This window comes from Eulemur rufifrons, chromosome 7 (assembly GCF_041146395.1).
Source record: "Eulemur rufifrons isolate Redbay chromosome 7, OSU_ERuf_1, whole genome shotgun sequence".
NCBI lineage: Eukaryota > Metazoa > Chordata > Mammalia > Primates > Lemuridae > Eulemur > Eulemur rufifrons.
Genome location: NC_090989.1, coordinates 118,041,550 through 118,112,210, shown reverse-complemented (window position 1 = coordinate 118,112,210; position 70,661 = coordinate 118,041,550). Strand labels below are relative to the sequence as shown.

General features: G+C 48.0%; 1 protein-coding gene and 1 pseudogene across 4 annotated transcripts; one reads left to right on the top strand and one right to left on the bottom strand.

The window, feature by feature from the left end:
• Nucleotides 1–11,091: 11,091 nt before the first annotated feature.
• Nucleotides 11,092–68,790, top strand: MRAS (muscle RAS oncogene homolog). Of its 4 annotated transcripts, none has more exons than XM_069475399.1 (6): nt 11,092–11,164; nt 33,800–34,010; nt 58,873–59,026; nt 60,304–60,403; nt 64,692–64,771; nt 66,047–68,790. In XM_069475399.1, the coding sequence occupies exons 2-6, from the start codon at nt 33,818–33,820 to the stop codon at nt 66,144–66,146; spliced, it is 627 nt and encodes a 208-aa protein (XP_069331500.1). In that variant the 5' UTR covers nt 11,092–11,164; nt 33,800–33,817; the 3' UTR covers nt 66,147–68,790. The 4 variants fall into 4 exon arrangements, with proteins under 4 accessions (XP_069331500.1, XP_069331502.1, XP_069331501.1 ...); XM_069475401.1 differs by having other exon boundaries at nt 60,304–60,407; nt 66,047–66,105; XM_069475400.1 differs by lacking the exon at nt 11,092–11,164 and adding an exon at nt 11,387–11,430.
• LOC138387754 (MAP/microtubule affinity-regulating kinase 3-like) lies at nt 39,946–58,819 on the bottom strand (annotated as a pseudogene).
• Nucleotides 68,791–70,661: the final 1,871 nt, after the last annotated feature.

Below are 70,661 nucleotides of genomic sequence, written 5' to 3'. Positions count from 1 at the left end.
TTGCAAAATATTTTTTGCTGCATGTGCATGTGTTTTTGAATTATATAGGTGTTATTGTGTTACATGCTTAATTCCTCATTCTGTTTCTAACTTTTTCAGTCATCTCTATGTTTTTAAGATCCATATATGTTGCTATGTGAACATCTGATCCAGATGTTGCCTTGGTACTCCATGGCAAGCACTCACCACGTCTTCCCTACCCACTCGCCAGTGATGGACATCAACATTGCTTCCAAATCACCCGCCTCAAACAGTGCTACTCAGCTTTAATTTTTACTTGAAACTCTCATTTCACCTGGTGTCAAATTAAGTCTTGGCCAGTTCCACATCATACTACTTAATTCAGGATTTTCTCAGTTAATTACTGTTTCTCTCTATTCACCCCCAACACACACTCTTTTGTTGGAGTTACCGTGCAGTTATAGGGGACTTTCCTAACGTTAGTGCACAGTGGGAGGTGCATTTGGTACCGATTACTTCTCTACTCTGGCATCTGCAGGGACCTACACATCAGGTGGTATTATGTTATTAGCCCATGCAGATGGCTACAGCCTCCTCATGCTAACAGCAAGGTCTGTAGGGTCTTCTGGTTGTTTTTGTTTTTGTTTTTGTTTTTGTTTTTGTTTTTTTTTTTTTGGAGACAGAGTGTCGCTTTGTTGCCCTGGCTAGAGTGAGTGCCGTGGCGTCAGCCTAGCTCACAGCAACCTCAAACTCCTGGGCTTAAGCGATCCTACTGCCTCAGCCTCCCGAGTAGCTGGGACTACAGGCATGTGCCACTATGCCCGGCTAATTTTTTTTTCTATATATTTTAGTTGGCCAGATAATTTCTTTCTATTTTTAGTAGAGACGGGGTCTCGCTCTTGCTCAGGCTGGTCTCGAACTCCTGACCTTGAGCGATCCACCCGCCTCGGACTCCCAGAGTGCTAGGATTACAGGCGTGAGCCACCGCGCCCGGCCTTTGTTTTTGTTTTTTAAGACTTTATTTTTTAGAGCAGTTTTACGTTCACAGAAAAATTGAGAGGAAGGTGCAGAGATTTTCTATATATCCCCTGCCCAATCACATGCACAGCCTCCCAATTATCAACTTCCTCCACAAGAGTGTTATATTTGTTACAGTCACTGAACCTTATTGACACATCATAATCACCCAAAGTCCATAGTTTATATTAGGGTTCACTCTGAGTGTTGTACAGTTCTATGCATTGTTTGTTTGTTTTTTAGACAGTCTTGCTCTGTCACCCCAGCTAGAGTGCAGTGGTGTGATCATAGCTCACTGCAACCTCGAATTCCTGTGCTCAAGTGATCCTTCCATCTTGGCCTCCCAAAATGCTAGGATTACAGGTGTGAGCCACCATGCCTGGCCAGTTTGATGCATTTTGACAAATGTATAGTGACATGTATCCACCCTTATAGTATCATATGGGGTATTTGTATTGCCTTAAAAATCCTCTGTGCTCCATCTACTCATCCCTCCCCGCCCAACCCCGCCCAACCCCGCCCAACCCCGCCCAACCCCGACCTCCTGGCAACCAGTGATCTTTTTACTGTCTCTGTGGTTTTGCCTTTTCCAGAATGTCATATAGTTGGAATCATGAGGTATGTAGCCTTTTCAGATTTTCTTCCATTTAGTAGTATGCATCTAAGATTCCTTCATGTCTTTTTATGGTTTGATAGCTCATTTCTTCTTAGCACTGAATAATATTCCATTGTCTGGATGTACCACAGTTTATTTATCCATTCACCTCCTGAAAGACATCTTGGTTGCTTCCAAGTTTTTGCAATAATGAATACAGCAGATATAAACATTCACGTGCAGGTTTTTGTGTGAAAATAAGTTTTCAAATCCTTTGGGTAAATACCAAGGAACACAATTGCTGGATCGAATGGTAAGGTTATGTTAAGTTTTGTAAGACGCTACTAAATTGTCTTCCAAAGTGGCTGTACCATTTTGCATTTCCACTAGCAAAGAACAAGAGTTCCTGTTGCTCCACATCCTTGCCAGCATTTGGTGTTGTCGGTGTCCTGGATTTACGTGTGTAGTGGTATTTTATTGTTGTTTTCCTTTGCACTTCCCTGATGACAGATGATGTGGAGCATCCCTCTGGCTTTTGAGGAACTTCTGTGATACTCTTGGCTGCAGACATGCCCTGTTTGTTGCCTCACTGGGAATGCCATGAGGTGCCTCAACCCATCTGCTGAGACCCTCCTGCAACTACCTGTTTTCTCCTGTTCCTGTGCTCTGCGGCCTGAGGTCTCTGGGAGACATACTACCTTCCAAAAGTCATTAGAGGGGCACAACTCCCTCTGCTCTCGGCTTCCTCAACCCTGCCTGGGGTTCTCTTATTTCCTCTGTCCCATGGAGTTTGCTTTCACTTTTTACTGACCCTTCACGTGTCCTTCACTTCCTTCTTTATTTCCATGTTTCTCTCCAAGATCATTTCTTTCTGGCTAGAAACTTTTTTTTTTTTTTAACTGCTTGTTGGTGATAAATTTACTCTATTTTTGACTATCTGGAAATTTATTTTGCCTACATTATTGAAGGATATTGTCACTAGCTATAGTTCTTTTCTTTCTGCACTTTAGATAAATTATTCCATTGTTTGCTGGCTTCCACCATTTTTGTTGACCTGTCAGTTTTAAAGTTATGTGTCTTTTTTTCCTTTATCTGCTTTTATCATTTTTTCTTTGTCTTTTGTTTTTAGCAGTTTAACTACGATGTGCCTGCATGTGGTTTTCTTTGTGCTTATCCTTTTTGGAGTTCACCAAGCTCCCTGTATCTGTGAATTTATGTCTTCCATCAGTTTTGGAATATTCTCTGCCATTATCTCTCTGAACATTGAGAGATATTCTGTCCCATTACCTCTCTCCCCTCTCCTGGGATTCCAAGGATAAGAATTTAGATATTTCAGTATATCCTACCTAACTTTTATGCCATTATTTCTTTTGTTTTTTCAATTTCTTTCTCTGTGCATTAGTATCTCTATATTCTTTTGATTTGTTTTCTAGTTTACTAAGTCTGTGCTCATCTGTGTTCAAACTGTTATGAAACTTATCCAATGAGTATTTATTTCAGTTATTATAATTTTAAGTTCTAGAATGCTCATTTTATTTTTATTTTTTGTATATTCTACTTATTTGGTGGCATTCTCTCTCCGTTTATCTATTTTATCTAGCTTTTTCTCCATTTTATTCAATATATTAATCAGAAGTGGGAATATTTTGAGTTTTTAAAGTATAACACACATATAGTAAAATGTGTAAAGTATGCTAATCATTAATGCACAGCTTGCTAAATTTTTACATTTATATACATCCGTGTAACTACCACCCAGATCAAGATGTATAACATTTCTGGCACTTCTTTCTCACTCAGTTATCACTTGCCTACCCCAAGACATAATCACTACTCTGACTTCTTTCACTATCAATTAGATTTACTTTTTATTGGACTTCATATATGTTGCCCTTTGTATCTGGCTTCTTCCCCTAAATATAATGTCTATGAGTTTCATTTGTGTTGTTAATGTGTCGGTATTTCATTCTTATTTATTGTGGTGTAGTATTTCATTGTATGAATAAACCACAATTTATTTATTATCCAGTTGGTAAACATTTGGGTTGTCTCCAGTTTTTTGGCTATTCTGAATAAAGCTGCTCTAAGGATTCTTATACATGTCTCTGGGTGGAAGTATTTACTCAGTTCTCTTAAATATAGACCTAGGAGTAGAAATATTGAGTCAGAAGTTAAGTGACATTTAGCTTTAGTAGATTCTAATAAACAATTTTTCAAAGCTGATTGTGTCAGTTGTCAATTAATTGTCTGTTAGCTCCAAATCTATCCTGAATTGTCTGCTCTGTGATAATGAAGGTGGACCCTGAAAACATTTCTCCTTTGCCAGCTGGCACAATGTTAAGCTTTGTCAGTAGAGAGCAATGGCAGCCAGTGCAGGAGAAAGGGGCTTCTCTTCTTGGTTCTGATGTGCCCCTTGATAGGTGCTATAGTTTGGATGTTTGTTCCCCAAACCTCATGTTGAAATTTGATCCCCAATGTTGGAGGTGGGGCCTAAAAGGAGGTGTTTGGGTCATGGGGGTGGATTCCTCCTGAATGGCTTGGTGCCACCCTGGAGTTAATGAGAGAGTTCTTGCACTATTAGTTCCTGGGAGAACTAATTGTTAAAAAGAGGCTGGCACTTCCTCCCCACTCCTTGTTTCCTCACTCAGCATGTGATCTGTGCACATGCCGGCTCCCCTTCCCCTTCCACCATGAGTAGAAGCAGCCTGAGGCCCTCACCCAAAACAGATGCTGGCATTATGCTTCTTGTATAGCCTGTAGAACTGTGAGCCAAAGAAACCTCTTTTCTTTATAAATTACCCAGCCTCAGGTATTCCTTTCTATCAACACTAAACAGATTAAGATGGTGGGTTCCTGCAGCACATAGCTCCCGTGGTATGTAACAGCCAGACACACACAGCACATCTCCATAGGCAGCTTCCTCCAATACACCAAAGGTCAACTTCCAGTGCATCATTCCTGTAGAAAGTTTTCAGCAACTTCCAAGGCATGGCATCTTTCTGTAGATGGCTTCCCTCAGCACCCAAGAGGAACGCTCTCCAGTGAATTCCATCTACATAGAACTTCAGTGAACTTCTTCACCATCCAGTGGGTCATGTCTGTACCATCTCCAATAAGGTATGGTCGAAGGCTAAGGTCTGGGCCTCATCTGGATCTGTTCCTTCCTTGGGTACTCTGCCTCAGCCCTAAAGACCTCCTTATATCTGCTATAATTGTATTCTTTAGTTCTCTTTTCCTCTTAGTAGTAATCCTCTCTTACACTTAATAATTTTTATATTAAAATCTACTTATCCAAATTACTGTGTGGTTATGTATCCTGAGTAAATCATGACTGATACATGGATATAGCAATATCCAGCAATGTGTGGTAGAAGTAAGTTCTTCTACAGTAAGTTATTTTAAAGTACTTGTCTACCAACCGCAACATCTGGATGAACTATGTGTCTTATTGTCTGGCTTTTTCTCTTGCTTATCAATTATATTTTCATGCATCTTTGCAGATTTAATTATTTTTTAATATATGCAGACATTGTATAGAAAAGGCATGGTAACTCCAGATGATGCAATTTGCCACACAGAGAATTCCCTCTTTCCTCTGTTAGGCAGGTGGGGGTGAGGAATGATTACATCAATCCAGTGGAGGATTGAACTGGTTTGGAACTGGGTTTTGGGTTTTGGAATCTATATGTCTCAAGTCTATCTCTGGTTTACCTGTATTCCTAGCATGTGGCTTTTGATGGAGACCCTTGCAGGTCTCTGTGTCCTCAGCTGTGAAATTCCATGGAGATTCAGCTCTGCTCTTCAGAGGTTCCTAGTCTACCTGTCCAGATTGTCCCCACAGAGCTTCAAAATCTGGCCAATGCCTTGAGGTGGCAGCTGGCTTTGTGTTTGAGGCATGTCTTTCCTTCTTGGGAAGTTTTTGTTTTCTAAGTACTGGAGACTGTGGAAGATTTTCTTCTGCTTTTAGATGCATTTCTAGGCCTAGAACCCAGCAAATGTCATGTGGAAAAAATTGGTTGCATATTTAAGGCCCCTGGTTCTAATTTGTCATTCTAGCACCATGTGGCCACTAAAAGCTTTGCTGGTTTCTCTTTCCTTCATTAGAGGTCCTACTTCTGGGCAAAGCTTGATCATTAGCCAGGGCCCCAAATTGACAAATATCCCAGGTTGGGGGGGGGAGACTGGGGGAACAACTGGAGAGTCTCATCTCATTTTGTTGCTGTAGGTGCCTGCCACAACTTACTAAAGCCTTCCTGGAAGAGGAAATTGCCTAAGCTCTTGAAACTCAAAACCTTTCTTTCTAAACTGTTGTTTTCTCTAGCATGTGTTTCAATAACTTAGAATTGATTTTTCTTTCTTGACAAATGTCTGTTGTAATGTCACTATCCTGAGGCTCTGGATGTCAAAATATTGTTCAATGTTTTTCAAACTGTAGATCACAATCCATTAGCGGGGCATGAAATTGATTTAGTAGGTCTTGCTAGCATTTTAAAATAAAAAGGATAGGATAGATTAGAGTGAGTCATACATAGTAAAGATAAGTATTATTTCATAAAACTTGTGTGTGTGTGTGTTCTGGTTTGCAATGTAAAACCTGCTTCTTCCTATGAGTTGTAGTCCAAAATATTTAAGTCAATGGACTTTAGTTTAAATGGAGGAAGAGCCAAATTATCAGAAAAACAAATAGCAGAAACAAAAGTATTTGTTGAGTGTGGACAACTTTTTGGAGAAGTTTGGCTGAGAATGGGAAGTAGGTTGATTGGAAGCTGCTCTTCTAGCCCCAGAGAGCAAGAAAGAACCCATGCGAAGGATGAACTATATGCATCAGAGAGGAAAACCTTGTGAGGCCTCACTCCTAATGAGGCTGGAGGAGGTAGTGAGTGCAGAGGGGTATGCCTTGGTCTATTTTCTGCTACTATAACAGAATAACACAGACTGGGTAATTTATAAAGAAAAGAAATTTATTTGGCTCATGGTTCTGGAGGCTGGGAAGTCCAAAAGCAGGGTGCCAGCATCTGGTGTGGGTCAACCCATGGCAGAAAGGAAGAAGGCAGAAACTAGCGGGAGAAAATTTGGCTGAACTCCTCTTTTTTTTTTTTTTTTTTTTTTGAGACAAGTCTCACTCTGTTGCCCAGGCTAGAGTGCCGTGGCATCAGCCTAGCTCACAGCAACCTCAAACTCCTGGGCTCAAGCAATCCTTCTGCCTCAGCCTCCCGAGTAGCTGGGACTACAGGCATGTGCCACCATGCCCGGCTAATTTTTTCTATATATATTTTTAGTTGGCCAGATAATTTCTTTCTATTTTTTTTTAGTAGAGACGGGGTCTCGCTCTTGCTCAGGCTGGTCTCGAAATCCTGACCTCGAGCGATCCACCCACCTCAGCCTCCCAGAGTGCTAGGATTATGGGCGTGAGCCACCATGCCCGGCCTGAACTCCTCCTTTTTATCATGAACCCACTCCTGTGATAACTAACCCGCTCCAGCAATAACAGCATTTATCTATTCATGAGGGTGGAGCCCTCATGACCTGCTCACTTCTTTAAAAGCCCCACCTCCCATAACTAAATTTCAACATGAGTTTGGAAGGGGCATTCAAACTATAGCAGGGTAGCAGGGAGGGCTAAAGATGAGAAGTGACTGGACCTGGATTGGTAAAGGCCGTGAAAACCCTGAGAGCAGACTATGTAGTTCTTGATGCTATATCATCCACAGGCCAAGGATAGAAAGGCCTTGTTCTTGGCACAGAATAAAGGTCAGCTGAACAAGCACTGGAGTGGGCAAGGGTCTTTCGCTAGTCCATGGTTGGTGCTTCAGAGTCACCAAAAGATCTAACTCCGGGCACAGGCCTGAAGTGACTGTGATTGGACTGAGTGCTCGCCATCTATTCACCTCCCTGCTTCCACAACACCAAATACACAACTGACCTGCCCACCGAGTGACCTGGCATAGAAAAAAAGGACAGGCTTTGTGGTCAAAAGAGCCTGAATCTCAGTACACCAACTGTGTGGGATTAAGCTCATAGTCTCCTTATGTCTAAGATGGGTCAGCACAGGGTTGTTGAGAGGTGTGTGGACCCATCACTATGTCCAGTGTTTGGCACACCATGTGTGCTCAGGAACTCAGAGCTACTTTTACCCCTGGGACTATACCGAGGCTGAGAGTTCTAGAGGAAGGTGGGTCACAAATGACCTGGCTGACTTCCAGCCCCAAAGTCCCAGGCCCCCATGTTTGTCCACCAAACCACTGGGCACCAACTTGGGTCTGCTCTGAGCAAGACTCCAAGGGCAGAGAGGCAAGCACAGGACACATTGCAGTGGGTGAAGCATGTTGCTTTGTCACTGACTGGGGAGGTCCTACTCTGGGTCAGCCCAGTGGCTCTGATCTTAGCCCTATTCTAGGAATTGACTCTGGCCATGTGGCTGTCCTTGGCCCTCTGGGCATGAAATTTGGGCCTGAGCCCTGCCTGGGTTCTTGGTCAGGAGTCTGGCCTTCTGCCATGCCTCAAACCCACTCAATCAGCCAGGTAGAGCTGCTGGAGTTTTTAGAAAGACTTCAGCTCGGTCATGCCTCAGCATATAAGGTTTTCTCTTTCCCTTCTCAGCCTAGCTAATTGCTGTTTGTCCTTCCAGACCTTGCTCAATCATCAGCTTTCACAGAAGTCCTGCCCTGGGCACTTGCCCCCTGCCCACATGGGTTAGGTGCCCTTCCTTTGGGCTCCCACCAGCCTGTGCTTCTCTCTTCCACACCACTTACCCCTTGGTTGGCACTCACTTTGCTTGAGGGTAGGTCTCTGCCCTGGTGCCTGGCAGTCGATGGATCCTCTGGCCATGTTTACTGGATGAATGAACTACCAAACCCAGGCCTTGCTCTTCTGCTCTGTCTGTGACCCTACTCTCTAAAGCCCCCATTTGCCAGCAACTGAGCCACACCTTTATTTCAGGGTTCAAAGAGCAGATGAGGCAACCCAAATGGGACAGCCCATCCCCAATCACAACCTGCACTATATAATCTCACCATTAGAGAATCCTAGGTAGCTGGGTATGACTACTAGCTATTTAAATTCCATTTCTGAGAAACATGTTATTAAAGATACACGTATGAAAGTGATATAAAGACAGCTCTTGTGTAGACATTGTCACAGCTCAAGCTGAGGGCAGCATTAGGCTTCTGTGCCAGTCAGGGCCCAGGACAGGACAGCTCTTGCCAGAGGGGGCCCATTAGGGGCTGACAGCCCAGGATACACAGACCCCTGCCCACATCCCCAAGGCCTATAGTAAACGGAAGGGGGAGGAAAGGCAGGCTCTAGGGCAAGACCCAGCCAGTCAAGGTGAACTAGTGTCCCTCAAGCACCCTCCCCAGCCAGTTCTTTTACTCCCTATTGCCAAGGTGAGATACTCTTGATGGCACCCAGTCTGCTCTTCCCTGCTCTAGGGATTCTTGGGGTCTACCAGGCCTTCGGAACAGCAAGTGGGAGTGAGGGCACAGGGGGTGCACAACAGCTCTCACCAAATGGCTCCCTGGGTAGCTGGGATGCCAGTGGAAGCCTGCATGGGATTGAGAGCCTCAGCTTGGCAGGTAAGACTCAGCAGGGCTGCGAGGTCCCCTTAGGCCTGGAGTGAAAAATGGGCAGGAAGTGGGTTCCTTGGATGTGTAAAGCTAGTTCCAAGTCATAGAGGTCCACCCACAAAAAGACTGTGCTCAGAAATGACGCTCATAATCAAAACCACAATGAGATACCACTTCACCCCCAATAGGATGGCTGTAATATAAAAGACACACAATAACAAGAGTTTTAGAGGATGTGGACACGTTGGAACCCTTATACATTGTTGGTAGGAATGGAAAGTGGTGCAGCGTGAAAAACAGTTTGGCAGTTCCTCAAAAAGTTAAACACAGAGGCTGGGTGTGGTGGCTCACACCTGTAATCTCAGCACTTTGGGAGGCTGAGGTGGGAGGATCACTCCGGGCCAGGAGTTCAAGACCAGGCTGGATGACACAGAGAGACCCCAGCTTTACAAAAAATAGAAAAATGAGCTGCGTGCAATGGTGCGTGCCTGCATTCTTAGCTACTTGGGAGGCTGAAGCAGGAGGATCCCTTGAGCCCTGGAGTTTGAGGTTGCTGTGAGCTATGATCACACCACTGCACTCCAGCCTGGGTGGCAGAGTGAGACCCTGCCTCTAAAAATATAAAAACAAAAAAAAAAACAGTTAAATAAAGTTAACATATGACCCAACTGTTCTACTCCTGGGTATATACCCAAGAGAAATGAAAACATACGTTCATGCAAAGACTTGTACACAAATATTCATACCAGCTTTATTCATAATAGCTCAAAAGCGGATACCTAAAAATATCCATCACCTGATGAATAGGTAAGCAAAATGTGATTTATACATACAATGAAATATCATTCAGTCATGAACAGGAGTGAAGTACTGCTACATGTACATACAACATATATAGACCATGAAAATATTATGCTAACTGAAAAGAAGCCACAAAAGACCACATGTTGTATTTTTCCATTTATAGGAAATGTCCTGAATAGGCAAATCCACAGAGACTGAAAGTAGATTAGTGGTTTCCAGAGGCGTGGGGGGGGGGGGGGGGGAAGAATGGGTAGTTTTTTTTTTGTTTGGTTTCTTTTTGTGGGGAGTGATGAAAATATTCTGTTATTAGATCACGGTGATGGTTGCACAACTTTGTGAATATACCAAACACCACTGAACTGTGCACTTTAAAAGATGGAATTTTATGACATGTGGAGTATATCTCAATTTTTTAAATGAGGGGAAAATGACGCCGATGGAGAGGAGTTAAGGGAACTGAAACAATGAAATGGTGTGTGAGTGTCGCCTGTCCCCGTCGGATCCACCCAAACGAAGTTTGAGCCCATGAACAGTACACCAAGAAGGCCTGGGGTAAGCGATGCTGGGGGCAGGATCTAGGAAGAAAGTCGTCTCAGGATTTGAAGGGAATGCGGTTAAGGTGGCGGCCGAGGACTGGGGAGGCGCCTGCAGGCTCAGAAGTTGGCCCGGCTAGAGCGGAGATTTAAAGGTTGGAGCGGAGAGGCTCTTAAAGAGGCCGGGGAGAATTCCCATTCGGCGTCCACCTTAAAGCCAGCTTCCCCAGCTCGGACCCGGGTAAGTGCGCCGGGCCGCGGGGGAGGTGGTGGCGCCGGCGCCGGCCCGTGGTCCGGCTCGCGCGCTCTGCCCGGCCTGGAGGACTCGGCGCGGGTGGGCCGGACTTCGCAGGGCTCGCGTCCCGGGGGACGGGGTGCACGCGGAGCCGCGGGGTCCAGGCGCCCGAACTGGGCTCCCCCCGCGCCCGCCGCAGCGCTCTATTTTTAGCAGGCGCTGTGGCAATATAAGGAATGCGCGGCGCGCCGGGCGCTCAGGGCGCGCGCGGGGTGCGCGGTCGCTTTAAGGAGGCGCCGGGGCGGGGACGGGCCGGAGCGGCCGGCGGCCGGCTGGCGGGTAGCCGTCAGTCAGGCTGCCGTGGGCCCCGGCTGGCGCGGCGCTACCTCCTCACCCGCGCGAGCATGGAGGAGGCGACCTGAGGGCCGGAGCCGAGCCGGGGCGGGAGCGCGAGGTGAGTGGTCCGGCAGCCCTGGGAAGGGAGGGAGCACCGCCGCGCCTCCCCCTGCCCGGGCCGGTGCTTTGTTCCGGGGCGGGAGGTGTGGCCGCCCCCCGAGCTCGGCCGCGCTCTCCGAGCGCGTGGTGCGCCCTGGAACTGGCTGTTCGTGGCCTTTTGCCCCCATCGCGTGCTCCAGAGTAACGGTGCGACAACGGAAAACCGGCCACAACCGAGGTCCCGGTGGGGAGGGCCTGCTCACCGCTCAAAAAGACCCTTTCATGGTAATCACCCTTGGGTTCGTTGGCTGCCCTGGCGGGGACCTGTAGGGGAGATGGGCGGCAGGACTGGGGCAAGAGTGGGGGGTCTCTTTTCCCCGTTTAAGATGGCGTTAACGGGGGCAGGGATCCGCCAGGGAGTTGTCAAATTTATCTGAATAATAAATGGCAGCCTGCTTCATAAACAACCCATCGCTGAGGGTTTGGGGAGCTGGGGCTCTGGTCACAACTAGGGCCTGGGCTCATACATCGAACTGTGTGTCAGTCACAGTGCCAGTCTTGCTCCGCGGGGAAGGCAGGGGCGCAAACTGAGTGACAACCCAGCGTGGTCAGCGCTGAGATAGGGAATACGAGGCGTCGTGGGATCCCCACTGCAGGCCCAGTTGAACTCTGTGGCTGGAGCTGAGGTCTGTGCTGGCCTGGGGCACCGTGGAGGCTGGAGAGGTGGACAAAGACCACTTCATTGTGGCCTTGATGTAGAGCTCCGGGATTGGCCCTCCTCCCCCGTGGGCCCCTGCTGGTAGGGCACTTTCTTGGGCTAGAGTGATTCTGGCTTCTGCAGGACTCATTCTGTCCTGGGCCTGACCAGAGAGGGTGACTGACAAGGCTCAGAACTGTGGCCTCCAGAGGATTGCCTGGCACCAGGAGCAAGAAGGAAATGTGACTTAAAAGCCCTGAAGCCCCGCTGTATTAACAGCAGCCAGCAGGGCTTACAAAGCCCGTAGCACTTGAAGTGGATTTGTTCATCATTTGACAAAATGCCTCCAGAAAGGTTTTATTATTATAAAGGGTGGAAGAACTGCGACAAGAAAGGGTCAACAACTCTTGCTTTTGGCCATGTAGCTGTCCTGGCCCCTGTTGTGAGGGTCTGGCTGTCCTGGGCTTGAAGGCTCTAGTGCAGCCTGTATTATGCTTTATAACACAGCATTTGCTGTAGACATTCACTGGTGGGCTGAAGTGTGAGGTAGTGAACTGTGGTTATTAATAACTGGTGTCAGAGGCTTAGCAGTGAACAAAGCACTTTCCCGGAGACAGTTCTTAGAGTTTCTCCTGCTTCTTTTCCCAAGGAAGAAACTTGAGCTGCTAACATTTTGTAAACCTCCTAATTTCCTGTAAATCTCATGTCTCTGCTGACCGGGGCTGAAAATGTTCCAGGCAATGGTTTTCACCCTTGGGTCTGTTCATACTGCCCAGAAGCCAGTTAGCTTCTCTGTGGTTGATGGTATAGTTTGTCCTTTCTCTGCCAGGGTGGGAGGCATGGGGCTTTGATGCTCTGGGGTTTTCGAGGTCTGCCAACCTGTGCTCTAGTGGAGACTGCTCCCCTAGATGTGACCTTGACATTTCCTTATGGAGGGGTAGTCAAGGCCTGGTGACGCAAGTGATTATTTTTCAGGGTTGTCACCTTTGCTCCTGAAAAAGACAGTTTATGTTTTTCATTTATATTTTCATGTAATAAGACATTTTTGTGACAGGTTTAACTTTTGCTTTATCATTAGCTCTAGCCACAGGTATTTCATACTTTCAGTTAATCTGAGCTACTTATAAAGTTACTTATAAAGTTACCCCTGGGTTGGTTCATGAGCTTGAGTGGTCATCTGGAACCAGGAAAGACTGATGGACTCTGATAAATTGAGCCCCTGGGGTGACTGGTCCTAACCTTAGTCAGAATTCCATGTTGACCAGCCTCTTGGATCCAGTGAGTTGTCAGGGGAATATGGCCTCCATTTTAAATTTTACATCTGATGTAATCATTGTAATCTGTTCTACCAACGAAATGCCCCCAGAGTATGTCTCCCGCAAGCGATTGGCACCTGCTCATGAGCATTGTGTTGTTTGTACAAACCATAATCATGTGAACTAAGTGGGAATATGTTCTTGTGCAAAGCCAGAATGTTCTCAAGTGTCCAGAGGGTGTACATTGAGTTCCAGAGGCTCTGTACCGGCCAGCCCAGGGCAGGCATTCAGCCAGCTATAAGGTTCAGTCACCCTTGTCTGGGGATGGGAAAAAAGAAGGATCTGGGGGAGTTCCCTGTGACCTGGGGTATCTGGCAGGTACCTATTTTCTAGTGACTGAGCAGAGAATTCAAGCTTTGGGAGAAATTTTGTTTGTGGACTCTGAGGCCCTGCACCCTCGTCTTGGATGAGGCCTTATAGTGCTGAATCAGTGGGGATGCTTTTGGCTGCAAGTAACAAAATCCAAGCAACAGTAAGGTTAAGCAGAGCTCAGGTCTCCCAAAGATGTACTCACTTTTGTGAGATCTCTGTACACAGGAATGGGATATTAGTGCCACTTCCAGCAAGTTCTTGCATGCAGCAGGTAGCCAAGACGGCTGCGTTTCCAGAGTTGAGAGTGATGGCGTCTACCTTTTTGGGTCACAGCCTCTTTAATATGCCAATGAGAAGCCCAGAAAAAAATGTTCGACATACAAAGTTGGGCTTATAATTCAAGGGATTCGTGGAGCTCTAAAAACCAGCCCTGGATCCCAGGTTAGCCAACTCTGGTCTAAAGGCACGTGACTTCCCTAATGTTCATTGAGGATCTATTCTGTGGCCTTGTTGTCCAGCCAAGCCAGTATGCCACTCCAGGGCTGCCTGAGCAGGCAGAGGCAGAGATCAAGGATGCAGATAGAGTGGGACAGTTATCATTGCTCAGCCTGTGCAGTCAGCCAGCAGGTTAGTCCTGTGGAGCTCTGACAGAGGGCAGCAGTGCTACCTCCTGCTTCAGATAGCACTGATGTCCAGATGTCCAAATGACAAGGTAGGTCATCACCAGTTGCTGAGGTCTCAGAGGGCTGTACACCTGGCATCAGGCTACCTTGATGGATAACACATCATGATTTTGTTGCTAGTAAGGTTTTGGAGAGCACCAAGAATGAATCTGGCTGTGCAGCATCTAGTGGTGGAACAAAGGAGGGTGGGGTGGAGAGTGGGAGCTCTGAGCTTTGGCCCTCTGTGACTATCTGTAGGGCTTGGGTTGGGTGTGCTACATGGCCCCAGGCTCCATCCTGCAACTTCTCTGCCCAGCCCTCAGGGTTGTCATGGGGATTAGATGAAAATGTGCTTGGGAGACCAAAAAGGACTGTAAGAATGAAGAGCATTATCAGTATTCAAGCAAACTTCAGGTTACAGAATCCTAGACTGAGAAGGGCCCCTCGAGTGTATTCAGCCTAGATTCACACCCAGTAGAGCACATTTCTCATAGTAGTGAGGGAGATAATTTTAGGTGAGACACAGACAGGATCTTTCATTTTAATAGTTATATACTGGTTTATATAATATGTGTTATAAAAAATATAGGCATCACATCAAACCTGGTTTTTTTAAATGAATATTTTACGCAGATTAAGGCTAAAGAAAGAATTTAAAAAGTATGGTGATTTTCAGATTAAGCTGGTATTAGTACAGTAGCAGACAAATGTGGCCAAGATGGGAAAGCGACTCCTGAGTAAAGAAAGGCTCAAGGAGAAATTTTAACAGGGGAGTCCCTCCTTCCGTGACAGCCTGTTAAGGGTGGATCTTTAACTTCTGCTTCTAGAGATGAGCACTTGCTGCCCTTCAAGTCGGCCCACTCCATTTGGGGAATCTTTTATCCCTGTGAAGTTCTTTCCTTTCTCCCCTTAACCTGTCCCACTGGATCCATCCCCCATGAACCTTTGACAGTCTTGCTCTTCTCCAGCATGAGCAGCTTTACTTTCTTCAACTGCTCCTCAAATGTCATGGCTTAAAGACAGCCCTTATGTATGTCCTTCCTTCCTTCCTCCCGTCCACCCACCCATCCACTCATCCATCCATCCTACTTTCCTTCAGCAAGGACTGTTGGGCTGGCCCTGTACCATGCACTTTACATCTGCTGTCTGTAAGCCTCACAACAATTTTGTTAGGTGCTGTTAGCCTTTTATAGCTGTGGGAACTGAGGCTCAGGGGGGTTAAGTAGGTCACCCACAGTTGTACCCTGAGAGACGCAGAGCCAGGAAGGGGTCTGACCAAGGTCTGTCTGTTCCTGGAGCACATGTTCCTTCTGTTACATTGTGCTGTCCCCAGAACTGAATGACCAAAATGACATGGTCCCTTCTGTCCCAGTGCTTATGGGACATATCCCATGGGGGTATGGCTGTACATAGTCAGTGCTGCCATGGGGCAAAGGCTCAGGAGGGGAGGGGATGGAGCAGCCTGTGGACGCGCACCAGTGAGGCAGCTGAAGCCACAGAGGTGCAGATTTGGCTGGAGGACAAAGAGGCAGAGTGCCTAGATGGCAGTCATCTTATAGTCAACTATGAACCCCTAAATCATTTGTGCACTTTATTTTGAAAAAGAAAAAATATGTAAAGGATAATATAACAAATACCTTGTACTCGTTACCCAAAATGAACAGACATGACCATTTTGTCTATGCTTGATCCTTTCCATGCTAGAGCAGAACTTAACAACGGATCCCTGGTCATTTGGCCTGGTTGCTTTGGACTCCCTGTGCTGGGCTCTGGGAGCCTTGCTCCTGAGTTTCCATGGTTGGCTCTCTCTTTGGGCCTCATGTCCTCAGCTAATTCAATGAAGATGCCAGCGGGGCCCCCCTCGAGGTTGTTGATTGAAGAGCCTTTTGCTGTTTCTGACCACGCTGGGGAGAGGCCACGGGGGAGTCGGACGAGTGTGCATTTTTGGCAGCGACCTTTTTCAGAGAAGTTCATCCACCCTCACAAACACCCGCCTTGATCATTGTGGGTTCAGGCCAGGCTGCAGAGTATAGTTTAGTCATAGCTGCCCAAACTGAACTGTAATTTAAATGGTAGATTTGTGTATTTGAAAGACAGAGAAAACATGATTCTCTTTATAATTAGATGACAATTTGGTAAGCAGCTCATCTGAAACAATCTTCAACAAAATACATTTTATATTCTAGAGTATAGCACTACTTTGATATAAGGAGACTAAAGCAGGACAGAGTACTTTCTAATCTCTAGCTTCACCTGCTCCAGCTTTCCCTTCCCGCAGCTTTCACAGAAGAGCCAGGTGCCTGGTACCGGGTCCTTCTCTCCTCCAAGCAGGAGTGAGGCGGGAGAGCCAGCTCTGCAGCTGCAGAGGCTAGAATGGCTCCCTGACGACAGCACCCAGTTTCTCACTCAACTGTGTGCAGCCTTCTCCTTTCCACCCCCTGATCGGCTCCTGAGCTAGAGCCTGGCATGATCCCATTTGCACGTAGCTTGGCTCCAGTTAAAACGAGCAGTGAGCAAAGTACTGCTTTTTAGAGCTGTGTAGCAAAGACTCAAAAACTTCTGGAAAGGCCTGCCTTACCCAGGCAGAGCCCATTTTCAGTGAGTCACGATTGGGGATCAAGATTATTATGGAACTAGTTTCACAATAGAACATGAGGACCTGAGAGGATCCCCAAGTCCTCTTAAGTGTCAAGAAGGACTTGAAATGTTTTCTGTCCCTGAGATGCCAGCAAAGAATAACACCGCCGGGTTCTCTTCCCTCACTCAGATGGCGTTGCTGCAAAGCCAGCAGGGGCTGGGAGCCCGGAGCCCACAGAAGGACCTGCTTTGTTGGGCTCGTCTTGCAATAGAAGCAGTGCCAATGAAGGCAGCTAAACGTATGAGAAAACCAATGCCTGTTTGATTATACATGTGTTATGTTTACAGGCCCACTTCTAAAAGGCAAGTTTGGGTTTAGAAACAACCTACTATACACACAATGTGTTAGGCTGTCCCTATTATACCAAGTGCACAAATTAAAAACAACAGTTTTTGTGGGCACGGGGAGCTGGCTAGAGATTGCTGGAGTGTGATGGACTCAGATGGCCCACCCACCCCTTTAGGAGCTGACCATTTTGGGAGGGGCGTTGGGGACAGGTTCTCAAAATATAAAATGAAATGTATAAAAGCATTATATATTCATTTCAAAAGCACAATTAATTTTAGTTCAGCTTAGCATGTTTTTCTTTTTATTCTTTAGAATTTCAGCATACCTTCTTGAAAATTCCCGCTTTTCAAATAACCCACAAATTCACTCCTTTATATTTTAACTCCACTGGAAGTGTTGGCCCAAGGTTGGGAGGCAGAGGCAGAGCCTTCTTTCTTGGCTGGTCCCCTTTGGGAAGCCTCTATCATGGTCTTCTTTCAATGCCTGCTTTATTGTGACCAGAGATGATGGAAGAAGGGTGGAGCCCTTAAAAAAGACTTGTATCAGATATATCTCAGATATATCTCTTCAGCCTCCCTTCTATGCCCACATTCCTCAGGTCGAGCTTCCTTGGGCAGATGGCTGGAAGGCCTAGCGCTTCTCATGCCCAAGCCCTTCTTTTCCCACTAAGGAAGTCTGGCCCAGGAGAGGTCAGGTGCTTGTTGGCGCTCCCAGGCAGCTCAGGCCAGCTGGCATCACAGCCTTCCCGCCGCCCACACTCGCTGGCCCGGCCCCACCCACCCACAGTGGACAGCTGCCTGAGTCCACTTATCTGGGGCTGGGTGGGTGTTTCCTGCATGTTTGAGATTTTAGGAGGAAATCAAAATAAAGAAACAAAGCCTTTGTTTTATTTATGGACTCCAACTGGGGATGGCTGGAGGGATAGAATGGGGGAGCAGGAGGAGCAGGTCACTTGGCACTTCAACAAAATAGCCATTCTAAGAGAGCATGTAACAGGGACTTTTTCTATTTAGGGTTGGTGTGGGTGAATAGGAAAGATGGGTGGAGGGCTAGGAGAGCCCCTTTGTGCTGAAGGAGAGGGTGGGACAGCCCTTGCCCCGAGCAGGGTATCCGCCAGCCAGCGCCTGGTGTTCAGGCAGGGAGGGATCTGGGGCCACCTAGTCTGGCTGCAGAATTGGCAGCAGCCTGGGGGCCTCAGGGACTCTCCATCCTCCCTTCCTGAAGGACCCCTCCTGCAATTCCTGTCCCACTCCCTGTTGTCTTTTGACCTTCAGTGAGTCCCCACCTCTGTGAGCCTCTTCTTCCTTACCCATAAGGGGGCATGTCCCAGCCACCCGCTGTGCCCGTTCCTTCTCTAGTGCAGCTATGCTGGCTCAAGCCCTCATCCCACGTATATGGAAAGGGGAGGTGCATTCCCCCACATTCTTAATTCTTCCCAAAGGATTTTCTCCTTGTAGAAGTTCTCTGAGGTTATCATTTATTTTCTTAAAAAATTGCCCAAGTGTTGGTGCAAACTCTCCCCATCTGCAGTATTTTTCAGAATTTCAGGGTGGGGACTGTGCCCACTGGCCATCTGGTGTCCAGGGTCAGCTGTCCCTTCGCCCCATGCACATATACTAGGCTTGGCACCCTCATTCCCTAAGCCCCATTAAGCTGTTGCTCTTGTATGTAACAGGCTTTCACCAAGCACTCGAAACAGGGCAGAAGTTAAAACTGAATGTCAGATATCCTCCCCTTGCTTGGTCACACCCTTGGAGAATTACTCCGTGGCTGTCTCCTCAAACCTAGTTTACTGCCATTTTCCAGGGACCAGTTTTCCTGGACACTTTCCCCCAGACCTTCCCAAAACTCCAAATTTCCATTACTTTTGATTGCAGAACAATGATGACATCTGTGCTAGGCTATGGGCTACCCTTTTATTAATACATCTGAAAAGGACCATTAAAGAGCTTGTCTAAACAAGAATTGTACACCCTAGGCCTACTCTGTTACCTATAGTAAGAACCAGAAGAAGCTATGGGATTATTAAACTATCATTATTACTAGCTAGATCAAATTCCTTTTTTTTTTTTTTTTTGTTGAGTCAGAGTCTTGCTCTATTGCTCCAGGTGGAGTGCAGTGGAGCCATCATAGCTCACAGCAACCTGAAACTTCCTGGGCTCAAGTTATCCTCCTGCCTCAGCCTCCCGAGTAGCTGGGACTACAGGCATGCACCATGACAGCCAGCTAATTTTTCTATTTTTAGTAGAGATGGGGGTCTCGCTCTTGCTCAGGCTGGTCTCAAACTCCTGACTATAAGTGATCCTCCACCTCAGCCTCCCAGAGTGCTAGGATTACAGGTGTGAGCCACTGTGCCTGGCCTAGATCAAATTCTTAAGTCAGGCCTTCTTGCCTAATGACCAGAGCAAACCCACATGTTGGTTTTTTCCTTTCCTGTTAGAACATTTTGCAGAGTAACTGTGAGGATTAGAAATGATGCAGATCAACAAATATTAATTGAGCACCTTCTCTATGTCAGCCTCGAGCAAATGGACTTGCTGTGGTTGGGTTACAGTTTGATTTTATACATTTCAGGGAGACAGGAATTAATGTAAAGTCGTATATCAATACATGGAAGGCGTACATTGGTTTGGTCCTAAAAGGTGGGACATCTCAAAGTGGGGGCTTACAGGTTAAAGGTGGGTTTAAAGACTCTTTGATTTGTAATTGGTTAAGGACATAAAGCTTTGTCTAAAGGCCTGGAATGTTTTAAGTTAAGATAAGGAAATCTGTTAATCAGAGGCAAGCCACCAGGTATGTGGTCTGGTATATGGGTAAATTGAGGACATGTGGTTTAAGCTTTGTCTTGCACAGCTTTAGGCCTGTTAATGCTTTACAAAGGATGTCTCCAAGAACAGAGAGGGACATGATGAGGCATGTCTGACCTCCCTTCTTGTGGCCAGCAACTCAGTTTTAGGGTATCCGCTTGGCCAAGAGGGGGTCCATTTAGTCAGCTGGGGAGGGGGGGGCATAAGATTTTATTTTCATTCACACACCCACCAACAATAATTTTGCACAGAGAGGTTTTTAATTTGCCCAAGGTTATACAGCTAGCAGAGAGGCAAATGCTTTGATTCATGCCTTTTTACAAAAGTGCTGTATGTGGGAAGCAGAGGGGTGGGAGGCTGGCTCCCCAGCCAATACCGGCTTTCGGATGGGCCCTGCCCCTGGGAACGGAGCGGTCGCCAGCTCTGCCTTTGCTGCTGCTCTGGCAACGGCAGCGGCCTGGCCTGGCCAGGCTCATTAGGCGGGCAGGAAGAACTCAGCGGCCATTTAGGGCCTGGGGAAAGAGATGTAAAGCGTGGCCTCCTGCCTTTCCAGCTCAGTGGGCTTAAAATCCTGGATTTGGAAGGGTCCCTGAGAAGTCATCCCACCCTGCCTCCAGCCCTGTTCGCCACTCCAGAGCCAGGTGGCCTGTCCTCCCTCCAGCGTCTGCTTCACAGGCTTTCGCAGAGGAAAGTCCCACACTCATCACCATGCCCACCTCGTTTTCAGGAAGTTTCCCTTTTATTTGACTCCAGTCTGTCTCTCTGCAGCCTGGTTACTCTTTAACAGTGGAGATTAGATCACCTCTCTTCACCTTAGGGAAGAGCCTAAACCCTGTTTCTTTCCTATTTTTGGACAAGCATCAAAATTTTCACATTCTTCATCAATGGTGTTTAACATCTTGAACATAAATGATGAAAACAAATCAAACCAATGTTTCTTTCTGAATGTGCCTCTTTGCCCTCCACCTCCTGGGCTCTGATACACTCCCGGGTGGGCTGTACGCCTTCCCCTCAAGAGTGCTGGGCTGCCCTCCTCAGTGTCCCTTCCGCTAGCACCTCCTGTGGCCAAAGCCCGCTCTGCTCTGCCATGGGGCGGCCACACCTCTCGGATGCGTGTGTGCTCAAGCAGGCCAGGGGTAGGGCTAGAGGCCTGATTTGTTTGGCTTATACAGTGTGTGAAACTTTTAAATTGGTGGCCAGTATTTAAAAATCAGGAGTTTTCACATAAAAACTCAGACTTCTGGCTGCTATTTAAAAATCTAGACTAGATGAGAACCCAGTTGAGACCTTCTCATGGCACAGCAGCCAGCTAGTGCAGGGTCACAGTGGCCTCCCGTTTGCCACAGGCCCCACTGCTCCCTGTTGCCTGTAGGCCCCTCTCTCTCATTTGTCCACCTGGCCTCTGCCAACGTGTGAGTCTGGGATGTGAATTTTGTTCTCGAGTCCTTCTTTGTGCTACTAGAGGAAGACTTTGCCCTGGCAAGAAGCATCCATCTCACAGGAAGGCTGCTGATTGCCTTCTCTTCCTCTCTGTCGCCACCCCTGCCCTTCTCCTGGGCCACTTACCAAAGGGGGCTGGTGGAAGGCTGTGAATTCCATGAGGTGGGCAGCTCTGGGCTGGGGCAGCCTAGGGCACAACCAGTGGAGTTTGTGCTCTGTTTAGCTCCACACAGACCCACCTTCGAGAACGGCAATGTGAGAAGAGTTTGCCCTGTAGCCATATGGGGGCTGGGTGTGGCACCCCCAGCTCAGAAGGCAGGGATGGTCACGGATCTGGGCTCTGGGCGCCGGTGGGGGGCTCAGTGCTCTGGGAGTGCGGGTAGCAAGGAAGGACTCCTTGTTGTCGCTGCTTCTCCTGCTGGGCTGGTGCCCGTGTGTGTCCAGTGGGCCTCCTTCCATGGTGTCTCCCTTATGAGGGCTGCCACCCCACTCCTATAGGCCCTGTGTGGCCCCAAAAGAGTGCCCACACCGTCCACGCAAGCCGGCTCCTAGCTGGCTCCTAGACAGCAGGCACCTGGGGCGTCTCTGTGCAGAAAGTTGTGTCCGCTCTAGGGTGCCCAGAGGTGAAGAAGATGAGGCCTGGCGCTCAGCCGCCATCCACTCTATCAGGGGGATATGACAGTAAAGCAACACCCAGCTCCTAGATTTGAGGGGAGATGGAGAGGGACACACGACGCTTTGTGGTCAAACTTGCAGATGGAGATGCATGGCCTTGGACAAACCACAGAACCTCTTGACGACCTGCATGGTTCCCAAAGGACCTAAACAATGCCTCCTGGTAAGATGTCGTGAGTCTTCAAATGCAGTAATGACTGCAAGGCACTTGGGCTGCCGCCTGCCACCTGGCTGGCATTCCATAGATGGAAGCAAGGTGGCCCCGTGGAAGGAGGCCTCGGGAGGTGGAAGAGGGCCCAGGGGAAGGAATCCCTTCCGGAGGCTGGGTTTATTTAAGAAAGGCTTCCTGGGGAAAATAGGCAGGCTGCTCCTTAGAAGAGGGGCTGTTGTCACAGGCAGAGAACAGGTGAGAAGCAGTTCTGGCAGAGAAAACACTCATGGGCAGACTGTACCTGTGGGCTCCAGGCACCCAGCCAGGGCACCATCCCAGTCCTCAAGGACGGGGGACTAGGCACCAGCAGAGCTCGGGCTGTGGGAGGGTAAGGGGTGTTGGCGTGGCTCAGGGAGGGCCTGGAATGCCGTGGTCAGGAGGGAGAGCTTCAGGCACCCATGGGCAGCTTTTCAGGAGGACGATGTGCTCAGGGGTGAGCTGAGGAGCGGTCACACTGGGGGGGGGGTGGCGCTGGTGGAGGGGGCCCCAGGCGAGCCACGGAGGTGGGCAAGCCACACACGGCAGATTTGAGGTAAATGGATGTTTGAGCTGCTGGGGGAGAAAGGGTAAGAGAGTTCAGGGCAGAAAGGTGGGAAAGAGGCCTGGCTGGTGGGGGCAGGCGCTGGCTGAGTCCAGTTTGTGCAGGGTTGGGCCTGAGCAGCCCGGAAGGAGCAATGAGGGGCTGGTGCAAGCAGAGGGCTCAGCGGAGTGAGAGTGGGGAGCAGGCAGGACAGCGGCCTGCCAGGCTGGGGGAGGTGAGGGCCCTCAGTGTGGGGAGCTCCCCTCCCCGTGGCGGGGCCCCAGCGTGACCTTCACAATTGTGTGCAGATTCCTATGGAAAGCTGCAGGTGAGACTGAGGACAATATTAATAGACCCCCAGGGACTGAGAACAAGGATTTAAAAATAAAGCCACTTCCTCCTCTCTTCCCTCAGCTGCCAGTCAAGGAAACTGGGAGCCTGATGGCAGCTGTGCCCTCACAGAGCCCACAACCTTCCCTTACCCCTAGATTGCGTTCCTCCCACCCTTGTCATTGGTAGGGGCGGGGGTGGGACCCCAGAGGCCAGGGGACCAGGTGAGCTGGGAAGGCTGTGTGGCCCCTTAGACACTGAGGCCCTTGTTAACGCCTCAGTTCTGAGAGCCACTCAGATCCACAGGCTTGGTAGACTCGCTGGGTGGTGAGTGGGGCAGTTTCAGTTTTGCCGCTTGCCGGGTCTCGGTGCCAATCCCAGCCTTTCCCTTTACTAACCTGTGCTCCTGGGCAACACCTTAACATCTCTGCCTCTGTCTGCCCACTGGTAAAATGGGGATGATAACCCTCCCCAGAGGTTCCAGCCTCTGGCCTTTGTGGCCCAGGGGGCCCTCCCCTGGGTCTCCTGTCCCTCCCAGCCCTGTACCTCTTTCCAGTCCCCTCCCCTCTGAGCTTCTGGAGTTTGTACTGTGCATTTATCCAGTCTCCGCTGGGCTTTTCCTGCTGGTTAACCTCAGTGTGGTCATAAAAAGAGTCGTGGGGATCCTGTTTGATTGCGCAGCCATCCAGCAAGCCTACGTTGCGCTCCCATGTGTGCTTGGGGTGGGGTAGATGAGGGTCTGAGGGCCCCCAGTGCATGTGAGGCCCGTCGCACCCTCCCCTGCCTAGCCCTGCAGCCTTGAGCACTTGTTTTGTCATCATTCAATGCTTATTAAGCAGCCACTGTGTGCCAGGCACTGTGCCTAGTGTAGGGATGCAAAGATGAAGATCCCTAGTTCTCAGGGAGCCGATAGCAACCTCATCCCCACCACCATTACCACCCACCCCGACCACCATACACACATACACATTTCACACTCCAGCCACATCATGTTGCTCGCAGTACACTGTTCCTCCTTGATTTTTTCATGCCTCCTTGCTTTATACCTTTGCAGCTTCTATTCTTTATCTTGGACACACCTGTCCTTATTATTTGCGTGGCTAATATCTACTTGGCCTTCAAGACTCCATTCTGGCATTAACTCTACTAGGAAGCCTTCCCCAGTGCCCCTAAGCTGGGTGCCATGCCCCCACTCCTGTGCTCCCACACTCCTTAGCCCTGTGTACCATAGCCCTGTGTACCATAGCCTTATGTCTCCCTCCCCTCCACTGCCACTCCACACATAGTGAGCCCCAGGACTGGGGCTGGGCTGGGCTCATTTGTCTTGGTGTCCCTGTTCCCGGGACCAGGCACACAGGAGGAGCTCTGGGAGCGGTGACTGGATGTGTAGGTCCTGTGCAGCCTGAGCATGTGCGTGTCTTGGGGGAGGGTGGCCAGCGCCGGTTCCTCGCCCAGTTTACTGCTCCTACATTGTTTTTCTCTGGGCTCAGGTAAAACTGGGCCCTTTCTCATGTCATGTGGCCTCTTAGTTTTTTTTGTTTTCAAGGATATACCCCCCAAAACCACAGGGCACCCAGAGAGGGGCTAGGTTTTATGATGGAGAACACTTCTGGATTTAAGGACCAGAGGGAGAAATTTCAACACTGAGTTTGCTAGCAGTTTGGAGTCTTTTGCATTCTATTTAGTAAACAAGCATCTCCTGACTACTTGGGAAGATGCAGAAGAGAATGTTTGAGGAACTGTCTTTGAGGAGCTTGCCTCTCATCTGTCATGCAGTCAGCAAGCATTTGGGGGCTTGCTGTCCTCGGGCATTGCTGTAGGGATTCGCAGCAGGCTGGGACACGGGTGCTGCCCTCCAAGGCGAAGTCGGGCAGCTGAGATAGCACGCACATCGTGTGAGAGCCTTCCAGGTGGGAGTGGTGGGGGCTGAATCGTGTTGAGCTGTCTCCTGTGGAACTGGCTGATTTGCAGGGAGCTCAAGGAGCTCAAGAAGGGCTTTGGAGAAGCCGGGAGACTTCTTGTAGGGGGCAGGACTTGGGATGGATTTCAAAAAAGGACGTTGATGGTAACAACTGGGTGTTTATTGAGCAGTCACTCTGTGGCAGATATGAACCCAAGCAGATATATGTAGCCTTTCACAGCCACCATGGGGCAAATGCTGCCACTGTCACCACTTTTACAGAAGAGAAAACGGAGGCACAGAAGGTAAATGACTTGCCTAAGGTTGCAGGCTGTCTGCATAGCTCAAGCTCCTTGGCAAGGGGTTCCAAGTGAGGGGCCAGCCCTGGGCTGGGCGGGGAGCAGCTCGTGTGTAGGGACACGAGGAGATGGGCTGGGGCTGGGGCAGGGACCAGTACAGGGAAGAGGATCCCAGACGGAGGGGATAGAAAATAAGGGTTTCAGAGCTGCCTGGTGCCCCCAGCTTCTTCCCTGGTCCTCAGTGCAGCGGACCACCCGCCAATACCAGATCTGTGTCCTGTTCAGCAGTCTGTCCCAGTGAGGATCTGGGATGGCAGGGGCAGGGGGCGTCTGTTCCCAATGACTAGTATTTGCCCTGGGTGCCTCCAACGTCCTGCCCTGCCCAGCTGCTCCTCCCACGGGGGCAGTGATCTGGCCTGGGGGGCTCCTGGACTCTGACGCCACCCCCCTGCTCACTGCTGACCTCTTCCCAGCACCCCTGGATCTGCAGCCTCTGCCCTGGCCTGACTCCATGCACAGGTGTCCACCAGCACCACAGTCTCGAGAAGATGCCCAGCATGACAGGCTGGCGTGGCGCTGGAACCACACTGCTTGGTTTCAGATCCTGGCACTGCCACTTTCTGGCTGGGAGACCTTAGAAAAGTTATTTTATTAATACTTCTCTGTGTCTCAGTTTCTTCATCTATAAAATGGGGATAATCAAAGTTCTTACCTCATAGGGTTCTTGTGAGAATTAAATAAGTTAATTTGGTAAAATCTTCCAACAGCATCTGGCACATTGCTTACATTTAATGTTCCTGCTGTTTCTAACCTAACATGATCACTATTGTAATTATCACAGAAGATGGTTTCTGCACACATACTCTGGGACTCGTGGTGGAGGGTTATAGATAGCTAAGCCCCAGGCCCTTATCCAGGAGATGCTCCCATGCTAGTAAGAAAGACGCAGGTGTCAACAGTTGCAATATAAGGAAGCATGTGGTACTTGGGGGCCATGGGAAAGCCCAAGTGCATGTGTCCCTCCCCTGTCTTACTTCAACCTTGGCATTTGCCTGGATCTCTGGACTCCTGTCTGATCATTTCTGCCCTGCTACAAGCAGTTCAGGTGGGATCTTGGCAGAGGAGTTTAGATTGGTAGAAAAGCAGGGCTGATAGATTAATAGAAGACTTGGGTAGTAGAGTTCTCCAGAGATAACCAAGCAGGCTATCCATAAAGGTCCTGAGCCCTTCCCATGGAAAAGGATGGCTACTAAGTGGGATGTTTTGGAGGGAACCAGAAGAGTGGAGTGTTAGATCTGGGATGGCAAACGCATTTTCTCTCTGGATCAGTCACCTCGCTCTGGCTGTCAAGAGTGCTGTGTTGAAAAGGATTCTATTAATGAGATTGAGCAAGGAAGAGGACCGTGTTGAACAGTGATGTCTGCCATGGCTCTGGGAATGGGAGGAGCAGCACCCACTCTACGTACTTGCCGTCTGGACTCGATGTTTACAGCATGAAGTTACATACATGGTCAGGTGGGTGGTTAAGTCTTACTATTGGAGTAAGCTAAAAGCAGTGGTGGCTTCCCAGAGAAGCTGAGTGGCCCAGTGACAGTGCTGGGCTTGGATGAGCTAAGGTATGAAACAAAGGGCTGGAGCAAAGTCTTGGGGAGGGGAAAATGAAGCCTTAAGGGATGCCAAGTGGCCTAGACCCCTAGCGGGGTCACACACTGTTTATGCACAGCCGGCAGGTCACCAGCTCTGGGGAAGCTGCCCATTTCTGGGAATTGTGCAGAAGGGAAGGGCAGCTCCTGGAATGCAGAGCTATTTCCTCCACATGGGTTGGGTCACTCCCCACAGTGTGTCCTCATCCCCCTGCGTTGGGCACACCCAGACATCATAAAGATGAGATGGCTTCCCAGGATTGATTCAGCTCAATGTGAATGAAAGTCCATTCACTCTCCCAAGAGCTCCATTAATAATGAATGCGTCCTCCTCTTCCAGCCTTATTTACCTAAAAAACTTGTAATTCAATTAATAGGGTAAGGGGAAAATCTTTAAAATAATTAGAAAAGCAAAAAACAATGAATGCCAAGCCTTCAATAAAGTTGGCAGCATCTTTGGGAGGGGCTCTGGGTTGGCTACTGCCCCAGCCTCTGAGAATCTGTGGTCCCATAGTCGGGGCCAGGGGAAGCAGCAACAAGGATGAAGAGTGGCGTATAGGGTAATGAATCACGATGACAGTTAAAGAAAAGCCATGTGATGCTGTAAAACTAATTGACAAAAGAATTGGAGGCAGTGTGGCATGACAGTTCTAAGCATGACCTTTGGCATCTGACCAATTCACAGCAGATGTCCACTAAATAGTGGGGTTGTTACTGCTGTGCCACTCCTCCTGGTCATGATTTTTTTCTGGCCAGGACATAGGACACTGCTTTGGAAGTGGTGCTGGATGGGGAGTAGGAAGGAGGGGTGCATGGAGAGGTCAGGGAGCCCAGGGACCCTTTGACAATGTCTGTAGCCAAAGCCATTTTTTTCATGTGTAGCTTACTTAGAACAATGGACACTATCTTTGGGGGCTATTGTTTTTGAAAACAGCCTCTGTAGAAACCCGAGGACCGGGAACTTGGGGTAAAGAGGGAACATTTTGTGAGGGATAATAACCACTGGGCACTGCTGTTTTGGGGGGCTGCTGGGGCCCACTGCTGTCCTCAGCATTCCTATCCATCACTGCACGGGGTCCTCTCACAGTCCTATGTGCTGTGGGTGCTCTTAGCTAGGGCTGGGGCAGGGAAATGGTCTAAATCGCTGAAGCCTACCAGGTTTGTATGTCAATGCAAATATGCCCTTGCTAAGGGACCCTCCAGGTTTTTTTCATTGGGGCCTTACACATTCTTGGGGGCTTTGTTCTCCTGTTTTATAAATGGGGAAACTGAGGTGCCAGGAAGTTAAGAAACCTACCCCAGGTCACGCAGGGAGTCCACATCAGAGGCATGAGTGGAACTCAGGGGCTGCCTGGCTGCAGAGGTGAGGCTGTCGCTGATGCCCTAGGTTGCCGCACTGAGAACCACCGGGGCTTTGCACAAGACTGTTCCCAGCAGGTCTTGGAGCCGCCCACCAAACTTTGAAAAGGTTATGCTGGGGTCATCAGTCCACCCAGCCACCCACTTCTAAGGTTGTGAGCTAGCTCCATCAGAAGGATGGGCATCACCCCTTGCTTCTTGGCACAAGGGAGGGCTCGGTGGGTGGAAGGCTGCCTTGGGACAGTAACAAGTAGTCAGTCAATGAGCAGACACTGAGCCTCCCAAGTATTGGGCGCTGTCTGGCCCTGTGAGAGGCAAGCGGATGAGAGGGTGTGGCTCTTGTCCTTGTGGAGCTTACGATCTGTTTGGGGGGTGAATCTAGCATTCAGGAAACAACTTCAAACCATGCAAGGTGGTGCTGCTAACCGTGGGAGAAAAAGGGAGCAAAAGACAGACAACAACCTAAAAAGCTTACATCTCAGTTTAAAGATGCCTAAGGTTTTCATACACATGTTATTAAAATTGTTGTGGGAGCATTATGGCCTTTTAGGAAGAAGTTTCCAGTATGAGCAATGGTTTGGGTTGCCATGCGGCGTGTGGATTGGGCGGGGCCCTGAGAGCAGTGGTTGCCATGGGAACCAGCTCTGCCACCTCCACTGCCAAGTGGCTGCTGTTCCAAAAGTTGGTTTCTGTGTGGAGGGGGCTGTCTGGAACCTCAGAGCCATTTCCCATGGAAACAGTGCTCCAAATGATGGGTGACGTTCCCACACAGGCCTCCTTCATCTGGCTGCGATGGCGCTGAGATGGCAGCGCAGCTTCTCATGGGGGAGAAGAGACTGGGAATCTGAGCCTCAGAGCAGCAGCACCAGGAGTGAGTGTGTGTGAGCGTGCTCTGTCTTCTGGGAACACAGTAAACAAGGCGAGAGAGTGAACGTTTGGGCGCCTTCTCTGAGCTGGGCATATCTCATACATTTTTATTTCACACTTGTAGCAGTACTGCAAAGAACGATTCTCTAACCAACCCCATTTTACAAGTAAGATCCTGAGGCCATGAGAGGTAACTTGCCCAAGGGCACTCAACTGGTCAGTAAGAGAGTATCCAGCACAGAAAAAGAGTGGGAAACATTAAGGAGAACCCCAGGTCTGCCTTATGCCACCCTCCCGTCTCAAGGGGTCCAATTCGTGATCTCCGGAAGTGAAGAACCAGCGTCCTAGAATGAGCTCTAAAGTCCCTTTTAGTTGGGAAGGCTGGAGAGCAGGGGTTGTTGTGAATGTAAGCAGTTTGCTCCTTCACCACCAGCCGACTTTCATCATAGCCTGTGAGTGGTTTTTGTAAAAGTCTTTCTCTCTACCACATGAGACTACACACAGGAGTGTGGTGTGTGCTAACCATTTACAAAGACATTATTTGGTCAGGAGGTTTTTTTGGGGTGGAAAAACATGACTATCAGAAGAAGATGGCCTAGAGCCTTTATGAATTGGAAGGCTCCCTGGACTCAGTCTCCTGCCCTGGCAGCCCCGTCTTTCTTCCTGGGCTCACACTTGCTTCCAGAGGGTCCTGTCTGTGCAAATTGGTCTGACCTCTGGATGGAGAGAGGGAGATAGTCCCAATCCCTGGCTGAGAGTTGCCCTTAGCCGTGTGCGTGGTGAGGCCAGCTCTGTGGCTAGCAGTTTGACCGTTGTTCAGAAACACCAGTGTTGAGCGACGTCTGGTTCATTCAGCAAGTGTCTGCTCTGTGCCAGTGCTGTGCCAGGACCTGGGGGTTCAGAGAGGAACAAGATGCAGTCCCTGACCTTGTGTGCACAGTAAACACAAGATTCCAAATGTGGAAGATTCCAGGCATGATGGCGGCCCCTGCACCAGGAACCTCAGGGCTCAAAGCACAGATGGAGGCAGTGCCTCCCTTGGGAGGCGACCCCAGGGCCTCATCCTGACCCACAAAGAGGTGTGTGCTCTGCCAGGGGTCCTGGGTGTGTGCAGAGGATGCAGTGTGACCACAGGGAACACTGGGAGAACACAGCTGGTTGGGGGTGAGAGTAGAGCGTGAGGGGCTGCAGCGGGTACAGCTGGAGAGGTCAGCGATGGCAGCTTGCCACAGGGCCTGAATGTCCAGTGCAGGAACCTGGAACCTGACTCAGCTGTGAGCAGCACTGAAAAGTTTTTCACCACAAGGGACCCATTCCGATGTCTGTGTTAACCGTGTAGTCTAACCCTGTTCCATTGAGTCCAAATTAGAAGGGAACCCCAACTTGGCTCCCTGTGCTTTCCAGGGGTTCAATCTCTGCGTGCAGGATGCTGTGAAAAGGAGGGGCTCTCAACTGGCCATTTCCTGCCACCTGCCTTGGCAAGCAGAGGGCATTTTTAAACAAGTCCCCAGGTGATTCTGCTGTGGGTGGTCTGAGCACAGACTCAAAGGTTCAATTCATGTCCTCCATCATACCTCTTAGTATATTTCTTATATTGTTTTCTTTTTGAGAAGAAAATCAAGAGAAACAGTTTTCCTTCCCAATATCTTCCCACTCACTTAGTATTTTTTGTTCATGTTGCTACCAGCAAAGAATGGAAGCTTTAAAAACAGCCTCTCTTACCAACAAACACGTTTTGCCCCTGGTCCACCCCAGGCTAGGACAGTGGTTGATGAGGGGCTGACCCCACACTCTGCGGCCCTGAGAGGCAGAGGAGAGAGGGAGCTGGCCCTGCAGCTGCCCCCAGCCCCTCTGGGCTGCCACCACCATCATGGGTTTGGCTGTGGGAGAGCTCGGTTAATGGAAGCCCCAGCTTGTCTGGAGATGCCGGAACCAGATTTTAAGGCTGCAGCTGGCACCTGGGCATATCCTGCCCCAGAGGAGCTTAAATCTCCACTCGAATGAGGGGGAATCAGACTTTTTCAGGCAGCTTGAACATGTTAATTTGTTGGGAACATTTTAATATTAGTAAAATTTCCAGTATACATATATAACACATGCTTATTGTAGAAAATTGAAACATTGAGAAAATGAAAATGCCCTGAAATCCGCCTCAAGAGACAACCACCTGCTAAACCTCTTGGTGCCTGAATCCACACCTAGATAAGTAGATTCATAGATTGGTTCCTTCATGTAAGTGTAATCACATTTACTGGCTGTTTTGCAGCCTGTTTTTTTTTTTGTTGTTGTTTGTTTGTTTGTTTGTTTTAATTTTTTTTAATTTTTACTTTATTTTATTTATTTATTTATTTTTATTTTTTTAAGAGACAGGGTCTCGATCTGTCACCCAGGCTGGAGTGCAGTGGTGCAAACCTCTGACTCCAGGGCTCAAACAATCCTCCTGCTTCAGCCACTGGAGCAGCTAGGATCACAGGCACGCGCCACTACACTCAGCTAATTTTTGTATTTTTTTGTGGAGACAAAGTCTCGCTTTTTGCCCAAGCTGGTCTCGAACTCCTAGCCTCAAGCAATCCTCCTGCCTTGGCCTCCCAAAGTACTGGGATTACAGCCGTGAGCCACTGTGCCTGACCAGCCTGGTTTTTTTGTCTGTTTGCTTGTTTATACATACTATAAACTTTTTCTAGATTAGTGAATATCATCCTTTTAAATGACTGCATGATATTCTATTATGTGGATAAATGTTTTCTTTAACTGTTTTCCCCCAACATTTAAGTTATTTCCATTTTTCCCTATTCTTAACATCTTTGTACACTTCTCTGATTATCTCCTTAGAATAAATTCTCACATGTGGTAGAGCTGCAGGAGAGGGTATGTCCATTTTCAACTTTAAATATTTATGCAAGTGTATTCTCAGCCCAGCCCAGGCAGCTTTACACTCTAATCACAGTGTATAAAAGCTTGTACTTCCCCCACACTTTGGGGAAGTCCTAAATGTCAACATCAGGCTTCAGCAATTGCAAAGGATTCTGCAGTGACTCTTGCCTGTAACCCCATGCAAATCAGTGTGGCCACATAACCCACATTTGTACCTAAAATTCTTTCTGTCAAAATCTAGAATTGAAGACTTTGAGAACTGAAAATAACTAAATAACATCATCTAATCCTTTGATAGATAAGAAAACTATGGCTCCGAGAGGACAGTGGCCTTCCCAAGCATTGGCAGAGCATGCAGGGCGCTCAGTTCCTTGTCCTCCCGGCCACACTGCCTCCTGCCCTCTAGGAGGCCATAAGCTTCCCTGTCACACATACACCATGTGTTTCCCCCTCCCGACTTGCACGAGGATCTTTTCTTCTCTACGCAAGAGTAGAATCAAGCTTTCCCTCCCTCGGTTCATGGTCAGTTTTTGTGCTACCCGGGAATGCCCCACCAGGAGGTCGTAGTGCTTGTCCTTGGCAGGGTCCTTGGCTAGCAGGTTAGGTTCCTGGCAACAGCCCCCAAGTTGTTCTTTAGGTGACTCCCCACCCCCCACTAGTGTTTAACATTTAGTGCTGTCCATCTCCTTCTGGAAACTACTGGCCTCTATCATTGACAGATCCTGGTTTCCCTCCTGTTTCTGAGTGCTCCTTCCATGCTCCCTGCTTGCCTCTTCTTCTTGTCCCTTTGTGACACTGTTTCCAAAGGTTACTCTTCACTTCTCTGCTCACACCTCTTCACAATCAGTCCTTATCTGTTAAGGCCCAATTATTCTTTAGAATCCTGGTCCATCCCACATTTCCAGCTGCCTCCTAGTCACCTTAGCTCAGGGCTCCTCAACCTTGGCGCTATAGACACTTTAGGAAGGATAATTCTTTGTTGGGGGAGACTGACTCCCCTGTGCACTGTAGGGTCCCTGGCCTCTGCTGACTAGATGCCAGTAGCACCCACTCAGTTCTGACAACTAGAAATGTCTCCAGAAGTTGCAAATATCCCTGGGCAGCAAAATCGCCCCTGTTGAGAACCACTGCCTTAGCTAGACTCAACATCATCAAAACAAAACTTCTGCCTGCTCCTCCCCTACTAAAATGGGATTAACCAGATGCCCTAAGATTCCAGCATGACTTTGTACATGATAAAGGGCAAGGAGACAGAGGGAAAGGAGGCAAGATCACAGAATTCCGAGAGTGGGAAGGGGCCATGGAGTCCCTGGGCTCAGGTGTGCCAAGCTGTCATGGCCCCCTTTCTCTGTTAGCTTAGACGTGGCCTTATATCCTTCTCAGCATAGCATCCCAACTGATACGAGATTATTTGAAAGGTGAACCTTCACGCCATCCCTGCTCAGACCAATACCCCCATGTTTACCTGTGCAGGTCCAGGGCAGAAATTTAGTGGTTGAAAAGCTTCTTTGACATAGCTTTTGGCTGTACTTGTTAAACAAGACTAGTGGTACCGAATCCCCAAGACCAGGCCTGGCACATGGTTGGTATTTAATAAAGGATGGTTGAATGACTCATTTTAACAGTGATTGTCCTGGGTGGTAGGACCAGGGTTACTACTTTTGTTTTCTTTTGCATCGTTTTTTTCAATTGTAAGCCTTTCTATAATTGGGAATATTTATTACTTTATAAGAAGGGAGGAAAACACATGAATACTTCCGCCTAGGTGAGAAGGAAAGAAGGCCCCTGCCTCATTCCACATGTCTTGCCTCCCCAGGTCTGATCTGCGAGAAACATGGCAACCAGCGCTGTCCCCAGTGACAACCTCCCCACATACAAGCTGGTGGTGGTGGGGGATGGGGGTGTGGGCAAGAGTGCCCTCACCATCCAGTTTTTCCAGAAGATCTTTGTGCCTGACTACGACCCCACCATTGAGGACTCCTACCTGAAACATACAGAGATTGACAATCAGTGGGCTATCCTGGACGGTGAGACCTGGGTGGCATTCCTGCATGGGGGAGACGTGAGGTGGGAGGGTCAGGCTTCAGTGTGGCAAGATTGTTCCCTTCATGTTGCTGTTATGGGATGGTTAGTCTAAGGCTGTGCATAGTTTCCAGGGTGACTTCTGAACAGGGAAGGCCTTAGGCTTAGAGGACTTGAAAAGCTTTGTGGAAACCAAAATGTGCATTCAACAAAGAGGCGAGGCTAGAATCATGCCAACTCCGTGATGTCATGTTTGTTATTTCTTGCTGATCTGAATCTGTGATTAACAGTTACGGATGTCTCTAGCCAATAAAAAAGGGAAAAACACATTATTTCTTAATGAACATAGTTTATTTGGTAATTGTCCTTTGGAGGGAAAAATCTTGCATCTGACATTATATTTCTAGTTTAGTGTGAATTAGTCTAGATTCGTAGTTCTAAGTGTGGTAGTCAGGCCAACAGCAGCAGCAGCACCAGGGAACTTATTACTATAGAAATTGCAATTCTCAGGCCTCTGCTGACTCAGAAATTCTGAGGGTGGGGCCTAACAACCTATGACTTAACACAGCCTCTAGGCGACACTGAGGTTGGAGAGCCACTGCTCTGGATGCTTACTGATTATTGCTTTGTATTGCCTGAGTCTCCCTCTTAAACAAAGATCCATTAATCAGCATGTCTGTGTAGGAGGGGAGCTTTGAAAACCACCAGGATACAAGTCCTGTATCAGATATGTGATTTGTAGTATTTTCTCGCAGTCCTTGGCTTGTTTTTCATTCTCTTAACATTTTCTTTCTAAGATCAGAGTTTTTAATTTTGATGAAGCCTAGTTTATTAGTTTGTTTTTTCATGTATTGTGCTTTTGATGTTGTGCCTAAGTAATCTTTGCCTAACCCAGGGTCACAAAGGGTTTTTCCTATGTTTTCTTCTAAAAGTTTATTGGTTTTATTTTTAGGCTTATGATTTACCCTGAGTTAATTTCATATATGGTATGAATATGAATCTAAGTTCATTTTTCTGTATATGAATATGTAGTTATTCTAAGACTATTTGTTGAAAAAATTATCTTTTCCCCACTGAATTACCTTTGTACCTTTGGTGAAAATTAGTTGTCCATATATTATTTCTTTGACCTATTTGTCTCTCTTAACACCAGTACCATACTATCTTGATACTGTAGCTATATAACAAATCTTGAGATCAGGTAGTATTAAATGTCCAACTTTGCTCCTTTTCAAAGTTGTTTTGACTAGTGCAGGTCCTGGGTATGTCTGTATGAATTTCAAAACCTAAAATTCTAGATTTTGATTGGGATTGTGTTGAATCTGTAGATCAATTTGAGGAGAATTGACATTTTAACAATGTTGATCCTTCCTCCTTATCAACACAGTGTCTCTTCCCATTTATTTAAGTCTTTAATTTCTCTCATCAATATTTTGGTGGCTTTAAACATAGGCTTTTACATATTTTATCAGATTTATACCTACATCTGTATCAATGCTATTGTAAACGATTCTTTTCTTTTTTTTTTTTTTTTTTTTTTTTTTGAGATAGAGTCTCATTCTGTGGCCCCAGCTAGAGTGCGGTGGTGTCATCATAGCTCACCACAGCCTCAAACTCCTGGGCTCAAGCAATCCTCCTGCCTCAGCCTCCCAAGTAGCTGGGAGTGTAGGCATATGCCACCATGCCTGGCTAATTTCTTTCTATTTTTAGTAGAGACAGGGTCTCGCTCTTGCTCAGGCTGGTCTTGAACTCTCGAGCTCAAGCAATCCTCTGGCCTCAGCCTCGCAGAGTGCTAGGATTATAGGCGTGAGCCACTGCGCCCAGCCCCCTTTTTGTTTTTAATTTCAATTTTTAATTGTTTGTTGCTAGTATATGTAAATATGATAGATTTTTGTATATTAACCTTGTAACCTGCAACCGTGATAAACTCACATATTAGTTCTAGAGGCTTTTTTGTAGATTCCACTGGATTTTTCTGCATAGACAACCATGTCTACGAGTAAAGACATTGTTACTTCTTTCCAATCTGGATAGATTTTATTTCTTTTTCGTGCCTTATTTCATTGATTAAAGCCTCTAGTACACTGTTGCAAAGAAGTAATAAAAACAGACGTCCTTGTCTTGTTCTTGATCTTAAGCGGGAAGCGTTCAGTCTTTCAGCATTAAGTATGATGTTGGCTATATGTTTTTTTTGTAGACACCCTTTATCAAGTCAAGGAAGTTCCTTTCTAGTCCTAGTTTGCTGAGAGTTTTCATCAGGAATGAATGTTGGATTTTTTCAAATGCTTTTTTGTGTGTCTGCTGAGATAATCATATGGTTTTTCTTTTTTAGTTTGCTAATATGGTAAATTACATTGAATTTTTTCTAATATTAAAACAACATTTGTATTCCTGGGATAAACCACACTTGGTTATGATGTATTATCCTTTACTGTATTATTGTTGGCTTTGGTTTGCTAAAAGTTTGTTTAGAATTTTTATATCTTTGTTCTTGAGGGATATTGGTATATAGTTTTCTTGTAATGTCTTTATTTGATTTTGGTATCAGAGTAATACTAGCCTTATAGAATGAGTTGGAAAGTATCCCCTAGCTTTCAATTTTCTGGAAAAGTTTGAGTTAAATTGGTATTATTTCTTAACTGTTTAGCAGAATTCAACCACTGAGGCCATTTGGGCTTGGAATTTTGTTTGTGGGAAGGTTTTTAACTACAAATTTAATTTCTTTAATAGATAAAGGACTATTCAGGTTTTTTTTAATTTTTCAGTGAGCTTTGGTAGCTTGTATCTTTCAGAAATCTGTCCAATTTATCAGTTATGGAATTTATTGGTACAAAGTTGTTCATAATATTCTACTATTATCTTTTTAATATCTATAGAATCTGTAGGGATATCACTTCTCTCATACCTGATATTGGTAACTTATGTCTTCTCTTTTTTTTTAGAGACAGGGTCTCACTCTGTTGCTCAGGTTGGAGCGCGGTAGTGTGACCATAGCTCTCTGTAACCTCAAACTCTTGGGCTCCAGTGATCCTCCCACCTCAGCCTCCCCAGTAGCTAGGACTACAGGTGCATGCTACCACACCCAGCTAATAGTTTGGTTTTTTTATAGAGACAGGATCTTGCTATATTGCTCAGGCTGGTCTCCATCTCCTGGGCTCAAGTGATCCTCCCACCTCAGCCTCCCAAAGTGCTGGGGATGTAGGCATGAGCCACTCTGCCCGGCCTGTGTCCTCTCTTTTTTTCCGGATCAGGCTGGCTAGCGATATGTCAACATTATTGACTTTCTCTGTGGAAAGCAATATGAAGATACCTTAAACAGATACAAGTAGACCTACCATTTGATCCAGCAATCCCATTATTGGGCATCTACCCAAAAGAACAAAAGACATTCTATAAAAAAGACATCTGCACCCAAATGTTTATAGCAGCACAATTCACAATCGCAAAGATGTGGAAACAACCCACATGCCCATCAATAAATGAGTGGATTAGTAAAATGTGGTATATGTATACCATGGAGTATTACTCAGTTATAAGAAATAATGGTGATAAAGAATCTCTTATGTTCTCCTGGATAGAGTTGGAACCCATTCTACTAAGCGAAGTATCCCAAGAATGGAAAAATAAGCACCACATATACTCACCAGCAAATTGGTTTCCCTGATCATTACCTAAGTGCACATTTTGGAATAACACCAACTGAGTGTCGGGCAGATGTGGGGGGTGGGGAGGGGATGGGTGTATACCTACATAATGAGTGCAATGCATACCGTCTGGGGAATGGACACGCTTGAAGCTCTGACTTGGGGGGGGGCATGGGCAATATACATAACCTAAACTTTTGTACCCCCATAATATGCTGAAATAAAAAAAAATAAATAAAATTCATATGTAATTGCAAGGGGAAAAAAACATTATTGACTTTCTCAAAGAACTGGCTTTTGGGTCCATTGATTTTTCTCATTTGGTTCCATTGATTTTCACTCTTTATTATTTCCTTTTGTCTTCTTACTTTGGATTTAATTTTCTCTTCTTGTTTTAATTTTTTAAAGTGGAAACTGATGTCATTTCCTAATTTGAGACATTTCTTCTTTCCTAAGATATTCATTTGGTGCTATAAATTCCCCCTAACTACTCCTTTAGCTGCATCCCACAAATTTTAGTATGTTGTGCTTTCATTTTCATTCAGTTCAAAATACTTTCTAACTTCCCTTTTAATTGCTCCTTTGACCCATAGATTATTTAGAAGCATACATTATTTAGTTGTCAAGTATTTAGGAATTTTCCTGAGATCTTTCTGTTCTTGATCTCTATTTTAATTCCATTGTGTCAAAACACATACAGTGTATTATTTGAATTTTTAAAAATTTATTGAGGCTTGTTTTATTGCCCAGAATATGGTCTATCTTGGTAAATGTTTTGTGTGCATGTGAAAAGAACATGTATTCTGCTGCTGTTGGGTGGAGTGTTCCATGAATGTTAATTAGATCAAGTTGGTTGCCAGTATTATCTAAATCTTCTGTATCCTCATTGATTTTCCACCTACTTTTTCTGTCAGTTATTGAGAGTGGGCTGTTGAATTTCAGAGTATAATTATGGATTGGTCTATTTTCCCTTTCAGTTCTATTTTTACTGTATGTATTTTAACATTCTCTTACTAAGTGTATAAATGTTTAGGACTGGTAGATCCTCTTGACTGGCCCTTTGATTATTATAAAATGACTTTCTTTGTCCCTGGGTTTCTCCTCCCTGCCCTGCAGCCTGGAAGTTCTCTCAAGAAGTCAGCTGGGCATTCATAGACACACTCACCTCTTTTGTATCCCATCTCTCAAGGATCAGTGTCCTTCATTGCCTGTTGTCTGGTGTCTTGAAAACCACTGTTTCACATATTTTGTCTGTTTTTTGGTTGTTTCAAGTGAGAAGATAAATCTGGTCCCTATTACTCCATCTTGGTCAGAAGCAGAACCAAATCATCACTTTAAAAAAATACAACTGTGCATATACTAAAAAAACCACCAAAGTATATACTTGTGAATATTATGGTATATGAATTATATCTTAATTTTTAAAAAAGCACCGTCCTTCAGGGGCTTGTTTGCAGCCTTGGGACTTTAAACAGTTCCAGCAGGTACCAAGCACATTCCAACCTCAGGGACTTGGCATTTTGTCTTCTCTTTGTCAAGACCTTTCTTCCTGCAGAAATACTCACCTCATTTAGGGCTCAGCTCAAATGTCACCTTATCTAAGAGGTCTTCCCTGACCAAACCATCTACGCTAGTATCCACTCCCACCTCCTGTCATTTTTATCCCCTCATCCAACTCTCTTTCTTTATTCTACCTTTTACTGTTGAACATATTATATGCTTATTTGTTTGTTTGACTTTTTGTCTATACTCACTAAAATATAACTGTGTGAGAACAGTGACTTTATTTTACTTACTGCAATATCCCTAGCATCTAGAACACTGCTTAGGACATAGTAGGTCCGCAGTGAATATTTGTAGAATGACTACTCAAGAGGCTGAGGTGGGAAGATCACTTGAGCCCAGGAGTTTGAAGCTGCAGTGAGCCTGGGCCACAGAGCAAAATCCTGTCTCAAAAAAAAAAAAGTGGAATGGATAAATAAATCCTAAACAATGCATGTACGGTCACAGATTTGATACACTTGGTATGTTATTTTCTTTTTTTCCTGTAATTTCTATTTTAACAGTTTTAACATACACAGATATATATAGCCCAGAAAAACATGAGGTGAAGGCAGAATGAAAATTATCTGGGCAGTGGCTTCACACAACAGGAAAAACATTTTTCCTTATTCTCTAAGTGTTCACTCCAAAACAACTAGTATCACCTGACACTTACCTCCTTCTGAGTTTTGAAGTTAATTTACTAAAAAGATTAGTGGAGGCTTGGCTTTGAGTCTGGGGCAATAGTTTGGCTTCATGAGAAAGGCTGGGAGAGGCAGGACGGCTGTTGCACGTTGCAGTTCGTTGCAGTTGGCTGCTCCCGCGGCGGGCCCTGGAAAGTGCTAAGACTGGCAGTACCTCTTGGGAAGTGGATTCGACCCGGGGTGGTTGCACTGGTAATACTGTGTGTTGAAGCAACTGGACTTCTGTGATCAGGAATAGTGCTGTTTTCTTTGCCATTCTGAATCACTGAGTGTCTATGATCTGTAGCTCTCTCACTGCAAACGTTCCTATTTCGCCATGTCATTCCTCCAGATGCTGTGTTACTTTTTGGAAGGGCAGCGTGTGGATAAAAGTGGCAGGAACAGAAAGTCCTGAAGGCTGAGACTGAGGTCCTTCTCTTCTCTGGGAAATTCCCAAGCGTGGGACTGGCTGGAGCAATTCCCCTTCCTCCAACAGCAATGCCCTCCAATTGACGCCCACGGTCACTATAAAATCTCTGCATCTGGCCTGAAGAAACACTTCTCTGCACTTCGTGTTGAGGAGAGTGGCCACTGCCATTGTTGAGATCGCTGCTCGACCTGAGCTTAGCAAGTGAAAGACTGCTGCTTGAACTGGATTCACTAACATCCAGTTCTGAAGATTTTCTCCCCAACAACAATATGTGGCTATAATTTCATCATATTTCATTTTACTAAGAGATTCTTAAATTTCTTCCTGTGAATATCCCATTCTCGCCAAAATATCTATATGTATCTGGCCTGAGATGTCTAGCTCTGCTTCCACAAATGGTTTAAGTTCATCTTCCTCATGCCCTGCATTGGGCCATCTGTCCTTCATGATTTCCTGCAGAGTGCCTCATTAATTGGATTTAGCACCAGGAAATGTTTGAGAAGTTTTTTACAGTCTGTAAACATGTAGAAAGGGATTGTGTATTTCCCTGTCTATATGCCTGCTCCCAGTTCCTTCAGGTGTTGCCCAGCAAAGGGAAGTGAGCCGGTGACAAGGACGGACAGTATTACCCCAAGGTTCCATACATCAACGGCAGGCCCATCCTATTTCTTGCTCTGGAAGAGCTCGGGGGCTGAGTATGGAGGAGTGCCACAAAAAATGTTTCCTGTTTACTGCCAGAAGTAAATTCATTGCTTAAACCAAAATCTGATATTTTGATGTTTTTTAGCATCTAATAGTAGATTTTCAGCCTTCAGGTCTCTGTGAACGATCTGTTTTTAATGGCAGTGCTGGACTGCAGACACGATCTGTCTAAATTTAGCTCTTGCTGCTTCTTCCACCATTCTTCCATGTTCAACCAAATAGTCAAGGACTTTCACCTCTACTTGCGTATTCCATGATCATGTAGAGTGTTTTTCCAGTTTCAGTGACTTCGCATAACTTTGCTGTATGTGGATGGTTTAAATTCTTCATTATTCTGACTTCTCTGAAGAATCTTTGTAGACTTGTTGGATTCAATTGAGTTTTGTCAATTATTTTTATTGCAGCTTCTCTGCCTGTAAGGATTTGTCTTACTAATTTTACTTTTGCAAAACTCCCCTTGCCAATTGTTTTCAACAGTCTGTAGTTTCTGATGACAGGTTCTTCATCTGCACGGGAAGCTCTAGAGTTTCTACACCAAGCTCCACAGCAGCTGGTGCGAGAGCTAACTTCTTGATGCCCATCTCCATGTGATGTGTACCCAAAGTCACCAGGTCAGTATCCTCTGGATGACTTTTGGATCCTGGCCTTCCTCAAAGCATTTCAGTTTATCAAGGCTGCACGCTGCCCTCAGCTCAGCTGCCACCTCCTGGCTACAGCCCAGATCCTGGGCCACCACGGCATCCTCCCAGTCTGAGTCAGTGACCTCTCCACGCCCAGGCAGTGCAGGTCCTGGCAGCTCCCTCAGCGACAAGTTCCTGGCCCGTGCGGCCAGCCACACCACAGCTCCCCAAAGGCACCTGCATGGAAAGCTTGCGTGTTTAGCTTAGGAAGCTCATACTCTGGAGAGTTGCAGCCACCAGTGCTGGGGACCGAGTCCTGCCTGCTACACACCCCACTGTACGTTGGGCCGCCTGGGCTGCTTTACATCCATGTTCCTATTTTATTTTTTTCTAACTCACATTAGAATAAATGTATATAACCATTAAAATTAAAAAACTTACGTTTATGCACTTTCTAAAATCATTTCATCCATCACCCATTGGAATATGTGCCACATTTTGGGATATACCGAGTTAAATAAATGTAAACAAGTTCCTTTACTGCAGGACTTATAAGAACCTTTCAAATATAAACATATTAGAAGTATATTGGTAGGATATATTGTCCTTAGGATTTCCCAAAGGGACCATTTTTTGTACATCATTTTGGGCTATGTTCCATAGAAAATATTCTGAAACACATTGCATAATGCACGTAAGAGAGTAATACCATGCCTGGTATATAGTTTGAGCTTAGTCACAATTATTTCTCTCTACAGCCATATAAACTTTTCTAATTTATTAAAAGTAACTTCGGACATTAGTTTTCGAAGGAAAAGAGTTTTCCTCAAGGGTGATTTTTAGAAAGATGTTGTGATAACATTTATAACAGTAGCAGCAGGGAGAGGGGAAATATGACCACAGTATTACTTTAGAAGCATGAATTTGCAAAGCCTATGTGCCTAAGCTCCTGGACCCTGCATGGCATTACTTTAGGAGCGTGCATTTGCCAAGCCTCTAATCCTGCCACTGAGTCAGGCCTGCTTTAGGCATTGCCCACCCAGGCCTTCCTCGGGAGTAGATACCAGATTTCCAGATTAATACACTTCTCTACTCCATTAGGTCTTCTATTAAGAAAAGGAAGGCTTAAAATGTTACAGCTAAATATTAATTAGTATGGCCTTTAAAAGAGTGCCAATCCATAGTTTGGAAACTTTAATCAAAGGCTAGTGTTTAGGCTTGAGTGTGACTCTGAACCTTTCTGGGGCTGAACCATCTGGGGTGGCTTGCTGCCCTGGGGCTGCTTCCTGAGGCCATTCCATCGTGGGGCAGGTGCTAAGCCTGGAGGTGCTTTTGCTTGCCCCGCACCCCACTGAACGCCAGGTGCTCTGAACTCGGCGTTTCTCTTCTTCCAAACTCGGAGTAAAAACGTGGCAGCATGATGAGGAGGAGAATAAAAGTTATGATGACAGTGATGTTTATCGGGCAGTTCCTGTGTGGAAGGCCCATGCTAAGCACATGGAATATGCTCTCTTTTAATCCTTGCAAACACTATTGTGGTGGCTGCTGCTGTTGCCTCCGTTCTGTAGCTGAAGAACACAAAGCAGTTTCACATGGCTAGCAACTATTTGAGCTCCCTTTTGACACCAACTCACGGTCAGTCTGGTTGACTAGGAGAAAAGCCTCTCCCACGACACAGCTGATCCCTGTGCCCCTGGGGAGTGTGGCGGGATTGTTGAGATCAATAGACACCTCACCTGCACTTCTTACGCCTCCCCTATGGTCCCCCAGGGGGCCAGGTGCTCTGGTTGTGAACTGAATCTCACGTCAGAGACCTGTATGCTTGCTCAGGAGCCTTCTTTGTGCTTTTCACAGTGAGGATTCTCACAGGCTTCTCACTTTCTTACAAACCTGTTTCTTGTTTTCTTTCAAGAGCCCATATTGCCTGTGTCCTCCCAGAACCTAAGAGACAGGAGATGGCTGGCACAGGGGCCAGCAGCCAGGGTCTCCGGGGTCTGCAGGACCCCCAGGCTTTGGAGAAAGCCTGCTCTGAAGTTCTTACCCACAAGGGTTCGGGACCCTTGTCTTACTTTCCACTCTGGGAACATCTCCTCCTCCCCGTTTGGTCCCCGCCTCTCTGCTGTGGGGTTTGCTGCGGCTGCACCTGCTCCGTGTCCTCCAACCCTCTCTTCCGGGCTCTGACCTGGGACCCCACCTCACCCTGCATTGCATTCAGTTGTGTTGCTCTCCTTACCCCACTTCTCACCTCAGGAATCAGGAAGCCCCAACGCCTTTGGGGTTTTATGTTCGCTTGTTTTTTATGTTCGTTTGTTTGTTTTTGTCACACCCATGTTTTTTTAATTGTGGTTATGTGTGTGTGTATATATATATATATATCTCATAAAATTTACCATCTTAACCATTTTAAGTGTACAGTACATTCACATTGTCCTGCCACACCCCTACCATCCATCTCCAGAACTTTTTCATCTTCCCCAACTGAAACTCTGTACCCGTTACACACCCACTCCCCATTCTCCCCTCTCCTCAGTCCCTGGCAACTGCCATTCTACTCTCTCTTTTCTCCCTTCTCTTTTCTTTCTTTATTGATGTATCATAGTTGTACATATTTGGGGGGGTACAGGTGATATTTTGATAAATTTATACAATGTGTAATGATCAAATCAGGTTAATTGGGATATCCATCACCTCAAACATTTGTCTTTTCTTTGTGATGGGAACATTACGATTCTTCTTTTCTAGGTATTTTGAAATATACAATAAATTATTGTTAACTATAATTTCTCCACTGTACCCTCAAATACTAGAACTTATTCCTTCTATCTAACTGTACGGTTGTTCCCATTAACCAGGGTCTTTTCAATCTCTCCTTCCCCCATCCCTTCCCAGCCTCTGGTAACCACAGTTCTACTCTCTACCTCCGTGAGATCCACTTTTTTAGCTCCCATGTATGGGTGAGAACATGCAGTATTTGTCTTTCTGTGCCTGGCTTATTTCGCTTAACATAATGACCTCCAGTTCCATCCATGTTGCTTCAAATGACAGGATGTCGTTTCTTTTTAGTGGCTGAATAATATTCCATTGTGTACATAAACAATGTTTTCTTTATCCTTTCATCCATTGATGGGCACTTAGGTTGATTCCATATCTTGGCTATGGTGAATAGTGCTGCAATAAACATGCAAGTGCAGATATCTCTTTGAGATAGTTTTCCTTTCTTTTGGATATATACCCAGCAGTGGGATGGCTGGATCACATGGTAGTTCTATTTTTAGTATTTTTGAGGAAGCTCCATACTGTTTTCTATAATGGCTGTTACATTCCCACCAACAGTGTAGGCAACATCCTCCTTTTGCCACATCCTCGCCAGCATTTATTATTTTTTTTGTCTTTTTGGTAATAGTCATTATAACTCGGGTGACATGACATCTCATTGTGGTTTTGCTGTGCATTTCCCTGATGATTAGTGATGTTGAGCATTTTGTCATACACCTGCTGGCCATTTCTTATGCTTTCTTTTGAGAAATGTCTATTCAGGCCTTTTGCCCATTTTTAAAATCAAATTATTTGTTTTTGTTTGTTTTTGCTATTGAGTTGTTTGAGTTCCTTATATATTCTGGTTATTAATCAGTTCCTTAAACACTAACTCCCCATTCTCCCTTCTCCTCAGTCCCTGGCAACCACCATTCTACTTTCTGTCGCTATGATTTGACTACTCTAGATACATCATAAGTGCTATAATAAGTGGAATCATGCAATATTTGCCCTTTTGTGGCTGGCTTATTTTAATTCGTATAATATCTTTAAGGTTCATCCATGTTGTAGCATGTGTCTGAATTTTCATCCTTTTTAAAGCTGAATGATATTCCACTGTATGCATGTACCATATTTTTATTATCTATTCATCTGTCAACAGCCACTTGGGTAGTTCCTACCTTTTGGCTATTGTGAATAATGCTGCTATGAACAAGGTGTACCAATAATTGTTCAAGCCCCCGCTTTCCTTCTTTTGTCATAGAGTTCTTGTGTGCCTATTTTTTTCTGTTGGGTTAAGGCTGGAAGGCTGCTAAAGTTCGGTGGTGTCAGCTCCTCACTCTACACCTGTGGAAACCAAGGTGCAGATGGAGAAGTGACTTGCCTGGGATCCCACCTAGCTAGCAGGAGAGCCAGGCCTCGGGCCTCTTGACCCTGCCACATGTGTCCTCCACCCTGTCCTGCTGCCTCCTACTTTGGCCCAAGCCTCAGACCTCTAGGGCGGGATTCTGACCAGATCCCCTGCCCACTTACAACAGGGACAGGTGTTTCTGGGCCTTCCCACCCATATGGCTCCCGGCCCCACCCTCTACCTAGCCAGCCTCTGGAACTTTGCATCTTTCTTCCATCAACGGAGAACAGCAGTGGGGTCTGAGTCTCCAGACACCCCTTCCTACCTCAGAGCTCTTGAGCCCAGCTCTGCAGCCTCTCTGTCCCCTGCTTCCCCAGAAAGGGTTCAGTCTTTGCAAAGAGCAAAAGCCTGGCTCTTCTGCACCCTCAGAAGCTGGGACATTTCCACTCTGGCTTCTACCCAAACCTCAGACACAAGTGCTGTTGTCTTCCCAGAGGGGCCTAAACCTGGCTTTTTCCCGAACACTTGAATCCACATTCTTTCTGGGTATGGAGAGAAGAAAAGAGATTTTTTCTGAGCCAGGGGCTTTACCCAGTAGGCATCTGTGCTCAGCAGCCCTTAGGCCAGCTGTAGAGTGGGAACTCCCCATGGGCCCCAACTAAGAATGGGGTGCAGGCAGAGCTGGCCTGTCCTCCCACCCATCCTCTCCTTCCCCTGCCGGCAGTGATGTGGGAGGAATTTCCCTCTTTCCCTTTGTGAGGGAGCAGGGCTGCTGGCCTGAGATTATGGAACCCAGCCCTGCAGGCCCTTGCTGACCCTTTGTCCTGGCTGCGAGGGCCCTGCTGCCTGAATGCTTCACTGATCTCCACGGTGCCCGGGGCAGTGCTTGCTCAAGAAAGCTCTTCCTCACACTGAGGTCAGATCTCCTCCCAAACCCTCTCCTGCTGTTGCTCCTTCTGCCCTCAGCAATGATAGCTATTACTAAGAACCAAGACTTTTCTTTAAGGCCCTCTGCTAAAGGGTTTTACAAGGATTGCTTTATCCCATCTTTGTAACAGTTTTGCTAAATTGAGATTAGTGAGATAAATTGAGATTAGATCACTTTACAGGTGAGCACAGCTGCTCTGCAGCCAGTATACCTCAGCACTGCTGTGCTGGTTGGTAAAATGGTGAAATCCTCTGTACCACTGGAAAATTGCTGCGGCACCTGCTGCCGCCCTGTGCCCCTGGGCCCTTCGCCTGGGTACCCCAGACCTCCTGCTCTAGCACCTGTCCAGCAGCTCTCTGACTGGTTCACCCCTGTAGGTGAAGGAACTGAGACTCAGAGAGGTAAAGTAGCCTGTTCCAGGTCACACAGCTGATTAGAGCCCCCTTCCTCCTGATCCCAAAGCCAGGGATCTTAATCCTGCTGTGTGCTCATCATAGCCCCACTAGCCAAGCTGGGAGCTGAAGGACCCACCACCGGCCACAGAGTGAGCTCAGAATCAGCCCAGGGAGGCTTGGACTCAGTGATGAAGGTGTGAGGAGTTCGCGGGCCCCCCACCAAGTCTCAGTACCTCCTGGGCACATTCCAAGCTTGTCAGCACCCCGAACTCCAGATGTTTTAACTCTTTCATTGCTGACAATCGGGTCATATACTCCTGCAGTTGATGTGGGGTTTTGCCCAAATTTCAGAACTTCATGTTGATCACTGTTAGAAGTCATCTGACTAGTTTGGTCCAAGCACACCAGCCTGACCAGGGGGCGTGAGATCTCCCCTGTCTGCCCTCGTGTTGGGGGATGCTACCTGCTCTGGGCCCCAGTGTCGCCTTGGTCAGCTTTTGCTTTGTGCTAACCCCAGGTCTGGTGACTGGGGGGCTCCTGTTCCCGTTAGGCAGAGACAGCCTCTGGACAAAGACCTTGTACCCTCATTGGTGAAATCTGGATCCAGATGGGATATACCCTCACAGCTGATGCAAAGGATAAATGGAAAAATTCGAACCATAAGCTCCTTGAAGAGAGGGACTGTGTCCTTCACCCACCAGTGTATCCCTGAATCCAGCCGTATCTGGCATCTATTAGGTGCTTAACTGTTATTTATTGAGCGAGGGAGGGAACAAGGCACCTTGTGAGGGGCTTGGCACACAGTAAACTTCGATAGATGCTGTTGTTGCAATTGCTCTAGTATGATTTATAATATTATTTATGAGGATGGCTTGGTGCTTTCAAGAACAGGCCCTATCACCTGTGTGGATAGGGACCACTGGCCCATGCCCCTGTGTCTGAGGAGGCCCAGGAGTGAGGCTCCAGCCGTTGGCTTAGGGATACCACGTCTTCCCCCAGTGGTGTGTGAATTAGACCCTGAGTCTTGGGTACTTGGATGTGTTCACTAAGTCATCTAGCAAATACTTCTGAGTACCTGCTATGTACCTGGCTTTCTTTTGGGCTCTGAGGATGCAGTAAGTGGCAAATCAAAGCCTCTCCTCACATAAAGCTTGTGTTAGAGTGGGGTGGGGGAGCATAAACAAATACTTGCGGCATCAGGTGTGTGTGAAGGAGAGTAAGGCAAGGTGAGGGGAGCAGACGGTGAGGAGGGTCACTATTTTATGTGGGCTGGTCAGGGAAGGCCCCCATGATAAGGTGATGTTGGAGCAGGGATCTGAAGGAGAAAGCTGTGCCTGTGTCTGGGGGAAGGACTCTCAGGCAGTGAGAGTATCAGGTGCAAAGGCCCTGAGGCAGGAGTGTGTCTGACCTGTTTGGGGAAGCCAGGATACAGAGCAGATGAGGGGGAGCCTAGTAGGAGAGGTCAGAGAGGTCGCTGGAGGGGACTGGCCGTGTAGGGCCTTGTAGGGAAACAGGAAGCCCTTGGAGGGTTTCCAGCCAAGAAGCAACAGTGATCTGACTGATGTCTTAAAAGGCTCCCTGTGGCTCCCGTGTGGAAGCAGACTACAGGGGAACCAGGGCAGCATTATGGAGACCAGTTAAGAGGCTCCTGATGGTGGGCTAGGGCACTGGTGGAGGAGGTGGCGAGTAGGGGTGGGCCCTGGCTGTGTTTTGAAGGAGGAAACAACAGGGTTTGTTGGTGAAGTATATGGATAGGGCAGGGAAGAGTCTTTGGCCTGTACAAGTGGTAAAACAGAGTTAGGTTTCTCAAGGTTAGGAAGACTGGTAAAAAGCACATTTTGGGGGGAATCACGAGTCTAATTTTGGACATGCTAAATCCAAGATGCCTTTCACACATACGAGTAGTAATCAGGGCAGCAGCTGGATGTCTCAGCCTGGAGGGGAGATGTATGGGCTGGAGATGGAAATCTGCGAGTCGACAAGTAAAGCCACGAGATGAGCGATCACTAAGGAGTGAATGTGTAGAGGTTGAGGGGACAGAGCAGGACAGTCCCTGCGGTTGGAGAAGAGCCAAGTGAGAGTGGTGTCCCCAGGCAAGTGCAGAAGGTGCTTTGCAAAGAAAGGAAACATCAGCCGCCTCAGATGCAGGCGAGGAGCCCAGTGGGATGAGGACTGAGAAGTGCCCGTTGGACTTAGTGACATGGAGGTCATTGGGGACTTGATAGGTTTTGGTGGAGTAGTCAAGAATGAAATTCTGGTTAGAATGGGTTCTAGACAGAGTGGGGGAGAGAATGAGCAGGCCCGGAGGCTGGTCAAGTCAAGGAGTGCAGCTGTAGAGAGGAACAGAGAAGTGGACAGCAACTGGAGGGAGAGAGAAGACTAGAGGCGAGGCTTTTTTCTTGTAATTTTAAATTTTAATTTAATTTGATTTTTAAAATGAAAGAAATTATAGCATGTTTACATACTGATGTAAATAAACTGATAGAGAACAGGATGATGCAGGAGAAGGAGGGACAACAATAGTGGCGGTGTCCTTGCATAGGAAGTGGGGGACAGGAGCAGGGCCAGGTTGGCCACTGCAGCAAGAGGGCAAGTGGAGCAGGTGTTTCAGAGAAATGGAGATAGGTTGGGTTTTTTCCTCATAATTTTTTTATTGACATATAATTCACATGTAAAATTCACACATACAGTTCAGTGATTTTTAATGTATTCACAAAGTTGTACAACCACAAATTGCTGATTGATTCACAAATCAGTAATCACTGGAATCACCACTATCTAATTGCTGAACGTTTTCATCACCCCCTCAACACCCCACACTCAGAGAAGTCACTCCCTACTCTGCCTCTCCTCAGTCCCTGACACCACTAACCTGCTTTCTGCCTTTGTGGATTTGCCTGTTCTGGACATTTCATATAAATGGCATCATCCAACACATAGTCTTTTGTGATTGGCTTCTTTCATTTAGCACAATGTTTTCAAGGTTCCTCATGTTGTAGTATTATCAGAATTTCATTTCTTTGTATGCATGAATGATATTCTAATATGTGGATGTACTACATTTTGTTTATTCCTTCATCAATTGGTGGACATTTGGGTTGTCTCCACTTTTTGGTTATTATGAATAATTTTGCTGTGAACATTCATGTGCAAATTTCTTTGTGGACATATGTTTTAAATTCTCTTGGGTTTGTACCTAGAAGTGGAATTGCTGGGTCATATGGTAACTCTACGTTTAACATTTTGAGAAATTACCAAAGTGACTGCACCATCTTACATTCCCACCAGCAGCGTAGAAGGGATCTGCCACCTCTGAGGTGGATTGATTTGAGGTGGAGGCACGTGGAGTTTATCTCCTGATGGATGTGTTGCGGTCTCCGAGCTGAGAATGGAAGCAGGATGAAAGAGGAGGTGGTGGGCAATGGTTGCCCAGGGCGCAGGAGAATGACTAGAGGAGGATGGGGTGGTGGGGGCTCGGAAGGCCCTGGAAGTTGGTGCTCAGGACTTTAAAAGGAGCCAGGCCGGTGCACAGCCATGAATTTTCTCCTCTCAGCCACACGTGGCTGCCCAGGTGCAGGTGTGGCATGGGTAGAAAGTTTGGTGTAAGCAGGTGGGGGTGTGTATAGAAAGCATGGCCTCCAGGCCTTCATCCTCCATCTCCATCCTCACCTCTCCTTTGAGACCTGCTCCTCTTTACAGGCTTTGGGGACACTGCTGCTGGCTTCCTGCTTAAAGACAGGCTGACACGAGGAGCAGAGCAAGGCTTGGACTCAGACGGGCTTGGGTTCAAATCCTGCCTCTACTGCTCATTAGCAATGTGAACCTGAGCAGGTCTCTAGCCTTGCGCTGCCTCTGTTTCTTGCAGTTTGCATACTAACTCAGGGGATGGTGGACCGGATGAAAACTTTTCCCAACACCTTTTCATTCCATTCCCTGCAGCTGCAGTAGCATGGGCTCTAGAACGAGCATCCTGTGGGGCTGGTGGCCAGCGCTTCTCCCCGATGCTGTCTTAAGTCAGCATGTTGAGGAGGTTGGGTTCACTGTGAGAGGGAGTCTTCTCCATGGCCAGGGAGCAGCCAGCGCCACTACAGGACTTCAGCTCCTTCCCCTTTGGAGAGTCCCAAGGGGTCCGGCTGTCCACGCCCTGGCAGCACTTTGGAGAAGTTGCAGAAAGCAGCCTTTTTTCTGGGAGCCGTGCATGGCAGAGGCCTCCAACCCTACTCAATACATACCCCTTACCCAGAAAGGGGAGCACACATTAACATAAAGAGCATGCCTCACTATGTATTCCCAATTAAGTGACATTATTTTATTTTAATCTATTCCCAGGAAGGGCACAGGCTTCCTCACCTAACTCTTCTGTAAAATGGGCATAATCATTCCTGCTTCCCCTGGTGGGTCTGTGGATTAGAGATACTTAGAAAACTCTAGGCATGGTACTTGTAGGCATATTATCTCTAGAAATTATAATCTCTATTTGATATTCCAGCACCCTTATTTCATGCTGAAGGATGTGTCACAAAAGTTAAAAAGTCAGTTTTTAGTGATTTCCCTTAAAGCTGGAGTGGGCTGTTTTAACACTGTCACGGCATGTCATTTGTCTAGTCATTCTGCAAGTATTTTGGGGCCCTCATTGGGTGCTGAAGCTTTTGGAGGGCCCAGGGAAATGAAAGTCAGGCTCCTGCCCTCTGGGACTCCACACATGGTGGGAGCTGAGCCAGGGTGACAGACACAAACTTGGAGGAACAGATGACACGTGCAATAGGAAGGGTTCAAAGACGGAGGTCAGCTGGGCCCTCCGCTGAGAGGAGGGGAGCTGGACCGCATCCCAGCTAGAGGGTGACTGGGACAGCGGGCGGAAAGGAGGGGAAAGGGCATTCTAGGCAGAGATCACGGCATGGGCAAAGGCTTGCCCAAGACACAGCCTGGCCAGTTTTAGGATGGCCAGATGGTGTGGTTATGGTTGAAGAAAAAAGACTAGACACTTGGGCCTTTGGGAAACGGGAATGCCCTCCTTCCCAGTTTGTGGCCTTGAGCACGTCCCTTCAACTCCCTGGGCTTTAATGTCGCCATCTGTACTAAGGGGGTGATAATACCTTTCTTCCAAAGCTTTGTAAAGGACTGAGAGGGTGAGTGTGTATAAAGCCCTGGCACAGTGCTTGCCGCCAGCAGGAACACAGTGGATGGGACTACTTTCAGCCAAAGGGCTCTGTACCCTGGGCTGCAGGTACTGTCAGAGCTGCCAGAACCCTTGCTGGGGTTTACCTCCCTCTGGAAGCCCAGGAGAAGGAGGAGGATGGGAAGGAGGAGGAGGGAGAGGGGGAGAAGGGGAGGGATGAGGAGGGGCAGGGAAGGGAGGAGGGAGAGAAGCAGAGGGGAGGAGGGGGAAGGAGGAGGAGATCTTGACAGTCACATGGGACACAGGCTGGTGCCCCTCCATGCTGGCTACCTGCCTACCTCGGACCGCATGCCACGCCAGCATGTAGGGCTTGGCTGCTGAGATCTATAAGATCTAAGAGTGGTCCCAGGGTCTCCACTTAAATCCAACCCTGCAGCACTGCTGGCCCCCACCGTCCCCAGGTAGGAGGATTGGGGCAGGGCAGACGAGTGTGCACAACGCTGACCTCTCTGTCTCTAGAATCTCTGTTTCTCTTTTTCCTTCCTCCTGCCCCAGTCTGGCTCCTCCACCCCGGCAGAACACCTCTTCTCCACGGTGACTAATACTTTCTGTCTCTGGAATGCTCCTACCTTCACGACTTCAAGCCTAAGGAATGCAGACGAAATCATAATTTCTTAAAAGCACAGCTGCCCATTATCTTCAGTCTCCCCCAGGAAGTCTTGGAGGCAGAACTGCCAACAGGGGCCCTGTAAGCAGGCATTTCCAGATGTGTGAGTGTGGAGGGGAGGGCCGGACGAGGGACAGACCCCCCAACCAGACTCAGCCCAGCTCAGAACTCCCCTCCTCCTCCCTGCTTTCACCTGCCCTCCTGGGCCAAAGAATAGCTTTGTCCTGTTCCTGGGCAGATTTTGTCTCTTCAGTTTTATCTGCAATTATTGACATATTCAGGCTTTATATATTTTCTTGAGCCAATTCTCATTTATATTTTCTTAAATCACACATTTCAAGAATTGAAAAGTTACTGCTATGAACTGTGTGTAATTTTCTCTCATAATGAACTATGTAGCTGCTTCGCTAGTCATCTGCCTTTTCTCATCCCAAATACTTATTTGTTTTTTCCTTTTTTCTCTGATAAGAATTGGTGAAGTTTTTTTTGTTTGTTGCTTGGTGTGGTTTTTTTTTTTTTTTTTTGTCCTTTGAAAGAATCAGCTTTTGATTTTTAGGTATCAACTACTTTCTCTCTCTTCCCACTTCGGTCATTTCTGCTTTCATTGATTTCTTCTTTCTTTGGTTTTATTTTATTTTTCCTTTTGTAGCCCCTTGCTTTAAATGCTTAGTTAATTTTCAGTTTTGTTTTCTGAAATGCATTTAAAGCTGTAATTTTCCTCTGAGTACCACTTTGGCCTCAAACCAGAGGTTTTATTACTGTTCATTGTCCTTCTACTCTAAATTGTTTGTAATTACTGCTTTGCTTTTCTCTTTAACTATAGAGTTACAGAGGAGTATAACTTTTTAAATTTTCAAATGGATAGACCTTTTATACTCTTGTTTCTGTTCATTTCTGATCTTATTACATTATAGGTTGAGCATCCTTTATCCAAAAATCTGAAATCTGAAGTGCTCCAAAATCTGAAACTTTTTGAGCACTTACATGGTACCACAGTGGAAAATTCCACACATAAGTACTTAACACAAACTTCATTTTGTGTGCAAAATTATTAAAAATATTGTATAAAATTACCTTCAGGCTATGTATATAAGGTATATATGAAACATAAATGAATTTCATGTTTAGATTTGGGTCCCATCCCCAAGCTAGCTCATTATGTATATGCAAATATTCCAAAATCTGAAAAAATTTCAAAATCTGAAACACTTCTGGTCCCAAGCATTTTCTTTTTTTTTTTGTTTTTTGTTTTTTGTTTTTTTTTTTTGAGACAGTCTCACCGTGTTGCCCAGGCTAGAGTGAGTGCCATGGCGTCAGCCTAGCTCACAGCAACCTCAAACTCCTGAGCTCAAGCGATCCTCCTGTCTCAGCCTCCCGAGTAGCTGGGACTACAGGCATGCGCCACCATGCCCGGCTAATTTTTTCTATATATATTTTTAGCTGTCCATATAATTTCTTTCTATTTTTAGTAGAGGTGGGGTCTCGCTCTTGCTCAGGCTGGTCTCGAACTCCTGAGCTCAAACGATCCGCCCACCTCGGCCTCCCAGAGTGCTAGGATTACAGGCGTGAGCCACCGCGCCCGGCCCCAAGCATTTTCAATAAGGGATAATCAACCTGTATAGGTAAAACATAACTTATATGATTTTTACTTTTTGGAATTTGTTGAAATTTTTATTTATGGCCATTTTTGTGACTATTTCATGTGTTTAAAAATGCTTATTCACTGTTTGAACATAAAGTTTATTCTGTCTGCCTCTAAGATTGTTTTTAAATTGTATTATTTAATGCCAGATGAGTCCTTTTGGGAAGCTGTTTGTTCTATCTTTAAGAGAGGCCTCTTCAAGTCTCCCATGATATTACAGGATCTGTTGGCTTCTACTGTTCTTAAAAATCAGTTTTTATACATTTATTTTATTTATTTATTATTTATTATTCATTTATTCATTTATTTATTTATTAAGAGACAGGGTCTCACTGTGTTGCCCAGGCTGAACTCCTGGCCTCAAGCGATCCTCCTGCCTCAGTCTTCTGAGTAGCTGGGACTACAGGTGTGCCACTGTGCCCTACTTACATATATTGGTATATTTTTAAGCAATGTTCTTAGATGCTTATGATTCATGACTTTGGCACTTCTTGACGCTTGTACCTTTTCCCACTATAAATACCCTGTCTTTGTCCTGTTTAATGATTTGGCCTTGAATTCTGTTTTGTGGGTGTACTTCTCTTCTTTTGCTTAGCATGTAACTGATATATTCTTTTTTGTTCTTCGTTTTTTCACCCTTTCTGTGTCATTTTGCTTTCTAATGTGTCTTTTGTAAGTAGCAGACAAATGAATTTTGTATTAAGTATCTGCTTTTAATAAGTAAATTTAACCCATTTGCATTTACTATAATTAATCATAATTAGATTTATTTCTGCCAGATTATTTTATGTCTACTTTTTATTATACTTGCTTATTTTTGTTAAGTTTATTTTTGCCTTTTGTTGGATTGGTTCCATTTACTTGTTCTATTTTTCTTTCTTCTATTGATTAGGAAGTTTGGGGTTTCATTTCTGTTTTTCTGGTAGTTATGCTATAAATATACATGTTTATGCTTCTATTTTTCTATCAGCGTCTGGGTGCAATCAGGATCTTTAGCCTCTTCCCAAATGAAGTAAGAACTTAAGTAGTAACTTACTTTTTCCTGGCCCCTGCCTTCACACATGGGTCATCAGAGATTTTAGTTCTAAATTATCATCCATTTGCTTCAAATTATGCAACATTTATTTAAACTAAACTGTTCTGTTTTTGTGTTTTCTTTGCTTACCACTGTAATACCACTTGTCTTTTTCATGGATTTATTTTTTACTTTGCTCGAGTACATCCTCCAAGAATTCTTTTAGAAAGTGTGGGTAATATAATTTCTGAGACTTTCAGTGCCTGCGATAACTGTTACCTTTCTACAAGGCCCATTTTGATCTTCAGCTCCTTATTGAGCTTTTAAAAGTTTTTTTGAATGATCACATTTTTAAATATCTTAGATCTCTGGGTTTTGTTTTGGATAATATATACCTTTAAAATCTGTAAATATATTAATTACAATATTACCTTAATGTCTTCTGCTATTCAATTCAGACCTTCCATCCCTACTTCAGCCAAATTCAGGCCATTTTCATCTGTTTTATTGATTGCAGTTCTGGGTGGAATTTTTTTTTAGGAAAATAAGGCTGCAATCCTTCTGGTTGAAGGTGCATCCTTGGGAAATACTGGGGAAACTGCCTCAGTCATCCCGTGGCCCTCAGCTGGTCCTGTCTTCTTGGCCCCTTCATTTTACATCCAAATGAGCCAGTTGCAGGTTTTCAGAGCTGCAAGGGCCTGAAGGTCCTGGAGCTTCGCCCTCATTTCCCACAGGAGACGGAGTCCCAGGGAGTACGCAAGAATAGCCACGAGCTGCTCTTACATCAAGGGCACATCTTGGGTCCTCATGTCTGTCAGTTGTGCCTCTGAAGTGCTGAATGACTCTGGGGGACGTGCAGCTCTGACAAGCTGTGGGGATGGGCCACTTCCTTGGGCACTGTGTAAGGTGCCTGCCTGGCAGGGCACAATGGCTCACGCCTATAATCCTAGCAGTCTGGGAGGCCAAGGTGGGAGGATCACTTGAGCTCAGGAGTTCGAGACCAGCCTGAGCAAGAGTGAGGCCCTATCTCTATTAAAAATAGAAAAAATTAGCCAGGCGTGGTGGTGCATTCCTATAGTCCCAGCTACTTGGGAGGCTGACGCAGGAGGATCACTTGAGCCAGGAGTTTGAGGTTGCAGTGAGCTATGATGACACCATTGCACTCTATCCAGGGCAACAGAGCAAGACTCTGTCTCGAGGAAAAAAAACATAATTTAAATAAATAAATAAGGTGCCTGCCTAAAGAGATGTGAATTCTTCCTGGGTGTCCTCCTGTGGCTTTCCTTGCCAACTACACACCCTGGCAACTCCCACATCTGTGCCTCTTGCCCCATCCTCTCTTCTGTGTGTCTGACTTAAGTCCCCAAATGCCTACTGGAAGTCCCATGTCCCGTATACATGTCTGATGGGTTCTAGGCCTGTGTCAGAAACGGAGCCCTCCAGACCCTGTTTCTCACCCAGCCGTCCCCACTTCAGCATGTGGCACCAGCATCCACCAGGCGCTCAGGCTGACACAGGTGTTATCGTCAAAGCCGCTCACTGTCATCCTCCTATCCACACATTTTCCTCCAGAAAGCCCCACTCCTGTTGGCTCTGTCTTAGAAAGTGGCCCGGACCTGGTCACCTCCCACAGCACCCTTGGTGCAGCTCTCCAACATGTCATGCCGGATTGTTGCCCTAGCCTCCTACTAGTCCCCTGCTTCTACTCTTAGCCTGTTTTCCCCAGCAACCAGAACGAACTTGTCAGGATGTACTCCACAGTGTGCCATTCCTTTGCCCAAACTCTGCAGTGGCACCCGTCTTGCTTACACAGTGCGCCAGGCCCTGGGACCTGCCCCCTCCACCTCCACCCCACGCCCCTCCCCTCCTCCCCCCTCTGCCCTCCAGGCCTGCCCTCGCGCACCTCCACCTCTGCTCCACCTCTGAGCCTTCGGTTTGTGGTGTCCCTCTGCCTGGAGTGCCCTTCTACTATATCACATGGCTCCCTCCCTCCCTCATTTAGTCACTGCTCAGATGTCACCTGAGAGAGGCCCTCCTTTTCTATCCAAAAGGACACCAACTTCTGCCAGCGACCCTCCAACCAACTATGTTGTGCCAAGAAAGGTCGGTAGGGGTTGGGGAGAGTCCTGGGGGCTCTGGCAGCAGAATGGTGATCAGAGTCAGCTCACCAAGGCCAGGGGAGAAGGGGAGAGGAGGAGGAGTTGGAGGAAGGAGGCCCAGGCCGAGAAGGTAGCCGAGTGGGAGAGAAGACCCCAGGTGAGGATGGCAAGCTCACAGTGGACCCTCCTGCAGAACCTCTTTGTGCCGGTCACTGCTCGAGGGGCATTGCCTGTTAACAACTCAAAACAACCTTGGCCGCCCCCGAGTTAGGAAACGTGGTCACAGAGAAGTGAGCTCACCCAGGGTCACACCCTCGAATGAGGATCCACACTCGGCCTGGTGGTCTGGCTCCAAAATCTGTAACCACTCACTCCACTGCCTCTGGGGAGAGGGGACAGGTGGGTCTGGTCAGAGGGTAGAGGAAGCTGGAGGATGGAGGGGAGCAGGGGCTGGGGGGATGCCCCCAGGGGGCGGGAGGGCTCAGGCCTGCACAGCTGGCTGTGAGCAGAGGGGGGCACTTTACCTCAGTAGGAAGGAAGGTGAGCCGCGGGAGTCCATAGCTGGGCGGGATGGGGAAGAGCCTTGGCTGAGGTGATCCTCCTGGCCTCTTTCTCCCCAGCACCCTCCTTCCTGCCCCACGCCCACCACAGCCCCCTCCTAGGAGGTGAGTGCCCCTGGCAGCCGAGGGGCCACTCTTTCCCCAAGGCCTACTTGGTATCTGTCCTGCAGGGGCTGAGGAGCTCGAGATGGGCCCCTGCCCGGGATGGCCTCTTCTATGCTCCCCAGGCCCGTCTGCACGAAAGCTCTGCAAGGTAGAGGCGGCCCCCAAGGGGCTGCGACTGTTTCACTTTATAGAGGAGGAAATGGAGCCTCAGAGTCAGGTAACTTCCCATGGAATCACAGTTGGTAAGGGCTGCAGCAGGGATCCAAGCCGGGGTCTGGGGACTCCCCAGAGGGGTTTTGTAGCAGAGTGGATCACTGACTTCCTGAGGTTTGTCTGTAGGCCGAGAGTTTAGGCCCAGAGAGCACCGTGGGTTGAAAGTGGGGAGAAGGGCTTGGTGGGTCCACAATGAGTCAGCTAGAGCCTCACACTGAAGCAGCCTTTGGGTGGCCGAAGCCCCCCTCCGGCCCTTTACAGCCCCAGGGAGCTTGTGCGGCCCCCTGTGGGGCAGCTGGGACTTAGCCACAGTGGGGACAGCAGCAGCACGGGGTCTACAGCCATGGGGGCTCCAGGGGGGGCAGGGATAGCCCCTGAGTGGCCTCATCCCACCCTAGTTCTGGACACAGCCGGGCAGGAGGAGTTCAGCGCCATGCGGGAGCAGTACATGCGCACGGGGGATGGCTTCCTCATCGTCTACTCTGTCACCGACAAGGCCAGCTTCGAGCACGTGGACCGCTTCCACCAGCTCATCCTGCGTGTCAAGGACAGGTGAGGGCCTGGCAGGGGGTCCCTGCTCCTGCCTCAGAAGGATCTGGGCTCAGTCTGTCTGTCTCTCTCAGATATTCGGGGAGCGGGGAGGCTCAGAGGGGCCGCACTGAATTCTCTCCCTGTCAGTTCCTCCAGCACCTACCTTAGTTCTTTCTATGGGGCCAAACTGCATCCAAGGCTTCAAGGGGTCTCGCCCTCCTATCTCTCCTAAACTGCCCCCTCAATCAAGGAATCATCAGTCACATCTTTGTTTTTCAACTCCAATTTAACCAAATTATGTTCAAAGAAAAAGTGAATTTTCTCTCCAGTGTGCATTGTAATTGGTTAAATCCCATTTGACTATGAGACTATAAGCCCCTAATTAAAGGCTCATTTTTTTTAGCATTATGTGGAGTAATTAAATAATCTGGAGCCTGTTTTAAACCCAACTGGTCTTGTCAGTTAATTGGATCGCAAAGAGGCAATGTCAAGAAAATGAAAGGACAAAAAAAAAATAATAGGAAAATAGCAAGCTTTGAACAAATCCCAGTAAAGACAGAAAAATCCAGTTAACACCTATTCCAAAGGCAAAGGGACACACACACGTATATACACATACAGATTCAATAGATTAATGGGTTAAGCCCCTGAATATATGAATCTCAAAAGAGAAAACATAAATGCCTCAGATGTTGGAAAATATTCACCTTTCTTGCTAATCAAAGAAATGTAAGGAAAATAATAAAGTACCATTTTTTACCTGTCAACGTATAATTTTTTAAATGAAAATATCCAGTGCAGCCAAAGATGCTGTGAGACCTCCGTTGTTTCACTCACTTTCGGACAGCAGTTTGGCCACGTCCGTCAATAAGAATCTTTAAGACGGACTTGCCTCTTGACCCCACTGTGCAGCTGCTGTTTGTCGGGTGCCCGCCGTGAGCCAGGCACGGCCCTGGCGCTCTTTGCGAGTGGTCGCAGAGGCCACAGCAGCCCCGCATGGTTGGTACATCTGAGTGACCGAGAGGAGGGAACCAGGTCTGGGGAGCCAAGCCCTGGCCAGCAGCCCCTCGAGACCTCACTGCTGGCCTGAGACAGGCCGGAGGCTTTAGGCCAAGACAGCCAGCAGCCTCAGGCCCTTCCCCAAGCCCTTCCCTCTCTGGACAGGAGGGCAGAGCGACTGCAGCCCGCGGACTGGGGAGGGGCTGGGGGCTGTGTATGCCTGAGGTGTGGCTGCACCACCGTAACCAGGTGTGTGGGGGGGCGAAACCTCACAGAGCTGCTGTTCCTTTATTTCCCAGGGAGTCATTCCCGATGATCCTTGTGGCCAACAAGGTCGATTTGATGCACTTGAGGAAAATCACCAGGGAGCAAGGAAAAGAAATGGCAACGAAACACAATGTAGGTGTGTGTGTGTGTGTGTGTGTGTGTGTGTGTGTTGGGGGGTCAGGGGATGTGTAAAAGTCGATAGCCCGTCACCCCTGCAGTCCTGGTCTCCAGAATTGGACTCGGGCCTCCTGGGTAGCCACCCGGACTGCACAGAGTGGCCTCGGAGGGCATATGTGATGGGGCTCTATTGGAAACAAGGTAATAGACCAGAGAGAAAGCACCTCTGTCAGTCGTTAGGGGCTCTGATGTGGGGTCCGGGTGCCTTCCAAGTGGCCTGGAGGCTGTGGTGTTCAGCCCACCTCCTGGCCAGGGGCCACTCAGCCCCACCAAGGCACAACGGCTTCCTCACGGGCAGTGCAGCGGGGCTGGCTCCTGCGCCCTCCTCTGTGCCGCCGCCTGGCTGTGCTCAGAATCGTCAGGATCAGCTGCTGCTCTCCGAGCCCTGCGCTGTGCCCGGCGTTGTGCTAGGGGAGCATGAACACCGTCTCACAGCCTCTCACAGCTCCTCACAGCCACACCTGCGGTAGGTAGCGTCCCCATTTGCCAAGTGATCGACCTGGGGTGCACCCGGGGCCCCACAGCCCATGTCAGCAGACATCTTTATTTGTTTTTCCAGTTTATCGTGATGCCTGTTTGCCCTCTGGAGGATGCTAGATGGGGTCTTGGGCTTCCCTCTCCTCCCCAGCATTGGCACAGCATGTGGCCCTGGCCTCCTGGGGTCAGTTGTGCCCAAGTTCCCTCTGCCCCTCTCCTCGGCCCAGGGGGCCCGCCCTGTGGGTAGAGGAGAGGAGGGTGCACAGGGAAGGAGTTGTGCCTGTCCCTGCCTTCTGTGTTCACTCGCTCACTCATTCAGTGGTTCCAGGCCCTGGGAAGCAATACTCCCTGCCTCACCGGTGCTTACTTCTAGTGACAGGAGAGGGACAATAAACAAAGCAAATTAGCATCCAAAGGTGAGATGCGATGGAAACAAGCCAAGGCAGGGGACAGGGCATGTGTAGTGGAGGGACGTGCTTTTCCAAGTAGGTGGCCAGGGGAGGCCTTGCTGGGAAAGGTCTGCTTCAGCAAGGGCTTACGGACGTAAGGGAATAAGCCGTGCAGGTATCTGGAGAAGGAAAGTTCCAGCAGCGGGGGCAGGAGGGTGAGTAGTGGGAGGCGAGGACAGAGAGGTGGCCTGAGGCCTCCTGGGCTTTCACTGAGGGAGAAGGGAAACCACTGCAGGGTGCTGAGGGCAGAGTGACCTACAGTGGAGCAGCTCCCTGGTGGCCGCATGGAGAACAGCCTGTGGGGGCAAGGGCGAGAGCAGGGAGACCAGTCCCGGGCTGCACAGCGACCTCGGTGCAGGCTGACCGGGGCCAGTGTGGTGCTCATGAAGGTGGTGAGGAGGGGTGGGAGTCCAGCTATGTTTCTAACAGAACCAGCAGGATTGCTCACAGATTGGTTGTGGGGTGAAAGAGAATGGAGGATGAACCCGAGGTTCAGGGCATGAGCAACGTTCGGGAGGCTGGAGTTCCAGTAACTGAGCAGGGAAGGACTGTCAGAGTAAGTGTGGGAGGAAGGACCAGGAGCTGCTCGTGATCCCTTCGGTGTGAGGAGCCTGGTGGATAATCGCATGGAGCAGTTAGGACAGCAGTCACTCGGACCTGTCTGCAGGTAAACATGGGACATTACCATCAGCAGGCAGGTGGAGAGTAAAGCCCGGAGACCCAAGGGAGCACGTGTAGGCAGGGAAGGGGTGCCAGAACTGAGGCTGGTGCCCTTCCGTGTCGTGGTGTGGCAGATGACGAGGAATGGCAAGAGAGACGAGCCGAGGCATCAATGGGGTGTGAGGACCCAAGGGGGGCATCTTGGGAGCCAAGCAGAGAAGACGCCTCAAGGAGGAGGAGTGGTCGACCAAGACAAGAGCTGCTCGGAAGTCTCCAGACGAGGCCCAGGCAGTGACCCAGGTTTAGTGTGGGAAACAGGCCTTGTGGAGAGTACACGGGTGTCTGACACCCTGAGCAGAGACAGGCCAGGGGAGCTGGAGCTGTTTTGTTTCGGTCTTGGGCTCCGTAAATGACCAGTCCTGCTGATCAGAGGGTTTGCCAGGGACTTCCACACACACCTTCTCAGTGTCCCTCCCAGCAGCCCAGGGCAGCCCAGCGCAGGGGTGCCGCACTGGCAGCAGCCTCATTTTACAAATAAAGAGACTGAGACACAGGGGTTAAGTGACTTTTGGGGCTCACAGCCTGTGATGCTGCTCCCCGACTAGTACCCAGGTCTCCACCTGCTCAGCCTGATGCTGCTGTAGCTAATGCCGCCGCCCCATTTGTCACTTGACCAAGTGACTTTGTAAGCTACTATCAATGACACCCTGATTTTATAGCTCATAAGGTAGATTCCTCTTTAGCTAAGACAGGTCACTCCACCTAATGCAGGAAGATGGCATTTCCTAGCCCTTTGGTGGAGTTGAATGATACTTCTAGTCATTGCAGGGTTTCTCTTAGTTTAAGTCTTGTTGCTATTGAAATCCTGGAATTCCAAGAATCTGGATAATGCACATCATTGTTTCTTCAGTGGCAGAGGCAGGACACCTGGAAAGAAGATGGAAGGTGTCTGGGGACCTGGGGGATAGTACAACTCAGGTACTTGTGAGAGGTGATGTGGGACCACAGGCAGCAGTGGTCTGAGACCCCTGGAACTGGGGATTCCCGAGCTGGCAGGAGTATAGGATGTGAAGGGGCTCCAGGTAGGTCCCAGCTCCAGCTGCGGGTCCCTTCCTGCGTCCCTAATGGATGTACACAAGGCAGCACATTATCCTGACCTGACAGGGGCCTCATAGGACTCTGCCAGCCGCTTATCGGGGCACCTTCCGTACCTGGAGATGGTGTCCAGCCTGAAGAGGCACCCAAGCTGACCTCAGCACCCCCAGCTGTCCACGAGAGGCCCGGAGGGGAAGCGGAAAGTGTGCCTGGTTCAAACCCTGATTCTCTGCTGGCCGCTGTTGACCTTGGGCAAGTGCTTCCCTCTGAGCTCAGTCTCCCCAGCTGCGGAATGGAGAGACTCACTGACCCCAGAGGGTTAATGTGAGGATTAAATGAGGCCAGGGACATTGAGACCTGGAAATCCAAACAGCCCACATGGAGGGCAGTGTCTATTCGATGTGATCAGAGGCTCAAATATTTCAAATGAATATTTCAAAGGTCTGAGCTCTGCCTCTGTGCTCTGCCCCTGTGTGTCTGTTGGCTGCAGGACCTCTGTGAAGCCACAGCAATGTGTGAACATCTGACTGCACGGTGTTCTGGGCAGCGACTTACAGTATTCTCCTCTAAAACAACTCGGTCACCCTCCTCTGTGCACTTTAAGAGTCAATAATTTTTATTTTCTTCACGGTGCTTTTCTTTTCTAAATGTATTATAATGAAAGGCATTAATTCTGTCATCAGAAAAAAGTTATGAAAAATAACACGGTCTTCAGTCTGATCACAGTCGGCTCACTTCCATCTCATCCAGGGGGCCTATGCATGTTTTCCTGAGCCCCCGAATGTGGGGTGTGAGCACTTCCTGCCTCTGTGGTCCCCGCTGTAGGAGGAGCCGAGCGCTGGGGAGTGTGTCCTGGCCTCACGGAGCCTTTCTTCTCCCTTTGCCAGCCCATGGCTTGGTGTAGATGTGGCCCTAGAAACTCGTCCGATGGGGTCACCTTGGTCATGTCTCCCATGTGCTGCTCCCTTTCAGCCAGTGGTGCTTCCTCAGCATGAACCGTGCAGACAGAAACCTTGTGTAAACGTGGCTGAGCGCCCAGGCTCGTAGAGACAGACCAAACAAGCGCTGGGCCGGGCAGGCCTATCGGGGGTGGCGGCCGGCACGCATTAGCCAGGCTCACCCGGGGTCAGAGTCCTGCCCGGGGCCCAGCCTCTCCTCAGCCTCTCTCTGGGGGGGCCCAGAAAGAGGGGCAGAAGTCACCGCAAGGCAGAGAAACAGGCCTCAGAAAGAAAACTGAATAGAATCATAGTGTATTTCAGTTTGATCAGTGGAAACAGTCTTTTGTCTTCAAGTATATAAAAAGATCATTTTTATTCTATTTTTAGGGAACTATTAAATATCTCTATGACTAGAGAACAAGAGAGAATTAGAAAAGCCATTAGTAAAACTTTCCAGCCTTACAGAGTGAGAAGCCACCAAAGGTATCTTGAGACTGTTGGGGGCCAGGGGCTCTGTGGGGGGCTTTGAAAGCACCTGGGTTCCTTAGGGCCTCTGAGAATTTCTGAGGGTGGTGCAAGGCTTTGGAAATCTCAGTGTCACATTGACGGAGCTTTGCCTTCCAGATTCCATACATAGAAACCAGTGCCAAGGACCCACCTCTCAATGTCGACAAAGCCTTCCATGACCTCGTCAGAGTCATTAGGTGAGTGCCGCCACCTCCCTAGAAACGTCAGAGTCATTAGGTGAGTGCCGCCACCTCCCTAGAAACGGCCCCTGCAGCAGCGCTCCTGCTCTGAGGCCCTGGGCAGTTCTGGGCCTGGTGTGGGGTTTCTTGTCCCTCCCTCGTTTCTTTCCCTTGCCCTTTCCATCCTCCTCTGCCCAACCGCAAACAGGTCTCAGGTGCGGGCTGTGCCTTCCCGCCTGGGGCAGCGGCTCTGGCCCCCTGGCAGGCAGCTCCCTCCAGCCTGTCTGCAGTGTCCTCCCTCACTGGAGCTTTCAACACGGTACAGAGTAGATCCCTTTCCTCCTCCCTGCCCTTTGACATTTCCCCTCAACAACCAAAGTTTTCATTCCAGGGCTCATATTTCAGAGGCGTTGCACGTGTGTCCTTTCCAGACCCCACACACTGTCACTTTCCCAGTATTGTCAGCAGTCCTAGTGTGTTCCTTTGCATGGTCAGGGGCCAGACCTCGGTCACCTCATGTGCTCATGACTGAAACAGCCTCCTGGCCGCGTCCCCTGCCACCCACCCGTCCTGTTTCCCAGTTTCAACATGCAGAGCAGCCCAAGCGTTCTCAGACACCATGCGTTTGGCGTGCGGCCTCACGCCGGCAGCGGGCAACTCAGAGGGCTGCTGGTGAGGTGTGAAATGAGACCCAGGGCTCTGACTGTGTCCTTCCCTATTTGCCACCCCCACCCCCAAACACCCTCAGCAAGCTTGTTTTCTCATTATTCCCCAGCACAGTGGGGACCCTCAGTCTTCCCTTTGTGTGCTTGAAGTTTTGCACTCTTGAGCTGATTTTCCCTGGGGCATTTGCCTCCGCTTAAGATATGCTACTGCTGCGTAGCCGTAGCCGTGCTGCTGCCTGGGTATGGACCTGCAGTGCCAAGGGCAGGTTTTAGACATTAGAAAAGTTAAGAGAAAACATGTAAAAGCATTTTGCACTCAGCTGACCTGTCATTTTATTTAAAATACGAAACATAGAACATGATGCTGCTCGTGGTTTACAGCATAGGGTCATGTCAGTGGGGTGGTTTCAGTGTGTCCCTCCCCTCCCTCCCAGTTTCACTGCTCAGGAGATGCTGTGGGCCAGGCCCTCCTCGCGCAGGGACAGCAGCACCTCTGAGCCCTTCCCCAACCCCACCCCTGCCAGAAGGAGTCGCCTCTGCCGCAGATCCAGGGCTGAGGGGGGAAAGGGGAAGAGCAGAAGCAAAACCCATTCTGACTTTATCTTTCTGTCCTTTATTGTTTCAAAAGGGAACAGATTCCAGAAAAAAGCCAGAAGAAGAAGAAGAAAACCAAATGGCGGGGAGACCGGGCCACTGGCACCCACAAACTGCAGTGTGCGATCTTGTGACGGGCCCAGGGCCCGGGGCACAGTGACAGTGGCCTGGGCAGCCCTCAGGACCCTTCGCTGCCTAACTGCACTGAAACCATTTCTAACCACCACCCTTGGCACGGGACTTGGCACGGGAAGGGAGAAGGGGAGGGTGGGCAGGGAACAGACAGGGTCTGGCTTTGCCCAAAGGGCTCGGGCTTTTCCGTCCCTCACAAGGGACAAGGAAGCCACCCGTAAACAGAAGCAGCATTTCCAAGCCCACCATGTGTCTGGTTCCTCTCTGTCTTGGTGGGTGTGTTGTTTCTTTCAACTACATAGTGTTGGTTTGATGTGGAAGTGTTTATCCACATACAAAGTACAAAACAAGCCATGAACAAGCCTCCTTCCCTTGCCCCTGGTCCACAGTGTCTGAGCTTGGGTGTATTTTGTAGATTTTTAAATTATTTTAGTGATTATTATTTTATTAAAGGGGTCTGGGCCCACTGCCTGGTGAAGCTTCAAGTTTTCAGCAGACCTCTCTGGTCATATGTCTGGAATATTATTGTTTTTTACCCGAGTTTTCCCAGCAGTGCCAAAACGCAACTCCGTGTGAAAGGCGAGTGACGGAGGACAGAAGTTAACACGGTGGGAGCTAGAGGGAAACAGGCCCTACTCACGGCCTAGAAACTGGAGCGCAGAGAGATGTGCTTACCCGGACATTTTGCTATGATTGAGGACGCAGACATTAGAAAACAGAATTTTATTTTGCTGAGGGGAGTGGCTGGCACAAGCATGTCAGTTCTAAAGGGGGTTTTCATTATTCTGGAAATGTATAAACTAAAGTGAGCTGATCGCCTGTGCAAAAGTGTTGATGTTTCAGACAGCGTGGGTTAGGTTCCGAGTTCTTCCCAGATGTCTGAGCGGGTTTCTCCAATCTGTCTCTTCCTGATTTCTCATATCACCTGTGCTACTTATGCGTCTCTGATACAAACACATTGACGCATCTAGGTAAGCTCATGTGGACACCATCCAGAAAACTCCAGTTCATGCCGAATCTTACCCAAACACGATTCAGTACTGTTATCACTAAAACAGCACCAACACCTGAAGCCATGAGTTCTTTGAGTCAACAGTCTACCACCCCTGTAAGCGCAATAAATGAGCAAAAACCTTCCAGTATTTGCAAACTTCGTATTAGGTTGCCTTTTTGGCAATTTTTATTAACCTGTTGGATCTTGACTGTAACATGATCCGAGGAGAAAGGAAGGTTGGGCTGATGGCGTGGCTCCCATACACCTTCTGCAAGGGGACGGTGCCCCCAACCCCCTGGGAGGCCCACCTCCCTCTCTGGTGCTGCTGCTGTGAGCCAAAGACTGGAGTTTTCCAGCCAGGGTGGGGGTGGAGGGGCAGCAGGAACAACAGTGGACCCCTGGGAGAAAGTCAAAAGATGAGGTGGCACAGCTAGTGACCTTATTTTCCAGATGTTACAGATCAGGTCACTATTCAAACAAGAACATCCCCAGCAAGTGGCCTGGCCACTCTGGAAAAAGATTCTCGAGGAAAGTGAGTTCCCAAATGGATGTCAAGACACTTAGATTTTTCTGCGGTTCTGAGATGTGCTGAATTCCTAGCTCGGCGAGGTCACCGGGACCGAGGGGCCCAGCCGAAGAGTGATTCTGCTGCAGAAGGAAACAGTTGGGACTCGTTAGTTGGAAATCAAGCTTCTTATATGTCTAAATTGCCCCTTTTTCTATTCCTAAAAGGAAGGATAAGAGAGAACATTCCAGATGAGACACTTCAGAGTTTTCCAAGATCCCATAACATTAATAGGTATTTTAAACACTAAAAGGACAAGGCTCTGACCAACCCGTGTGTTCCCCTAAGCTGCCACTGCGGCAGGCACGAGTGCAGTTCCACAGCGGCTACAAACTGGAGCTGAGGTGGAGGAAAAGCCGGCGGGAAGCAGTGAGGATGGAGAGCCTCGCATCGAGAGCGTGGTGGAGTAGGACAGGAAGCCCTGCACAGGGTGGCGTCCACTGCTGGAAAACTTCCGGCAGCACCAGCTCCCCCCAGCACACACCCTGCTCACCGTGCAGCTGCGTCTCCCTGCCAGCACGGGGTGGGGGCCTTACTGGAAACAGATCAGGCAACCTAGAACGAAGAGGCATGGGGGTTCCAACCACTCTTGGCCCCTCCTGCAGAAGGGGTGCTGCATCTGGCCTGCAGCTTGAGTCCACAGTTAAACTGTGCCCAAGGGGAGACTGGTGTAGGGTTGGCCTTCTGCAGCTTTAGGGCTGACGGTAAGCTTTCTTCTCCCGTGACCTCATTTTCCCCATAAGTGAATGGGTAAATAGCACCATTTTTAGACCTGGGCCCTTGTGACAGAGGCAGCTTCCAGATAGGCCAGAGTAGAGTGTACCCTGGGGCATCTTCTCCATCATCACCTCGGAGGGTCAGTCTGGGGAACCAGGTTGGCCATGCAACACCATGACCAAGGAGCCCACTGGGCCTTGTGGCTGTGTTGACATTCTCGTATTCCCACTGGTTTTCCAGAGAATAGTGCTACCTACAGGTGCCCTGGAGCACATTCTTCCTGAAATCCCCTCACCCATGCCTTGCCATTGTGTGCTCTCAGATTTCCTTCACTCTTCTGAAACCCTCCTTAGAGGGCTGCTTTTCTCTCCAGAGGTCATCCTAGCCATCCTCCCCGTCCCCACAGCCTGGGGCTATGGCCACTTGCTTCCCACTCACCTTGCTACACGGGATGCTTGGAGAGTTTCTCTTAGCACTTTGCCCACCACCTTCTCATGGCGCTTCCTTCACAGAGGGCCCAGTTGGCCTAGTGGGGCCTGTCTCACCTTACCAGGACATGCAACCCACTCACACGTGGCAACTCTAACCCAAATGCCCCTTAGACATGTTACAGCAAACCTAGAGCCATCAACAGGTTGCCTGCCTTGGCAGCCCATTGGGTTTGAAACTCCATTTTGGACTTACTTAGAATGAAAGATACTTGAATTGTGGAGCGCCTGTGAGCGCCCAGCCGTGTCACAGTATTAACAGGTGGCCATTGTCGTGAAACGAGAGTGATCCCTGAAGATCTCAATGATGCTTGAGCCTTTTATGTAACTTTTTATTAAGTCTTTGTGTATCTTGACTCATTAATAAAGAAAAGAAATTAAATACTTGTCTGTCCTATTCCTGTTATTCAAATTTTCCTAAAGTCTTGCTGAGAACATTGTAAGCTGTCTTGTTCTGCCCAGAACACCCACCTGTTACGGAGCATGGCCTTGGGCCTCGCCAAACCTAAAGTAAGGAAGAGACCACTGGTCTCCTTCCTGCGCGGAGCCAGAGGATGAAGGCAGGTTAGCACAGCATTTTATGGTTTTTTTTTTTTTGTTTTTTTTTAAGATGAGATCTCACTATTGCGCAGGCTGGACCCAAACTCCTGGGCTGAAGTGATCCTCCCATGTCAGCCTCCCGAGTAGCTGGGACTACAGGCGCACACTACCACGCCCAGCTTTAGCACGACATTCAGGGGCACCAGCCTCTTGATGCTGGGCAGACATGGATCCCAGCTCTGCCACCAACCTTTATGTGCCTTTGAGCAAAAGACCTGCTTTAGTTTTCAGCTGCTAGGACAATTGTACGCACCTCCTAAGTAGCGCGAGGACTAAAGCTAAATGTAGGCGTGTGGTGAGGAGCCCAGAAATGCTGTGCTTTGTACAGGACACCTATTGGGTTATCTGCCTGACGTTCCTTTTCACAGAAACTAAACCCCTGCCTCCATCCACAGGGTTATGATCTTTTGTACAATGTGGTTTCATTTCTTTGTTGATGGCATCCAGTTGGTACTTGACCAACCTGAGTTTTTCGGGATTGCTCTTCCAGGGAATAGAAGCCAAATCCCTCTCTTGGTACCTCTTTGGGCAACTCTAGTTGAAACATGTAAGTAAACTTGGGGGCTGGAGGATGCTTCTCATGCCCTCAGGGCTGGGGGCCAAGAAGCTGGGGCTGCAGACTGGAGGGGAGAGGGGTGATGTGCCTGGCTGCCTGCCCATCCATCCATTCATTCCACAAATGCAGACTGGGCCCTGCCATACGCCAGGCATTGGGCTGAGTGCTAGCTGTACAGCAGTGAACAGGGCAAAGGGTCTTCTGATAGTTTCCTGTGGCTGTTGTAACAAATTACCACAAACTTAGTGGCTTAAAGCAGAAATGTATCCTCTCACAGTTCTAGAGACCAGAAGTCCAAACTCAGTATCACTGGGCTGAGATCAAGGTGTCAGCCAGGCTGCACTCTGGAGGCTCCAGGGCAGAAGCTGCTCCTTGCTCGTCCCAGCTTCTGGCATTCCTTGGCTTGTGGCCCCATCACTCCAATCTTCAAGGCCAGTATCTTCAAGTCGCTCAATTTTCCATGCTCACATTGCCTTCTCCGTGTCAAATCTCCCTCACTCTCAGCTGATGCTTCCTCTGTCACTGAGGAAGTCGAAGGCAGCTGGACAGGATTTCCAGACTCCTTCCTCCACCTTTACCCACTCACCCGCTTGGGTG

What these genes read in the sequence shown, in the direction of transcription:
- MRAS (XM_069475399.1), top strand. Translation starts at nt 33,818, where the DNA reads ATGGCAACCAGCGCTGTCCCCAGTGACAACCTCCCCACATACAAGCTG. An exon ending in TCAGTGGGCTATCCTGGACG is followed by an intron (nt 34,011 to 58,872) that starts GTGAGACCTGGG and finishes ATCCCACCCTAG; the next exon opens with TTCTGGACACAGCCGGGCAG. An exon ending in AAATGGCAACGAAACACAAT is followed by an intron (nt 60,404 to 64,691) that starts GTAGGTGTGTGT and finishes TTTGCCTTCCAG; the next exon opens with ATTCCATACATAGAAACCAG.